General features: G+C 42.4%; 2 protein-coding genes across 2 annotated transcripts in view; one reads left to right on the top strand and one right to left on the bottom strand.

The window, feature by feature from the left end:
* The window catches only part of LOC310848704 (DGAT1/2-independent enzyme synthesizing storage lipids-like), a 7,007-nt gene extending 4,969 nt beyond the window's left edge, over positions 1–2,038 (top strand). The window contains exons 4-7 of the mRNA XM_083748153.1: positions 1–166; positions 570–630; positions 1,114–1,253; positions 1,841–2,038. The exon at positions 1–166 is cut by the window's left edge and continues 25 nt beyond it. Of these exons, the coding sequence (XP_083604279.1) occupies positions 1–166; positions 570–630; positions 1,114–1,253; positions 1,841–1,945 (472 nt within the window). The 3' untranslated portion in view covers positions 1,946–2,038. The remainder of the gene's footprint in view (positions 167–569; positions 631–1,113; positions 1,254–1,840) is intronic.
* Positions 2,039–36,896: 34,858 nt separating this feature from the next.
* On the bottom strand, positions 36,897–66,761 carry LOC310849399 (DGAT1/2-independent enzyme synthesizing storage lipids-like; the record flags this gene model as incomplete). The annotated part of the gene is made up of 8 exons (XM_083749559.1): positions 66,526–66,761; positions 54,886–55,289; positions 52,656–52,820; positions 48,480–48,670; positions 47,985–48,045; positions 44,887–45,026; positions 37,227–37,382; positions 36,897–36,944 (listed from the first exon to the last, which is right to left on the bottom strand). The coding sequence occupies exons 2-8, from the start codon at positions 55,163–55,165 to the stop codon at positions 36,897–36,899; spliced, it is 1,041 nt and encodes a 346-aa protein (XP_083605685.1). The 5' UTR covers positions 55,166–55,289; positions 66,526–66,761.
* Positions 66,762–69,814: the final 3,053 nt, after the last annotated feature.

Genomic DNA, 69,814 nt, shown 5'->3' with positions numbered 1-69,814 from the left:
CGGGTTGAAAGATTTCAATAAAGCTGAATGTGTGGAAATTTTGAAGAAAGGCCATTCACTGGGCATTTCCCCTGGCGGAGGTAGAGAAGGAAACTTCAGTACTGACTACAACATAATGTGGGGTAACCGCACAGGTTTCGCTCGGGTAGCTTTGGAGGCAAAAGTGGTGAGTGATCTTAATGCAATTTGCATTGCCTTCACGATTATCCTAGATAAGACGTAATCTGTTGATATCCTTGATCTAGCATCCTAAGTAGTTGAGGATGGCAAATCCCCTGTTTGGGGGTCAAATGACATCTGGAGTTCCCACCACTGCTCTTTTTTCTTTTAAAACTATTAAAATCAATTACATTTAAAAAGAAAAATAGCTTTTTTCCTCTTCAATTCTTGAAAATCTAGGGGACAGCATGTGCAATTTGAAGTCAATTACTTCTGGCTTGTCATTGTAATACCAGATGGGGAGCATTATTTCTAGTCCTTAACCAAAATAAAGGTGGAGTGGGTGGGGTGAAGTAATTCTCCAGTTCTCAGCTACCTTTGGATTTTGATTTTTGATTTTATTCTTTTAGCCCATCATCCCTATATTTACACAAAACATTTGTGAAGCATACAGGAACATTGGAAAGTCAAGTGAGTAACTTGGTTGATCAAGAAATCTGCTTTCAGGCAATAAACATTTTATAATAATATACCTTTTTTTAGAAACAGAATATCTTTTTACTACTTTCTAGTAGAGTTTATTCAGTGTACACTGATCTGCAAAAGTTGTGCTGCCTGTCTCAGGACTGAGTGAACATGTCCTTGATAAGTTTTTTATTAGATTTAAAAGATAGCTATAATCTATAAAAGTGGTAGGAACCCCAACATGGAGGGGAACTGAGCAGGAAAAAAACCATATTCTGCAGTCTCTTTTATAACTTATGACCTTGATTTTTAAAGAGCAGAGAAGAGCTGACAGAATATGCTGCTTTTTCTTTTCCAAAGTACTCATACTATTTAACGTTTCCTCTGTGGGATGGATTGACTGGAATTGCTAAAAACTCAGAATATCAACTAATTTCAAATTTGATATACGATTGCTTTCTTACAGACTCTTTTCCCTTTCATACATAGGGCTGACAAGATGGTTATATGAGAAAACACGACTTTTCTACCTTCCCGTATATGGAGGATTTCCAGTGAAACTGAGGACATATATTGGAGAACCCATCCCATATGATCCAAATATAACACCTGCAGAGCTGGCTCAAAAAGTAAGTTAACTCTGCACCTGGAAGTAAAAAAGCAGGATTTCCCCCCTGTTGGTTTCTCTTTTTCAGTTCTATAAAATGGTTTCTGACGACTGACTTGCTCATTCTATATGACCAGAGATATAGACTCCATTCTACTCTGCTATTTTTACCCATGCCCTGCTGTGCTGCTTTCAGGCAAGGAACCAGGAGGTGACTGTTTTTTCTCACTAGCCCTGTCAGCCATTCTAAGAGAATGAGGGAGCTGTTCATAGTGAGTTCAGGCACCTCTTTTTCTGGAAAAAGAGCACTGAGCATAGTGAAATATAACTCAATAGCATTTCTGCAGTTTTCCTCACATAACTGGAGGTAACAACCATGCAGGAAAACTGATACGTTCCAAGCAACCCAAGGCACTTATGTTTGGTTGTATCTCTGCCATTCTCATACAGTGCTCTTGGTATAAAAAAAAATCTGTAACTGGAAAAAAATGGGATTCTTTATTCTAATGGTTCTGATCCCTTTAGCATTTCCTCAAAGATATGAATAACTGTGAATATCCATTTTGCAATATATTGATATAATACAATATTCCTTTGTTCTTTCAACAGACAAAGACTGCGATTGAAAATCTTCGGGATAAACACCAAAAAAGGCCAGGAAATATATTAAGAGCTCTTTCAGAACGATTTGATGAGCATTACAAAGCTGACTAGTCCATATAAAGCAGTTGTAATGTTTATGATCATGCATCTGTAATAGAAAACTTTCATTATTATGTAATTAAAGCCAAGTTAAGATACACAGAATTGTGCTAGATTGTATATTAATTATTGTGAAGGGTCATTAGCTCATTAGCTCAGCCCTTGGTGTACATGCTGAAGAGCCTAAGTGCCTTCTTGTCCTATCCTGCAAAACTCCCAGAATTCCCCTTTTGGAGACTTACACTGGTAGCACCAGAATCAAAGAGTGTAACGGGAAGGTGAGTGTTTAATTGAACCTTGAAATAATACTATATCTGAAAGAGTAATGTCTACAAATCTTCTATATCAAAACAGTGACACTTCTTTTATGTGTATAAAAGGCTGTTCCAAGATCTGAGCCTTGTAAAGCCTCTCCTCCATCCGGAGGGGAGGGATTGTGAGCGGGAGACAATTCCCGCGTCACGCAGAGGGCATTCTGCCCCCTGCACTCTCATCATCGCTGGTGTGCCACGCCTCCCAGTTGGGCACCCAATCAGGGGCCACCGCAGGGGCATGGTTTAGCCGCGAAATGCGGCCGTGCTAGCTCTCCCCACCATTGCGCTTCAGATTTTCCACGAGTCAAGTGTTCCTGCTCGTTGTCGTCTTGTTAGAGCCAGGCACATGGAAGAGTTACAAAGTCGGACGTTCCTGTTCCAATTCTGGAGTTGTGAGGTTTGGAGGAAGGGGTCCAGTGATTTTACCTGCATTTGTACTCTTATTTCGCCTTAGTAATTTTTGTGGGGCATCTGGAGGATTCCTGGCTTTTGTTTTGCTTTAGTTAGAGTGAGGTCTCGGGTGGCTGCAGGTCACTCCAGCACTGCCAACAGCACTGTTCTCCCAGCCTCCTCACCAATCCAGTGAGCCTCTTGGGCTCGGGTGGCGGTTAGGCATTGGAATGTGTTGTTGGTGTATGGAAGGGCAAGGTGTGGGTATTCCATTAAAGGAATCCGGCGGTCGTGGATCCTGTCCGATGCCCTGTGTGGCGGGGGGCCATGGCATGACCCTCGGTGACATCAAGGGAGAGCTTATAGTTGTATTTGCATCAACAGGCTCCCCCTACCGGTGGTTAATCCCTCATCTGACTCACCCCTCTCCGAGTGGGTGGATTCAAATTTGCTGTGGTCCGATGCCTAAGCCAATACCTTCTCACATGCTGTAATCAATAAAGTTGTGGCCTTTTCTTGCCCATTAACCTAATATACTGTGCCCACATGTCTTACTTACCCAAGCAGGGATCGGGTCCTCAAATCCCAACACAAATCTTTCTGCAGAAGCTCTTGTGCATGCTCATTGAGTCTCAGGACATGGACAGCATAATGATGATACTAAAACACTCACTTCCTGAACACGAACATTGAATACATGGAGTAGGCTTTGCTATCAAAAACGATCTTGTGAAGCTCTTGTCAAAAGTCCCTACCGGCATTAATGAACGACTTTCCACTCTTTGAATAAAACTCACCAAAAACCAACAGGCTACTATTCTAAGTGCTTATGCACCAACACGAGATGTTGATGAAGACATTAAAAATATATTTTACTATCTGCTGGATATCATCCTATCAGAGACCCCTAAGGAGGATAATATTATCCTCCTGGGTGATTTTAATGCAAGAGTTGGGCAAGATTTCAATTTGTGGCCTGGGACTATTGGGAAAGAAGGAGTTGGCAACAGCAACCAGAACAGAATCTTTCTTTTGACTATATGTGTAGTGCACAACCTTGTTATTACCAACACACACTTTCGACAAATATATATACATATATATTGTGGCTGTTGGATGGAGTCCGCACGCTTCCCTGTGCCACACTGGACTCCCGCGGAAAGCTCTCCCTCAGCTTCCTGTAGCAGAGTTTTCGCAGCAGATGAAAACTGTTGCTGTGTGTGTAATAAATTCAGACTGCACTCAGGCGATCTTGCTTATCTCTTACAGTGTTTAATCGTGTAGAAACAACTCATAAATCAGCCCGGCGAGAGAGCGCACATCTTGCTGCCTCGCCGCAAAAGCGAAAGGAAAAAACAGACAGAGAAAACACTCCCTTCTGGGAATATAGCTACGCCTCAGAATGTGAGACGTCACTCAGAACTGCTTAACCCTGTAAGTTCTGATTCTCTTCACACACACACACACACACACACAGATATATATATATATATATATATATATATATATATATATATACACACACACACACACACACACACAGTCGTACCTTGGATTCCGAATGCCCTGGAACTTGGACATTTTGGCTCCAACAATGACGCAAACCCGAAAGTGATTGTTAAGGTTTGTGAACGTTCTTTTGGAACCCAAAGTTTGACGGGGCTTCCATGGCTTCTGATTGGCAGCAGTAGCTTCTTGCAGCCAATCAGAAGCCACAATTTGGTTTTCAAACATTTTGGGAAGTTGAACGGACATCCGGAACAGATTCCATTCAACTTCCAAGATATGACTGTAAATTTAAATCATGGAGGCACCCTCAGTCGAACCACTGGCACCTCTTAGACAATGCAATTGTCCAAGCTGAAGATTGCCATGATGTACTCCTTACCAGAGCTATGATGAGTGCCGACAACTGCTGGACAGATCACTGATTAATACAGTCCGCAATGGCTATCAAGATTATACCTCAACGTAGGCTTCCAGGAAGGAAACCAAGGCGCAAAATAAACACTGAAGCCCTTCAAGATCCCATTAAGTGGGATTGCTTCCAAAGTACTCTTTTTTTAAAAAATCATTTAATCGTTTTTTCTTTTTTAAAAATAATTTTTATTGAATGATTTTATGTTTCAAAAAACAATACAGCCATACTACCACAAAATGTGATTAAGAAATAAAAATTACATACATCGATATTTAGTTTGTTATTTGTTATTTACCGTCTTATTTCCTCCCAAACATTGCATACAACAACAACACATATGTGCAGACACCCACACCCGCACAGAAAATGATAATAATGAAAGTAAATATTTTTCCCCTTTTATCTTCCAAAATCTTTTCTTCAACTTTGACTTCCTGTCAAGTCCTGTCAAGTTTTATGTTACATTTGAATGTACACAAAACAACAAACCTTTTTATATAATTTTTCTAATACATTCTGAAAACATAATAAATCCTTAATTGTAGTCCACTTCCTTTATTTCCTTTATCACTCGAATGCTAGCATGGAGTCAATACTATTATTGTATTTTTGAACATTTTTTTTCATAAACATCCCATTTTTTCGCTAATTTTTGCTTTGAGTTTCCTCTGAGTTTACTAGTCAGTTGAGCCGTCTCCACCAATTCCTGTAATTTGATTTGCCAATCTGTTGTTTTTGGAGCCTCGTGATCTTTCCATCCCTTGGCCACAAGTATACGAGCCGCTGCTGTTGCATACAAAAATACCTCTCTTAGATTTTTTGGGATCTCTTTATCTAAAATACTTAATAGAAATGCCTCCGGTTTTTGGGTAAAAGTTATTCCCATCATCTTTTTTAATTCATCATATATTTTTCCCCCAAAAAATCTTAATCTTTCCACACATCCACCACATGTGGATCATGTCACCATTATTTCCTCCACATCTCCAACAAGCATTCGCCAAATTATTATACATTCTTGATAATCTGGAAGGAGTGAGGTACCACCTATGAGCCATTTTCATCATAGTCTTATATTATAGCTGGCTGTAAATTTCAAATGTACCTTCCATAAGTTTTCCTAATCTTTTAGCATAATTGGACGGCCCACATCTTGGGCCCACTTTATCACTGAAGCCTTAACCTCCTCATCCATTACTTCGTAGTCTAAAAGAAGTCTATACATTTTTGCAATTATTTTAGTTTTACTATTCAGTAATTCCCTTTCAAATCTTGAAGGCTCCTTTTCAAAACCTATCTGCTTATCATGTCTGAACATTTCATTCACCTGGAAGTAATCTAGCCAACTAGAAAAGTGATCTTTTATTTTCTCATAACTTATCAATATTAGTTGACCCTCCTCCTCCCTTAATATTGTGTTATACATTATCCAGTTCTCTTTGATGTTGTTGGCCGAAGCCACCTCTTTCTACAGTATCTATTAATATCTTCTGCTTTATTCTTGGTTTTTTACCCTTCCACAAACGTTTAGAGATTTCTTTTTGCCACTTGTCAATACTGCTGGTCTTTCCTATAACTGGAATCGTTTGGAATAAAAAGAGTAGCTTTGGTAAGACTATCATTTTAATTACCGAAATACAGCCCAGGAATGATAAGTTTAGGCTTGTCCATGTCTCCAACTGTCTTTTGATATCTTTCCAACAATTAATATAATTATCTTCATACAAGTTAATATTCTTTGGTGTTATCCATAATCCTAAATACTTGATTTTGGGGTAGATTTTAATTTGTATTATTTTTTCTAATTCTGCTTTTTCATCTGGCGACAAATTTTTAACTAATAGTTTTGTCTTGTTTAAATTCAGTTTAAACCCCGCAACTTTACCGTAGGCATATATTATTTCCAATGCCTTTGTTAAACTCTGTTTTGGTTGCTCCATAGTTATAATTAGATCGTCAGCAAATGGCCTCAGTTTGTAACTTCTATTTCCCAGCATAATCCCTTTTATTTCTTTTTCCTCCCTAATTCGTTTACATAAAACTTCCAATGTTAGAATGAAAATTAAGGGGGATAGTGGGCAACCTTGTCTGACCCCTTTAGTGATTTCACACTCCTGTGATAAATTGCCATTTATTATAATTTTAGCTTTTTGTTTTGAATATATTGCTTCAATCCCTTTTATATACTGTATACCAAAGTATTCTAGAGTCAAATGTGAGGCAATTTGCTGACAGCTATAGCTTGGCCAAAATTGGGTCATGCTGTTAACAGGACAAGGATCCCAAGCATACCAGGAAATCTATCACAGAATGGCTGGAAAAGAACAGAATCAATGACCTAGTCAAAGTCCAGACCTCAGCCCAATTGAAATGCTGCACAAGACCTTGAGATAGATGTGCATAAACAGATGCCAGCTGTTAAGTTGTGGGCGAACATATCAGATGACACAGCGATTCTTCCAAAGCAGCTCTTTATTTGTAAGCTGGAACAGAACTGAATTGAGGAGCTCAGTCAGCCTGCTTATATAGAGCTTCAGAACAACGTAACTGTTGCAACTTTCTAAAACTATCCAATCACTGAACGTCACTTTTGATCCCTCATTTGCATACAAACTATCCAATCACTGAACATCACTTTTAATCCTTCATTTGCATAACTATCTACAGTATCCCCCTGCTGACCCAGGGTGAGAACTTCAGTACATAATACCCCTCCCCACCGAGATAAGGTGTTAGTTACAATCGTAATGGTTTCCTTATATACAGCACTACACGTAATGGTTCAATTAGGCACAAAAGCATATTGGTTACATTTCACATCCTTAGACCAACAGTGATACATGTCCAACAACATAGTCCTTTAAATAAGTTGGGTGCTTGGAAACTCTGCCAGACCGCCGGGGACTGGTAGCCAAGTCCAGGGGACCACACAATTCTTGCTGAGGCTGTGGTGCGACCCTAGGTGGCATTGAAACCAAGTCCCCTGGATCCGCTGCTGTGGGTGGAACCTCTGCAAGTGGAGTTGGCGGAATGTCAGGCACGGCAGTGGTCTGAATCTGTGGTATGTCTGGCAGACCCTCTGAAGCAGCTTGGTTCGGCTCCACACCGGCAGATTGCAAGAGAGGTGTAGGTGCAGCCCCAACATCTGTAAGTGTCTGTTCTGGAGCCACAAGCGCAGTTGGGGGCACCACGATAGTGTCCAAGTCACCAACCCTGTGCCTAAGCTGGTCTATGTGCCGGCGCCAGAAGCATCCATCTTCGAGTGCCACCTGGAACGAGCGAGGTCCAGTGACTCCCACTACTGTGGCTGGCACCCAAGGAATGTCCCCCACAAAGTTCCGGGCAAAGACCTGGTTTCCGGGAACAAATGACCGTGGCGCGTTGGCACAGCCTGGGAGTTCGGCCATGGCAAAGTCTGGGTGCAGCCGGTCGAGCGGGGACCTGAGGCGGCAGCCCATAAGCAGTTCAGCAGGACTTCGCCCTGTGGCCGCATGAGGGGTGATGTGTTGTACGAACAAGTATTCGGTGACCCGCTCGTGCCAGTCTCCCCGGTCCAGGTGCGCCAGTGCCTCTTTTGCCAAGTGCACCATTCTCTCTGCTTGCCCATTGCTGGATGGATGAAATGGTCCCATTAGAGCATGACAGATGCCCAGTCCCAAAAGATACCTCTCAAAAGTGCCTGACGTGAACTGTGGTCCGTTGTTGGAGACAAGGACATCAGGACACCCATGCACCGCAAAGAGGCCTCGCAGCACCCGGATGACGGCCTTGGTAGTGGTGGAGGGCATCAGGGCCACCGCCAGCCATTTGGAATAGGCGTCCACCACTACCATAAAGGTCCGGCCGTGAAAGGGGCTGGCCAGATCGATGTGCACCCTCAACCAGGGTGTCTTGGGCGTCTCCCAGGTGTGTCCCTTAACTGCTGGTGGCGCAGGCCTCAATTCTTGGCATGCTTGACAGGCGGAAACCGAGGCAGTGATGGCATCATCCATGTTAGGCCACCAGATGTAACACAGAGCCAACGCCTTCATTTTGACGATTCCCAGGTGGCCAACGTGCAGAGCCTCCAGGACACATTGACGGAGTCTTTGGGGAATCACGACGCGGTCTCCCCACAGCAGACAGGCGCGATGAGCTGAGAGTTCATGTTATCTGGTTGCGAAGAGCTGGAACTCTGATGCAAAAGGCCCTTGTGGCCACCCCCTCCACACCCAGCTGAGCACACGGCTGATGGTGTGATCCTGGGCAGATGCAGAGGCCACAGTGGCAGCCGATACAGGTGCTGCCGGAAGATCCTCAATCAGGAGGGGCGATGAAGCTGGAGCCGGGTCTTCCACAAACGCTGGAAGAGGGCAACGGCTGAGGGCGTCGGCATGGCCCATCGATTTCCCCGGGCGATGGACGAGCTGGTAGTGGTAGGCAGCCAGGAAAACAGTCCATCGCAGCATGCGCGGCGAGAGGACTGGTGGAGTTGGTCGATCGCTGGCGAGGAGGCGCAGGAGCGGCTTGTGGTCGGTGATGAGGTCGAAAGTCCTGCCGTAGAGGTATTCATGGAACCTCTTCACTCCAGCCACAAGTGCTAGTGCCTCCTTGTCAAGCTGGCTGTAATTCCGTTCCCTTGGAGATAGCGTCCTGGAAAAGTAGGCGAGCGGTGCTTCTCTACCATCTGGAAAACGGTGACTATGGACAGCGCCGATGCCAAAAGGTGAGGCGTCGCAGGCAAGGACCAGCGGCCTGGCTTCACTGTACTGTACCAGCACACTGTCCAATGAAAGGAGAGCCTTGACCGCGTTGAAGGCGGCTGTCTCCTGATGACCCCAGGACCAAGGTGTCTTTGTGCTGAGGAGTCGGTGAAGAGGCTCAGCCACCGTGGCTTTGTGGGGCAGGACCATGGGGCAGGACGCTAGGCTCTGAAGGCTTGCAGATAGCTGCCTGAAGCATGGAGAGCGAGAGGGGTCGGTGCGCACTGACCCCTCTCGCTCTCCAGGCTTCAGTGAAAGCCTGCATTTGCTCCATAGGATGCACACAAATTTTCCCTTCATTTTTGGAGGGGGAAAAGTGTGTCCTATAAAGCGAAAAATACAGTACTTCCCTCCCTTGGGACAGTGAATTCTCAAACTTATTGTGAAAGTGAACAGAGAGGGAGAGATTTCTTGGCAGCGATGGGAGACTGAGAATTGGAGGGATTGTTCTGTGGTATTTCGGCAGAGGATAAAGGTATAGTGCAACTTTTGATTTTGTTTGAAATGTATTGTTATGAATAGATTGTAGACTTCCGGTTTTTGCCGCCATGGTCAACAATGGTTCTCACCAAAGTGGACCAATTAAGGATAATTTGAGAGTAATTATCATTGCAAACCCCCCCCCCCAGGTTGTGGGGGGAGCGCCCTCACTTGCCGATCACCCAGCAGCTGCCTCCCGCTCCTACGGAATGCACTGCGTGCATTGGAAACTCTCCAACGTGGTCACCATGCACAGAGATTCTTCTGTTTTTTAAGCTATATCAGAATTCAGACTTGAGAATCAGGCATGTTCTGGAAGGAGACAAGTTAACCTGCTGCTGAATGAATCAGCCAATGAGTGCCAAGGTCTCGATCTGGAGAAGATTTTAATTGTAATTGGATTGGTATGTGGTAGAGAGAAGCCTTTGTTTTCTCTTTATATATTCACCATGCTTTTTAAATAATATGGCACCATATTATATGGGTTGTTCTGTGGCAATACCCTCCCACAGAGGATTATAACTTTGATTTATTATGGTGTTGATGAGATATCAGCTTGTTATCAGATGGGAAATTATTGAAAGAAAATGCTGGAGGTCTGCCCAGAGTAATGGCCAGACGCCATTCGGTTTTGAGAAAAGCAAGGTGGTGAAAGGTCACTACGCAGTAAAACTGAGTCCTTGGAGCAGGGGGGAAATGCTGGAAATGATTGATTGCAACAATAAAGGAAGGTTGAACATTTTTTAAAAAAAAACATTCCACACCGAAAGTTACCAGATTTAAACTCCTCTTGCAAATTAAAGAATATGGAACAGTTAAATATGAATGAAAGTCAATACATCAGTGGCTGTTAAAAGGATCAACATAGGAGCTGTATTATTTGGGCTAAATTGGACTGGAGCAGCAAAAAGGAATCAACATCTCCTAAAATCAGAATATGGGAAGTCAACCAAAATGTTTAATTTGAAATCTGCCAATTGGCTTTTTAAATTGGATTATGATTTGGTGTTGTATTAATGTGGTCTATATTGGATTGTTATTAATGAAAAATTAATAAAAAATTATTATATTAAAAAATGAAATGTATTGTTGTGGAATGCTGCAGGCTATGGTGGATGATGGGGATTGCTCACCCTGAGTGACCCGATTGCTCCAAAGAGGCAGGAAGGGAGCTTGGGGAAAGCACCTTCTCTATAAAGGAAGACTGAAATTAGCAGAGCTCCAACTGGGGCTTTTGTTTAACCAAAAAATCTTAAATAATTAACTGCTGGAGCTGTCTTGTGGGGGGACGACGACCCAAGCCTTACATTCTTGATCCTCCATTTCTACTAATATTTTATAAAGCTAAAGGTAAAGGGACCCCTGACCATGAGGTCCAGTCGTGACCGACTCTGGGGTTGCGGCGTTCATCTCGCATTATTGGCCTAGGGAGCCAGCGTACAGCTTCCGGGTCATGTGGCCAGCATGACTAAGCCACTTCTGGAGAACCAGAGCAGTGCACGGAAACGCCATTTACCTTCCCTCTGGAGCAGTACCTATTTATCTACTTGTACTTTGACGTGCTTTTGAACTGCTAGGTTGGCAGGAGCAGGGACCGAGCAACAGGAGCTCACCCACGTTGCGGGGATTCGAACCACTGACCTTCTGATCAGCAAGTCCTAGGCTCTGTGGTTTAACCCACAGCGCCACCCGCGTCCCTTAGTGAAATATTTTATAAATTTCACTGATTTACCCTCTTATAACTGTATTTTCTTCATCTCCTCTTTTTATAGAGGAGTCTCTATCCTTCTCCATTATCTGTTCACAGACCAGAAATGCTGCAACACATGGCTCTTGACCATAAAACCTCTAGGTCCTGGTCTCCATGGCAACCATGAGACCATCTCAGTAAATTAAAGGCCCAACACATAAGACAGAACAAGGGAGTGGGAAGGCAGAAATCCATTAGTAGGGAAGTTTGTGCTGTGCCCATTGTCTGAGATGGATAATTCGATAGTGAAATTCGAAGTGATGATGCAGTGCCCCTCTATAAGGCGGGGGGATCCATTAAGGTGGTCTGTTCCCAGAGACATATGGTATCTGGTGGATTCCTGAATACTCAGGAATTTTCAAGTTGGCATGCTCACCACTTCTGTCAAAGTCTTACTATAGAATCGTGAAATAAGGTAGGAACTTGACAGGTTGGCTCTTAAGTGTCATCCTCAACACTGAAGCAAACAGGGCTCCCTCATATTCTCAGGAGTGTCAGGCGATGAAGTAGAACAGTGCCTGGAAGGGACTCAGCAGCTTGCAAGGCAACATCTCTCTCTGGAAAGCCTGTGGTTTTTATCTGGTCCATGGGGTCACAAAGAGTCAGGCATGACTAAACAACAAAGTGATTTTAATGATTTTAATCAGCTTTAACTCTTCAAGTGATTCATGAAGTGACTTGTGAAGATAAGATACATGCACTTTTTATGTTTTCTGGTTCTGTTTGGCTTTTACAAGCCATGGATATTTGCTCTTAATGACTGAATCACAGACAGAGTGTTGCGAGTACAATTCCTATCTTTATTCCTTAGTCAAGAACTGGTTTCGTGTGACGCAATATGTTATTGTGCATTATGAATGTTCTTGTAGGTGTGACTCCATATTTTATGTTTGATTACAAATGGCCACGACTTCCAAGTAGCAGCCTCCCCAAGCCTTCTCTCTTTTTCACAATGCTTGGTTTCTTCATAAAGATGGCACACCCACCACAGTCTCTTTAAACCTCCACATAAAGGGACGTGTCTCCATAGTGGTGGAAATTAGCCTATGAAAAAGTAGAGCACCAGACAAGAGTTTGCTGCTCTCAGAGAGAGGTGACCAAAGTCAAGTCAATTTAGGCTTACCAGGAATGTAAGTAAAAGGTTTTGTTCATAGAATCATAAAGTGTAGAGTTGGAAGGGGCCCAACGGGTTGTCTAGTCAACCCCCTGCAATCTCAACAAATGATTCTTGCTTAGTTTTGCAAATGTGCTAGTAGTTGTGTTATTTGTCAGTTCCTGTGCAGGGATCAGCAGAGAGAGAGAGAGAAATGCTGTCTTGTCCGTATGTGTGTGTAAAAACCAGTTGTATGAAAATCTTAGCCTGTTGCCACATTGTCAACTTAAAACACAGCTAGGATGTTCTCTATTTGCGGAGATGAAATTAAGCACTTACAGCTTTTCAGAAACAGTGATATCTCGGGTTAAATACTTAATTCGTTCCGAAGGTCCGTTCTTAACTTGAAACTGTTCTTAACCTGAAGCACCACATTAGCTAATGGGGCCTCCTGCTGCTGCCGCGCCACCAGAGCCCGATTTCTGTTCTTATCCTGAAGCAAATTTCTTAACCTGAAGCACTATTTCTGGGTTAGCGGAGTGTGTAACCTGAAGCGTATGTAACCTGAAGCATATGTAACCCGAGGTACCACTGAGAAGCAGAAATTTAATTCCACCCTATAACACAGCTATTATTGGAATCAAAACAGCTGTGTTTTAAAGCCCCCACCCCACCCTTATCAATTTTGTCTCTTTTCCCATACTTTTTTGTCAAAAGATGTAGTGAAGGTAGAGTAAAATAAAAAATATGCAATTCAACTATGTAAAGGTAATGGGTTTTCAGATGACTTAGTAATTTGAAGCAAAAATGCAATGGCTGTGTATTGTGGCATGGTCCTCAATAAACCAACCAGAAAGAAGATTTTTTTAATTTTTTTATTGAGTTTTCACATTTTATATAGACATAACAAACACAAAGACACAGACAAACATGTACAATTTCAAATTCTTACTTTCATAACCCCATTCTCTGACTTCCCCGCATCCCCCCTTCATGCATCCTAATTCCAATAGTTAGTTCAGCAAGTTCTTATCTCCTTTCTTTACAATATTAGTATCATTTTTTTTAAAAAACTTAGTTCTTAATTATCCAATTTTAACTTATACAGATCCATTATAATCATTACATCCTTTCCAAAGGTCGACCTAAATTCCCTTCCAACAATTTCTCAATTATCATATTAGTTACTGAACATAATAACTAGACATAAAAATCATAACCTTATAAGAGAACTCTCACCCCCCCCCCTTTCCAGGTTTTGATCCCCCAAAGAGGTGTCCATAATATCAGTTCTTAGCCTGGATTTCTCACGTCCGAGGCCTTCAAATCTCTATCAGTCCCTCTTCGTCGGTTTTGTTGGTAATCTTTTATGCTGGCCACCAAGTCTCGAAGGAGCTCTATCCCAATAAGATCAGTGTTTCTTCCATCCAGCCCTCCATATTCGAAAGCGGAGCCCCAATCCTGTTTCTTACTTCTTTTAAGTCCAAATAATCCGAATGTCCCAAGGGCTCCCACTTTCATCTTGCACAAATTTGTAATCCATAGTTCTTTCAATCCCCCCATAAGGGGATCTCTGTCTTCTTCATCCTTGCTTTTCAACCAGATTCTCATTATCCGTATCTTATTTTCTTTGTATTCCCCATTTGTAGGTTTTTGGTTGGCCTTTTCCTCCTGAAATATCTCCGCTCCTCCTTCCCTCTCCTCTGACTCTGAAAATATCTCTTCTGGTTCAGCTGCAGAGTTTTCTTTTGTCACGTCTTCTAGTTCAGCTGCAGAGTTTTCTTTTGTCAAGTCCTTAACACAGGCAACAGGATTGCTTACTTTAGAATTCAAGGTCACAATCATTGTAGCCATAGCTGTGCTCTGGTCCTGAAGTTTTCCCACGAGAAAGAACATTTTTTCCAACTCTGCCTGTAATTTTCCATCTGCAGCCATTGTAGTGCCTCAGAATCCCCCCTAGAGGGATTCTTGTTACTTAGTAATCCTTCTCCAGCAATCAATTACTATTACTTATTTCTTCATTGTTTCCAACAACTTTAAATCAAATGTAACCCATCTGGTCTGCAAAAAAGTAAGAAATTTTTCTAGCTTAAGCAGTTCGTTTGACAGCTCGATTGACAGCTGTCAAACTCCTTCTGTCTCCTCAACAGGCTCACTCGTGAATCGCTCCCGGGTCTGGGGGGGGGGGGTTACACATCATCTTCTAAGATTCAGTTCTTAACCTCCAGCTCAAAGCTTCTAATGTCAATTGTGGAATTAATAACTTTTATCTCGCACAGAGAAAGGTAGTCTCTCCACCTTAGTTATCCGGTTCTTGCTTTAAGTGTCTGCAAAAAGGGGGGTGCGGACTTCCTTTTTAACACTCCCCCGATCGTACCAAATTCAAAGAGAAAGAAATTTTCAAGTCCAAATTCCGTACTACTCACGGGTTATTTCTTTTTGAGTCCAAATGTTCAAGGAAAAAAGTCAGCGCTCTTCGGCCATGGCTCGTGGCTTCACTCCACTGAAGTAGCGGTCTACTCACAGCACCATGCCACTCTCCATACCCTCTCCAAAGCCTTTAAAAAGGCTCTTCGTGGGTCGGGGGGCACTTAAGGTGCCCGCCGAGTCACCAAGTCCGCAGGCTTCAGCGCCTGCGGTTTCTGAGGGTCCCCGCGTCGCCGCCGCGGCAAGACCCGTCTTCAGTAGAGCCGATTCCCTCCGGAGCTCGGAGGGAATCCGCCATTACCCGATCGCGCTAACCCGGAAGTCCCAACCAGAAAGAAGTTCTAGAGGCAGTGAAAACGGGGTTTGGCCATCGGCATCTATTCTTATCCGGCAGCAATGCTGCTATTCCATTTCACATCCCCAGAAAGAGGCACTTTGCAGTGAATTCCAAAATGCTGCCACCCATCAGCTCACTATTTCCCTCACCCGCCCTCTTGTTCAGTGTTGTGTTCGCTCCACATAATTTAAGTTGAGTGGATAGCCTCAGTACAAGAAACAACTGTGTAGCAGAGATCACTTTTACTTTGGGGGCACAAAGACACACACTGCCTCTGCTACAAGAAGTCTTCACTCTCTGAGCCCAGAGAGCATTTTGATGTATAAAGTTTTTGCTAAGGAAAAGTGCACACAGAAAGTGCAAAGTCCAGTTGCTCAAAAAAGTCCTGCAACTGCCAGAGTTCCCTCTGTGTAGATGTCTTGCAATGTGTCTAACTTCCTTCAGATAAGCTCTTCACAAATCCGACACATTTTTCCCAGATCATTCTAACAGTATCCATGTCTCCAATGCCCCACAACAGTGAATGCTGAAACTTGAGTTCTTTATCTATCCTGGGATATGTGTTAGTTTGCCCAGCAACACAAAGAAGACAGTCACAAGATGCATGCAGCTGCACTTTTAGGAGGCGGGGAACCATTTCTGCTGACTCAAAGAGAAGTGACCCTTTCTCACTTTCCTTAATACTTCAGCAGTGGAATGATACCAGCTTGCTTTACAAGAAATAAATGGAGTCATACACTTGTCATTTTGTATCTACTTCTATCTACTTGGCAAGTTACAGTGGACAAAAAAGAGACTAATCAGCCCAGATTAGTCATGGATTACCGGGCCCTAAACCTGGTGTCAGAACCCGTGACTTTCCCAATGTCCAGGATTGATGATATTTTGACACATGTGAGGCAGGGGAAGATTTTTACCAAGCTAGACCTCAGGGGAGCATACAATCTGATTAGGATAATGGAGGGGGACAAATGGAAAACGACCATGTTCACCCCCCTGGGGGCTTTTGAGTACTTAGGGCGGGGCCTGAAGCCTCACAAGGACTGCTTGGTGCTTGCTGCCTGCTGCCCAGGAGGACTCCCCTGAGTGAGTGCTTGAGGGCCCTGCTCCTTCCTGCCACTTACCATCTGGCCTGGGGCGGGGCCTGAAGCCTCACAAGGACTGCTTGGTGCTTGCTGCCTGCTGCCCAGGAGGACTCCCCTGAGTGAGTGCCTGAGGGCCCTGCTCTTGCCACTTACCATCTGGCCTGGGGCGGGGCCTTAAGCCTCATAAGGACTGTGTGCTGCTTGCTGCCTGCTGCCCAGGAGGACTCCTACCTTGATTTCAGCAAGGCATTTGACAAGGTGCCCCATGATATTCTTGTAAAGAAGCTGGTAAAATGCGGTCTTGACTATGCTACCACTCAGTGGATTTGTAACTGGCTGACTGACCGAACCCAAAGGGTGCTCATCAATGGTTCCTCTTCATCCTGGAGAAGAGAGACTAGTGGGGTGTCACAGGGTTCTGTCTTGGGCCCGGTCTTATTCAACATCTTTATCAACGACTTGGATGATGGACTCAAGGGCATCCTGATCAAATTTGCAGATGACACCAAACTGGGAGGGGTGGCTAACACCCCAGAAGACAGGATCACACTTCAAAACGACCTTGACAGATTAGAGAACTGGGCCAAAACAAACAAGATGAATTTTAACAGGGAGAAATGTAAAGTATTGCACTTGGGCAAAAAAAATGAGAGGCACAAATACAAGATGGGTGACCCCTGGCTTGAGAGCAGTACATGTGAAAAGGATCTAGGAGTCTTGGTTGACCACAAACTTGACATGAGCCAACAGTGTGACGCGGCGGCTAAAAAAGCCAATGCAATTCTGGGCTGCATCAATAGGAGTATAGCATCTAGATCAAGGGAAGTAATAGTGCCACTGTATTCTGCTCTGTTCAGACCTCACCTGGAGTACTGTGTCCAGTTCTGGGCACCACAGTTCAAGAAGGACACTGACAAACTGGAACGTGTCCAGAAGGGCAACCAAAATGGTCAAAGGCCTGGAAACAATGCCTTATGAGGAACGGCTAAGGGAGCTGGGCATGTTTAGCCTGAAGAAGAGGAGGTTAAGGGGTGATATGATAGCCATGTTCAAATATATAAAAGGATGTCACATAGAGGAGGGAGAAAGGTTGTTTTCTGCTGCTCCAGAGAAGCGGACACGGAGCAATGGATCCAAACTACAAGAAAGAAGATTCCACCTAAACATTAGGAAGAACTTCCTGACAGTAAGAGCTGTTCGACAGTGGAATTTGCTGCCAAGGAGTGTGGTGGAATCTCCTTCTTTGGAGGTCTTTAAGCTGAGGCTTGACAACCATATGTCAGGAGTGCTCTGATGGTGTTTCCTGCTTGGCAGGGGGTTGGACTCGATGGCCCTTGTGGTCTCTTCCAACTCTATGATTCTATGATTCTATTCTATGATTCTAAGTTTATAAAGAACTTCACTCAGCCCAAAAATGGAAACAAGAGGAGTTACCGACCCTTGAAGAGTGGAGAATGAAACTTATGGATTATGCAGAATTGGACAAATTGACTGGGAAGATCAGATGTCAACGGGGTCACAAGTTCATCGAGGACTGGGGAAAGTTTACAGATTATCTGAAAAGCATATGTGACGAACAGACAACGCTAGTGGGTTTTAAAGAGGCTCTGTGAAGGTTAAAGATGTATTGTAAAAAAGAAATAGAATTGAAAGGATAATATTAAATGGTAATACTAAATATAGAGAATGCGTAAAAATGGAAAATATGGATGATTGGTGGAGAAGCCGGTGGAAGTCCAAAAAGGTGAAATTTGTGAATAGTGTTTGAGATGGCGAATTTGTAAAAGGAAAATCTTAATAAAAATTATCATTAAAAAAAATAACTTCATTCACTTGACAGCGCCCATAACGGATTGTCTTAGTAGCAAAAAGAAGGGTGCGCAGCAATCCTTTGAAAGACTGAAGAAGGCGTTAGCCTCGGAAGAGCAGCTCCTGCACGTGGATCCGGAGAAGCCCATGAGACTGGAGACGGACACGTCTGACCACGCCATTGGAGCGGTCCTTTTGCAGCCCAGGGCCAAGCAGAACTGGAGGCCGTGTGCCTTTTTCTCAAGGAAGCTGAGCAAGTCGGAGCAAAACTACACAGTGTATGACTGAGAACTGCTTGCGATCTATGCGGCATTTCGGCAATGGAGACATCTATTGATAGGGGCGCGGCACAAGATCTAGGTCCGAACTGACCACAAGAACTTGGAATACTGGCGGACCGCGCGAGTGCTCAACCAGAGACAGATCAGATGGTCCCAGGAGTTTGCCAAGTTTTCCTTCGAGATCCAATATGTGCCGGGAGAGAAAAACGTAAGGGCAGATGCTCTCACCCGGAAACCGGAGTACATGGAAGGAGAGGAACCACCAGAGACCAGGCACGTGTTCCCCGAGGACCGGTGGGTGTGTGGGGGAGTGTTGGTTAGGAAACGAGAACTGGCAGTGCTTACTAGAGACGATGAGTTCGCTCAGACCAAAATCAGGGAACTCCGGGACGGTAAGGAAGACAATGGTGGGTTTGAAGAAAAGGAAAGGCTACTGTACTATATGGGGGCACTGTATGTACCGGGGGAGACCTTGAGGGGGAAGGTACTTAGACAACTTCACGACAACCCAACAGCTGGGCACTTTGGACAGCACAAGACCATGCTACTTGTCACCAGACAGTTCTGGTGGCCAAAGGTGAGGGAATGTGGCTAGTTTCAGAACTCACAGGGTTAAGGAGTTCTGAGTGACATCTCTCCATTCCTGAGGCGTGACTAGAAGGAGGGAGTGGCTTTATCTCACTGCCTGTTTGTCTCTGCGTCTGAAGGAGACGGAAGCAAAATGTGTGAGCTGAGTCCAGGAAAGCTCTGTAATTGTTTAACTGCTTGAATAAAGACTGAGTTATAAACACACTGACGCCTAAGTGTGTTTGATCTGCTTAACACCGGGGAGCAACAGCACGCTGCGGGTAAACTCTGCAACTGTGGCTGACGGAGCAGAAGCACCAGACGGAAGTGTGCCGGGATTCCATTCAAGCAGCTGCGCCTAATTGGGGTCCAATCCAATTAGCTACGCCAATTATTCCACAGGGAAGACGTACGGGAATATGTACGAGGGTGCGACCGATGCCAGAAGGCTAAGGGGGAAAGGGCTGCCCCCGCGGGGTTACTGGAACTCTTACCTACACCGGGAAAGCCCTGGGAGGTGGTGTCCATTGAGTTTATTACAGATCTGCCCAAGTCACGGGGAAAGACAGCGGTCATGGTAGTAGTCGATCTACTGACTAAAAGTGATAGTTAAGGTTTGTGAACATTATTTTGGAACCCAAACGTCTGACGGGGCTTCCATGGCTTCTGATTGGCAGCAGTAGCTTCTTGCAGCCAATCAGAAGCCACAATTTGGTTTTCAAACATTTTGGGAAGTTGAACGGACATCCAGAACCGATTCCGTTCAACTTCCAAGGTCCGACTGCAAATTTAAATCATGGAGGCACCCTCAGTCGAACCACTGGCACCTCTTAGACAATGCAATTGTCCAAGCTGAAGATTGCCATGATGTGCTCCTTACCAGAGGTATGAGGAGTACCGACGACTGCTGGACAGATCACTGATTAATACGGTCCGCAATGGCTATCAAGATTATACCTCAACGCAGGCTTCAAGGAAGGAAACCAAGGTGCAAAATAAACACTGAAGCCCTTCAAGATCCCATTAAGTGGGATTGCTTCCAAACTGCTCTTTAGGACCATCTACTTTCGGAGTTCCCTGATAACATTGAGGAACACTGGACCAAAATAAAAACATCCATTGTTGCAGCCCATGAACACCTGGTGGATAAAAAAATGCTCAAGAGATCCAGCACTTAGCCAACACTCATGATGCACAGGGTTTCATTAAAGCCACAAAGACCATCTATGGGCCAATAAATCATGGCATGCCCCCTACGCTCAACAGACAGTACCACACTTCTAAAAGATAAAGAAGCTATTGCACTGTGATGGAAAAAACATTACCAACATCTCCTTAACCACAACTCTCTGTAGCTGCTGAAGTCCTCTCACAAATTCCACAAAAACAAATTAGAGATGAAAAACAACAAAGCCAGCGAACCTGATGGGATACCTGCCTGTATATGGCATTTATTGACCTGACTAAGGCCTTCAACACTGTAAATCATAATGCCCTCTGGACTGTCCTTCTGAAAATTAGTTGCCCAGATAACATCATTCAGTTCCTCCGTGATAATATGACAGCAACAATCATATCTCAAAACAAAACATATCTCCGTGATAATATGACAGCAACAATAACAATCTCAAAGTGAACCATTCACAGTGCGATCAGGTGTTAAACAGGGTTGTGTTATTGCCCCAACTCTATTCATTCTATTTAATGCCATGATCCTGCACTTTGTCGAAGGGAAACTCCCCACCAGAGTAGAAATTATATATCTAACAGATGGAAAGCTCTTTAATCTGAGTAGGCTGAAAGCAAAGACTAAGGTTACCGTAACTTCCATCAAAGAGCTTCAGTATGCTGATGACAACGTAGTGTGTGCGCACTCAGAGGATGACTTCCAAACCATCCTAAATATCTTCACAGAAGCTTACGAAATGCTTGGCATATTATGCAAATTCCAAAAAATCGAAGTGATGCATCAACAAGCACAAAACAAGCCCCCTAAAGTGCCACAGGTCCAACTCAATGGTGTAATATTGGAAAGTGTTGCTCACTTCTCCTACCTGGGCAGTTATCTTTCCACAAGGGCTGACATCCAGCATCGCCTGAGCTCTGCAAGTGAAGCTTTCTCCCGTGCAGAGTGTTTGAGGACCTTCGCAGGGAAACCAAAATGCTTGTTTACAAAGCTATTGTACTACCAGCCTTACTGTATGCTTGTGAAACATGAACCACTTATGAATACCATCTCCAGCTCCTCAAAAGATTCCATCAATGGTGTTTTCCGCCTCAGCCGGATGTTGGGCATTTAGTGTCACCACTCCCATACTGTGGAACACCTTTTCAGCAGAGATTTGGCAGGGGTCCTTGCTTTTTTCTTTCAGGAGTCTCTTGGAGACTTTTATGACAATAGCCTAATGCAGTTTTAAAATGTTTTTAATTGGCCACTGTGAGAACAGCATGCTGGACTAGATGGGTCACTGGATGGATACAGCAAGTTCTTCTTATGCTCTTAAGAGGCCTTTGCTCCTTGGTTTAATAATATAAGATGCTTTTTCATGAATACTGAAGACTAGACAATGCTTCCTGAAGCATTGGCCTGATCCAACAAGCTCTTCTTACACTCTTTAGAGGCTTTGAAAGAAAAGAAACTTTCAATCTCCCTCTGCTTCATAGTTTAATAATAGAAGATGCTTTTCATGACTATTGAAGATTGCTTCCTGAAATGAGCAGAGAAAACTTTTGATGGCTAGTAGTTATCAACCTAATAACTAGTGACTTCCAGGTCGACTGTGGATAATGGCGGACGATGGAGGCCACTCGTCCTGAACAGCCCGCTTGCTGCGAGGAGATGGGAAGGGAGCATGGGTAAAGCACCTTCTCAAAAAAAAGTCTGAAGGAAAAGTTGGGGTTCCGAAGGGTCCAGCAGTGTCAAAGGATGTTCTCTGGAAGCTCCCAAAGCTTTGCAGGGAGCCATGGGAGCTCCAAGATTGAGCACAGACACACAGCACCATCAAGACCCACAGCAAACTGCCTCAAGAGCTGCCATTGAAGCAACGGCTCCTTCAAAATAAAAGAAATTTGACAATGTAAAGACATTTAAATTATCAAAAATAAAATAATTGGATCCACACTAGGGTGGTAAAGAGGAGATCCACCCACCCCTCTCTCCAAACGCAGGTATTGAACTACATGGAAAAAATCTGCTGGGACTGATACAAGAACGGAAAAGTAATACTGCTAATAGTTTTTTTAGAAGCATTCCAGTCTATGAACTGAGCTAAAACTGTGATTTGCTTATGTACTGGATGCATAACTTTTATGCTTTATAAATATTTTCCAGCAAGCAAGCCAAACTGCAAAGAACTTGAAATATTGGGGAGGGAAAGAGAAGAAATTGCAACGTGGACTTTGTGGGTTACTGTTTTCAATATCTTAAGGATTGTTTTTTATTTCCTTTATTCCTTTTTATGAACTAAAGGAGACAGACACTGTGGACTTGGATTTAATTTGGTTTTAAAATGTTAAAATAAGATCTGGAAAGGCTCTGGCATTTTTTAAAAAAAATAAAAATGGATGGTTATTTTCTTTATTTTTATATTATTTGGGTCTGATGGACACTAAACATAGTCTGGAGGCAATGTAATTTTCTTTTCTTTTTTTATATGAATCAATGGGTGGACTCTTTGAACAATACAAAGGGGAAAGGAGACTTGGTTTGAAAGACTCTAAACTTTGTGTGTGTGTGTTTTATTTTTTATGACTATATACAAGTGGATAATACGAGGGCCTTTTGAAGAGGCTGAAGAAAGATACACACTGTTAAGTTATATGGTTTTTGGGAATGGAAAAGGAGACCTTTGTTTGAGTTAAAAAAGAAAAAAGTTGGCATTAAAGGCTTTTATTATTTTGTTTAATTAATTTTTTCTTTTCTTATATCCTGTGAAATCTTCTGAATAATTTGTAGTGAACGAGGGAAAACAGGAAATAAATCAAAATAACAGATAAGGGGGAAGCACAATGTGGGAAAGCAGAGTAAGAGAACAAGGACGGAAACATAATAGCGCAGTGTGGCTGGAAAAATGATAACAGGTTTTTCTACTTTGTTTTTCATTTTTTAAATGAACATTTTACCAAAAGAAAGGACATTCTGATAAAATTACAAGTATTGAAAAAGTAAGTTTTTCTTTTCTTACTTTACTTATTTTTCTTTCCCCCTCTCTCTTTTCATATAGAAATTGAGAATTAAAGTTTAAAATATCAGTGTAATTATTTAAAATGATTTAGTTATTTTAAATAATAACTGGAAAAAAAATATTTTTTATTTTGAACCTTTAAAAGGAGGAGGGGAAGTGGAGGAAGGAAGAAGGGAGAGAGGGGAGAAAGGAGGGGGAAAGAGATTTTTTCCCTTTCCTTTTTTTCCCTTTGCTGATAAAATTGTGGCCAATACAAGTTTTGCCCCTCCCATAGCAGGAAGGATGCCAAACTCCCACCTTTCCCCTCTTGCCCTTCCATTGCCCTATGATTTTATCCAGTCACTTAGAAGTGAAAGGTGTCTGAGAGGTTGAGCTCAACTCTCCCCACTCTCAATTGACACAAACTCAGACCTCTGCTTTGGAATTAAATCAAAAAGATCTGATTCTTTGTCTCAGAGGTGTTTCAGAAGATGTGATGATGGAATTAAGTGAAAAAATAATAAAATTGCTAACATGATTGAATTGGAAGAAGAAACGGTTAGTGTGGCAGTGGACAAAATTTTTCATGAGAAATCTAGATAGGCTAAAGCAAAAAAAACCCCAAAAACTGCTGAGTGACTGTTTGGGTTTTTTTTAGCAAAGAGAATTCAGAACAGAGTAATACAGATTCACTACCAGAAAAATCTCCAGATCGTCAAGCAGAAAATAATAATCTTGAAATAAATCCTGATGAGGTTGTTAAAGAAAAGAGTAAATTTCAAATATTTGGCAGATACACTGAAATATAACAAAATCCCTTATCGTTGGCTATAGCCTGATGCACAATCTTTTACACATAAAGGAAGAAAACAAAGGTGTTGGGATCCCACTGAAGCAGACTAATTCTGGAGAAAATATGGAAAAGAATTAGCAGGAGAAAGGGCATTTGGTTTGGAAGCAGGACAGGAAGAAGAACCAACAGAGGTTGAGACAAGAGACAAATAAACAAAGAACAAAATGAATGTAAATGGACTTAATAATAAAACTGAAAGAAACAAGATTGAACATGTGGTTAAAAAATTAAATTTGGATGTGATTTGCTTTCAAGAAACACACATTGTGAAGAAACATAGAAGGATTTTGATTAATAAAAATATTGGGAAAGAGCTTTGTAGCCTTTGATGCAACAAAGAAGAGAGGCGTGGTAATATATATAAAACCTGAACTGGATCCAAAGAGGAACAAGGAAGTATATTGATAACTCAAAAAATATTGCTAATGCAGTAGGTGTATATGCACCAAATGAGAAAAAAATTGGCCTTGAAGAAATTCTATTGGAAAATATGAATTGAAATATCATATTGATGGGAGATATGAATAGTGTAGCTTCCCTGGAATGGGATATGACTATAAGAAAAAGCGATACCCAATGCCTTTTTTCAGATAGCAGACAATTTAAGCCTCATTGATATTTGGAGAGGGTCCTAGAAATGTGCAACCCTGCTCACCACGACAAGGTGATGATCCAGCAAGTAAGTGTTTTAGTATCATCATTATGCTGTCTAGGTCCTTGGTACGTATTAGTTTTCCTGCACGGTTGTTACCTCCAACTATGTGAGGAAAACTGCAGAAATGTTATATTTCACTATGCTCAGTGCTATTTTTCCAGAAAAAGAGGTGCCTGAACTCACTATGAACACCTCCCTCGTTCTCTTAGAATGGCAAGGGCTGACAGGGCTAGTGACAAAAAACAGCCGCCCCCTGGTTCCATGTCTGAAAACAGCACAGCAGGGCATGGGTAAAAATAGCAGAATAGCATAGAGTCGCATTCACGTGCAGAGTTGCAATAAATCACACAACATCAGAAGTTCTTCAGTAATAGTTTTACTGAGGCTTAAGAGTGTACAGTGCTTATTGGGTCTTCCACTGGGGGAGGGGGTTGGAGGAACCCTCCGAGGCAGATTCTGGGGCACCTGGAGGGGAGAAGAAGTCCTATTGCATGAGCAGACCTTTGTGCAGCACGACATAAAATGCATAGGTTTTTTGTGGTCTCAACAAGTTACGGAGAGGGAAAGCTTAGTGATGAACAAAATGCACAAAAGACTATATAAGGAACCCTATCTCTGGTCGTATAGAATGAGCAAGTCAGTAGGCAGAATATTCCAGGTGTAGAGTTAACTACTTTGGACTACAGTAGTGTACACTTGACATTAGCTACCATCCATATCTATCCCATTCCTTCTTATGAAATACTGTGTGTTGATTTGTTTCCCCATAAACCAGCTTCAAATCAACCCAAACTGAAAGAAACAAATATCCAACTGTGTTTTAAGTTGACAGTGTGGAAACAGCCTAAGACAGTGGTCCTCAAACTACATCTGCGGGCCGGATCCAGCCTGCCAGGGTCCTAAACCCGGCTTGCCTGGGGTCGGGAGGGGATTGCGGAGGAGAGAGGTGCCCCACACGCCCTGGACCCCATGCGCCCCATCTCCCGCTTGTAGCCTCCTTGCCCGCCTGTGAGCGTGCCGCCGGGGCATCCCGGCTGCCCCTGCCTGCCTGCTTGCCTCGGCCTCCACCGCCCCCCGCTGCATTGAGATGGCTGCAGCCACTGGCAAAGACAGGGCTGACGCGAGGGCCTTGCTGGTGCTGCAGCGTGATGCGCCACCTTCCGGGGTGCCTGCCTCACCTCCCCAGGGCCTGGTGCCAGCTCTGATCCCCTGATCTGGTGTGCCTGCAGGGCTACAACATGGAGTTTGTGATGCACCAGGTGATCGGGCGCAACTCGTCGCCAGGCACTATGAACGTTAACATGGGCCACTCCAGCCCCTGCAGTGAGTCGGGAGTCATGGGGACAAGTGACTCTCGAGCAGGCCGCGCTGTGGGGATCGGGTGTAGGGAGAAATGTGGGCAGGCTGGCATGTGGGGATTTGGGGTTGGAGGACAGGAGTGCAAGCTGGGAGGGGTGGCGGTTAGACACGCAGGCAAGTTGGGTCGTGAGGATGGGGCTTAAGGAGACATGGGTGCAGGCTGGGTTGTGGGGATCTGGGTTAGGGAAGCACATGCCTAGGCTGTGTCATGTGGAAGGGTGTTAGGGAGACGTGTATAAGCTGGGTTGTGGGGATGGGTGTGTGCAGGCAGACACATGTATAGGCTGGGTTGTGGGAATGGGGTCATGGAAGGCCTGCATGTAGGCTGGGCCATGGGGGTGAGGGTGATCCATGTGTAGGCTGGGTTGTAGGGACGAGCATTAGCGATATTGACCACCTCGTTAACCAAAAGCAGACCCATACTTCCCATTGAAATACTTATGAGTTTATGTTGATTAAAATCATTCTTCATCTTAAATATTGTATTTCCCCCCTGTTTTTTGTGCACTACAAATAAAATATGTGCAGTGTGGATAGGAACATATTTTTTCAAACTATAGTCCAGCCCCCAACAGTGTCTGAGGGACAGTGAAGCAGCCTGAGGACCCCCGGGACAACGATGTTCATACAACTAATTTTTACACATGCACACAGACAAGACAGCATTTCTCTCTCTCTCTCTCTGCTGACTCATACACAGGAACTGACATTTGCAAAACTAAGCAAGGATCGTTTGTTGAGATTGCAGTGGGTTGACTAGACGACCTGTTGGGCCCCTTCCAACTCTACATTTTATTATTCTATGAACAAAACCTTTTACTTACATTCCTGGTAAGCCTAAATTGCCTTTATTTCAGTCACCTCTCTGGGAGCAGCAGAAGGCTTGTCTGGTGCACTTTTTCGTAGGCTAATTTCCACCACTATGAAGACACGTCCCTTTATGTGGAGGTTTAAAGAGACTGTGGTGGGTGTGCCATCTGTATGAACAAACCAAGCATTGTGAAAAAGAGAGAAGGCTTGGGGAGGCTGCTTCTTGGAAGTCGTGGCCATTTGTAATCATACATAAAATATGGAGTCACACCTACAAGAACATTCATATTGCACAATAACATATTCGGTCACAGAAAACCAGTTCTTGAGTAAGGAGTAAAGGTATGAATAGTACTTGAAGTACTCTGTCTATGATTCAGTCATTAGAACAAATATCCATGGCTTGTAAAAGCCAAACAGAACTGCAAAACATAAAAAGCACATGTAACTTATGTTCACTAGCCACTTAATGAATCACTTGAAGAAGAGTTAAAGCCCATTAAAAGCCATTAAAACCACCTAAAAGCTACTAAAATGCAGATAAAAACCACAGGCAGATAAAAAAAACCTGGTATTGTGTGTGTCCCCTGGTGGCCAGAGTGAGAACTTCAAAACATGAGATCCCTGTGAAGAGGGATTTATTCATTTTTTGTACATTTATTTAATATTAAAACATGGGAAGTAAAAGGCAAATAGAACCGAAAAACAAAAAACCATAGGTTTCTGATCTTCCCTAAATTTTTGCACATGTATTTAATTAAAACAAGTAATAATGATACATTACAAACAAAATCAAAAGTTGCACTACAACATTGTCCACTGCCATAATACTGCAGAACAATTACTCCAATTCTCAATCTCCCATCACTGGCAATGAATCTCTCTCTCTCTCTCTCTCTCTCTGCTCAATTTAACAATAAGTTTGAGAATTCACTTTCCCAAAGGGAGAGAAGCAACACATAGCTCTTAAAAATAAAAAAAATAAAAATATTTATGATTTCCAGGTTTATACACTTCAATAATTTTACAGTCATTCTGGATTCTGGTAGGTAGCTGTGCTGGTCTGATGCAGTAGACCCCCTTCTCTGCTTCCAGGTATCCTGCCATGGCCCCCTCTGAGTGAGGGAACGCCCTGCTGCCACAGCAACCACCCCCTCCTCCAGTACCGGGTGTCACCTGCGGCCACCGCTCTGGGCCCCAGAGCAACGCCAAGCGGCTCGGCCCCAGGAGTGCCTGCCACGGCATCCCCTCACAGGGCTCTGGACGGTGCGGGGAGGTTGCTAGAGCCGCTGATAAAGTAAGAGTTCTTCAGTGAGGAGAACGCACCCAATTGGCAGGGGCTGCTTGTGCCAGTCCTGAAGAAGGTGACGTAGGGGCGCTGGGTGTATGGGGGGGGGAGGGATCCAGAAATGCTGGCCTGGGGGCGGGAAGAGAGAAGCCGACTGGCTCCTCAGAGAGAGAACTTTTGCCTTCCCTTCCTCCTCCCCCCCCCCCACTTGAACTTTCTCTTCACTCATCAGACTCAGTTGCCCCAGCCATTCTGGGTGAGTTACAACATATATAAAAACATTAAACGTTAAAAAAAACCTCTGTATACAGGGCTGCTTTGAGAAGTCTTCTAAAGGTTGTATAGTTGCTTAACTCCTTCGCTCAGGAGTCACATACCTCAATAACCTCCATCATTTCTCAAATGAAAATAGGAACATCCTAAGGAAAAGCGGGACATTCCAGGATCAAATCAGAAATCCTACCAGGATGGCGTCTGTAAATCCGAGACTGTCCCTGGAGAACAGGAATACTTGGAGGGTTTTTAGCAGTCTTCTGGGAGAAATTGAGAATATAAGAAGAATCCTGTTGATGAGGCCAAAGGCCTCTATAGCCCACCATCCTGTTTCTCGCAATGTCCATCTAAAGGAGTACTTAAATCATACCAACTTCTATGAAAAAATGGAAAGGTTTTGCTCGTGGCTATAAATACCAAAGTGTGCATACACAATTAAGTACTGTCCATACACAATTGTACATTTGGACACTTCCAAAAGCATATATTTTATTGAACAAAATATGACACTATATGACACTATGAAACAGAGAGAAGACATGGGTTGATTTCCACTAAAATATTTTAATCAATAATCATTTAATATAACTAAGATCCCCATTGTAATATGAAGTATTAGCATATGATATTCAGTGGAAAAACAAAATTCAAAATTCAAGCCTGTTCCTAAACAATACAACTGGCACCCTATCTCTCTCATATTCCCTTTCAGTCTTCTTCCACTTATTTTGCTTTCTTGTTTCTTTAAAGATGTCAGAAAATATTTATGTAAGGGGAAACAATGCTCCTCTCAGCAAGGGTCAAATTACCCCATGGTGTCACATAATCTTCGTCAGATGCTTCCATCAGCAATCTAAGCCACCTGATTCTATGCCCCCTGGAGCTTCCTTATAAGGCCCGAGGGCAGCTCCACATAGAACACATTACAGTAGCGCAGACTATATTTCTGGGAACCTGGCCCTACAGTTGGTCTATTTTATGATCCATCAAGGGGACCAAATCTGATTCAGTTCTAAATTTAGGTCTGAACCTAGATTTTAATGGATCTAGATTACCAGTTTCACCCAGAAACACCTGCAGCTGCTCCACAACCACCCTCTCCACCTACTATAGTCTATAGTTGTTGCTCTCTGTTAGGTCTAGAGAGGGCTTCTTGAGGAGTCAACACACTGCTGCCTCTTTAAGGGCAGCATCCAGCACAACACAATGCAAAGACCCATTTACCTTACCTCTGGAGCATTCATTCATCCCATCCCAGCTAGCTTTCATAAGCCAGGATGCCTTATTAAATATAGCCCATATTTTTCCAACAATACAATATTACTTTAAGCTGCCATTGCTTCTTCCAGAGAATTCTGGGAGCTGTCGTATAAGGGTGCTGAGAGTTGTTATGAGACCGCCTAGTCTCCCCACAGAGCTACAATTCCCAGAGATCCCTGTGAAGAGGGATTTATTCATTTTTTAGTACATTTATTTAATATTAAAACAAATCACGATGATACATTTCAAACACAATCAAAAATTACACTCCAACATTGTACACTGCCATAATATCACAGAACAATCACTCCAATCCTCAATCTCCCATCACTGGCAAGGAATCTTTTCCTTTCAGCTCACTTTCACAATAAGCTTGAGAATTCACTATCTAAAGGGAGGGAGGTAATCTGTAGGTCCTGGGTCAGCTCAGACTTCATGGCCTCTGTGGCAACCATGAGACTCTCTCAGTAAATTAAAGGCCCAACATAAGTGACAGAACATACCCTAGTTCAGGTCTTTCCAGGGTAGGGGGAAGACAGAAATTCATTAGTAGGGAGGTTTGTGCTGAGCCCATTGTCTGAGATGGATAATTCGATGGTGAAATTTGAAGTGATGATGCAGTGCCCCTCTATAAGGCGGGGGGATCCATTAAGGTGGTCAGTTCCCAGAGACTTATGGCATCTGGTGGATTCCTGAATACTCTCAGAAATTTTCAAGTTGGCAGGCTCACCACCTCTGTCGAAATCTTGCTATAGAATTGTGAAATAAGGTAGGCACTTGAAAGCTTGGCTCTTAAGTGTCATCCTCAACACTCTCAAGTCCCTTCCTCAACACTAAAGCAAACAGGGCTCCCTCATATTCTCAGGAGTGTCAGGCGATGAAGTAGAACAGTGCCTGGAAGGGACTCAGCAGCTTGCAAGGCAACATCTCTCTCTGGAAAGCCTGTGGTTTTTATCTGCCTTTTAGAAGACAGGAGTGCCTGTCTTCCTGTGGTCCATGGGGTCACAAAGAGTCGGACACGACTAAACAACAAAGTGGTTTTAATGAGTTTTAATCAGCTTTAACTCTTCTTCAAGTGATTCATGAAGTGGCTAGTGAAGATAAGATACATGCGCTTCTTATGTTTTCTGGTTCTGTTTGGCTTTTACAAGCCATGGATATTTGTTCTTAATGACTGAATCACAGACATGCTGCTTCGTAGTACAGTTTCAAGTCTGGCAGGGCGAAGCCTCCTCTTTCCTTTACATCCATTAATAACTTAAATTTAATTCTCGGCTTCTTGCCCTGCCAGATATACCTTGAAAGCACTCTTTGCCACTCTCTGAAAATTGCTACCCCCTTTAATATGGGGATAGTTTGAAATAGAAATAACATCTTTGGAAGGACACTCATTTTTATCATAGATATTCTACCCCAAAAAGATAATTTCATTCTTCCCCACACCTCTAGATCTTTCTTTATTCCATTCCAGTTATTCTGAAACAAGTCAATATTTTTGGGAGTTAACCAGATTCCTAGATATTTGACCTTTTTCACCACCTCTATCTCTGTTCTTTGTTGCATTATTTCTATTATACTATTATCCATATTTTTTGTAATTATTTTGGTTTTCTTCTTGTTTAATCTGAACCCTGCTACACTTCCAAATTTCTCAATCTCATCCAAGACTTCTTTTACACTTTCTAATGGTTCTTCAATCGTAATTACCAGATCATCTGCAAACGCTTTTACTTTATATTCATTCTGACCAACTGTTACCCCTTTTATTAGTTCATTTTTTCTCATTGACCTCAGGAAAACTTCTAAGACCATTATAAATAGTAATGGCGAGAGTGGACATCCCTGTCTAGTTCCTTTTGTTATTTTTATGTCTTCTGTAGTCACATTATTTACAATTAGCTTTGCTTTCTGCTCTGTATAAATTGCTTTTATCCCATTAAAGAACTCAGTCCCCACATCCATAAACTCTAAATTCTTCAACATAAAGTCCCAAGCACTATTATCAAACGCCTTTTCTGCATCAACAAACATTAATATGGCTTGTTTCTCATTCCTAGCAGTCAGATATTCCAAAATATTAATTACATTTCTTATATTATCTTTCATCTGCCCGCCTGGAAGGAAACCTGCTTGATCTTCATGAATAATTTTTTTCAATACTTTTTTCAGTCTATTCGCAAAAATCCCTGCAAATATTTTATAGTCTGTATTGAGCATTGAAATAGGCCTATAATTTTTCACTTGTGTTAAATCTGAGTCTTGTTTAGAGATCAATGTAATGAATGCTTCTTTCCATGTTTCTGGGATGTCTCTTTCCTTTAAAATATTGTTCATAACTTCTTTCAATGGTTGCATTAAAACCTCTCTCATTTCTTTATAGTAGCCTGCTGTAAATCCATCTGGTCCTGGGGCTTTCCCTCTTTTCAGTTCCTTTATAGCTTCTTTTATCTCCTCATTTTCTATTGGGGCATTCAGTTGGTCTTTCTTTTCTGTCGGGATCTTTTGCACCTTTTTTTCTTTCAAAAATCATTCTATTTTCCTCATGTTGTTTCTTTCTTTGTTTCTATATAAATGTCTGTAAAAATCCAAGAACCATTTTCTGATTCTCTTCGGGTTATCAATCTCTTCTCCGTTTACAGTGATTTTATTGATCGTATTTTGCTCCTTTCTCTATTTAATTTGCCACACAAGCCATTTGCCAGATTTATTCACAAATTCAAAATTTTTTTGTCTTAGTCTTTTGATGTTCAGTTCTATTTCTTTATTTATAATCATTGCAAATTGTGTTTGCAAAGTCTTGATCTCCTGTTTTATTTTTGAGTTATTTGGTTTTTTGATAAGTTTTTGTTCATTATCCATTATCTGCTTTAAAATTTCTGAAATTAAATCCTGCCATGCCGATTTTACTGCAGGCAGCTTGTCAAAAAGCTTCTTCACGAGTTGCCCCTGCAGTATGCATTGCTTGATCAGGAGCAAAAAAGTTCCAGGTTGACATGCTTTGATATCAAAGGATCACAGAGACATTAAAAACAAATATCCATGGGAAGTAAAAGGCAAATAGAACCGAAAAACCAAAAACCACAGGTTTCTGATCTTCCCTAGTCACTTCATGAATCACTTGAAGAAGAGTTAAAACCAATTAAAACTCATTAAAACCGCTTAAAACCTATTCAATTCAATTGGAACTTTAAAGTGGTAAATTACATACAACCCTAGTGGTGGGAATGAGATATTACATTTTGTTTTTCAAAATTTCCTTTCTTTTTTGGGGGGGAGAAACATAACATCTGAAAGTGACAAGTGCCTCTTCAGTTATAGAAATCAGTAACTTTTTTTCTGCATTTATGAACTTTACCTCCGGATATTGGACACCTAGATAAATTGTGGAAAGAGTTGACAATTGGATATAATTTTGGACTAAGATATTTTCTCTCTTTTGGAACTCCTTTTTCCTTGGGTGGATTTAATTTGACTTCTAGCTACACTTCCTTGAAGACAGTTGTGGATTAATTTGCAAAAACCTATTTGGAGATAGCCTAATTGGTGGCAAGAAGATTAATATTGTCTTACATTATTCTGCTTGGTCTATACCCGAACTAATCATCTGGTGGAATAGCCTAAGTGGTGGCAAGAAGATTGTTTCTGTTTTACTTAGGTTATTAATTTGATTATATTTTATAACAAGTTGGTTAAATATAAAATCTGAAAAATGTCACACCAGCAAAAGAAGGGAGCAGATGGGGGGACACCAGCAGATAGGAAAGGGTCTAAACAAGAAGCAGAGTTTAAAGCATAAATTTTGATGATGTTTGCTGAAATAAAACAAAGTGAAAGGAATCTAGAATCAAAATTAGAATCAGTGGACAATAAAATTGGGGAAATGAATGAAAAAATTGATGAGACAGTTAATGAACTGAAAGGGCAAATAAGAGAGGTATCTAAGAGAACTCAATCACTGGAGGAGGGCTTTAAGAGGACGAAACAAGAAATGAAGGAAGTGAAGCGAGAGGAAGAGAGGATTAGAGTGGAGATGATGGAACTAAACAAATCTCAAGAAGAAATTAAAGATTCGATTGCTATGAATGAACTGAGACAGAGGGAAATTAATCTGAGGCTGAGAGCCGTTCTGGAAATACAGAATGAAAATATCAAAGAAAGATTGATAACGGAATTAGCCCAATGGATGGAGTTATCATACGAAGAGGTAGCTAAAACAGTACAAAATGCATTTAGAATGAGAGTAAGAACATCCCAAACAAGAAAACTTCCAGGAGACTGCTTAATTACTTTCAAGGACAGAGAAATGAGAAATCTGATATTACAGAAGAATAGAGAGAAAAGATTATATATAGATGGAAGTTACATAATCATTTTTAAAAATATACCAATAAGACTATTGAAACGAAGAGACCCATATAAACCATTGGTGCAGGTACTTAAGAAGAACAATATTGAATTCAGGTGGGAATTTCCGGAGGGAATTTCATTTTTCTACAAAACTAAAAAGCGCAGATTGACAAGTCCAGAAGAAACAGGAAAATTTCTTAGAAGGTATAAGGAACTAAAAGCAGAAGAAGAGGAAGCTGAAGAAGTCAAAGGAGCAGGTGCCAAGGATGAATCAGAATCGGGGGAAGAAGAAGAGGAGAATGGGGAAAAGACAGAAGATGAAGAAGAAAAGGAAGAAGAAGAAACGGATAAATTATAAAAGTTAATAAATAAATAAAAATTATTTAATTGGAAATCAGTATGGCACTAAAACTATGGAGTTGGAACATTAATGGGATGAATGAGAAAAAAACGGAATAAAGTCGAACAATTCTTTAAAAAGAAAAAACGACATTATATGTTTACAAGAGACACATGTCGCAAAGAAACACAGGAAAATTTTGATTAACAAAAGATTAGGAAACGAATTTATATCATCAGATAAAGAGAGAAAAAGAGGGGTAGTTTTATACATCCAAAGTAAAATTGAAGCACAACAAATCTTCAAAGATGAAGAAGGAAGAATTATAGCAGTACAGATCAAATGGCAGGGCGAAAGTTTGATAATTGTCGGGATCTATGCACCTAATCGAAATAAGACTGATTTTTACCAAATGCTAGAAGAAAAACTATTTGAATATATGGATCAGAAAATTATAGTAATGGGAGATATGAATGCGGTGGTTTCATTGGAGATGGATAGACTAAGAGATGGAACAAGCAAAGAAGGAAAATTACCTAAGCCTTTTTTTTCAATGGTCAAAAACATAACTTGATAGATATTTGGAGACTCAGACACCCATTGGACAAACAGTTCACTTATTTCTCTGAACCTAATCAGTCAATGTCAAGAATAGATCAAATATGGGTTTCGAACGAACTGACCCCAAGAATTCTACAAATTGAGATTCAACCAAGAATAATCTTGGACCACAATCCAATAAAAATGGAACTGAAAGGATTTGAGGAAAGAACTTTCAGATGGAGAATTAATGATTGTCTCTTAGATGATCAAAAAATTATAGAAAAAGCACAAAAGAAACTAACTGAGTACTTTGTGGAGAACAGTAACAAAGGTACGAAGATGAGTGTAGTATGGGACGCAAGCAATGCAGTGTTGAGAGGTTTTTTAATTCAATAGAATTCACTGAAGAATAAGCATAGAAAAAAGGGGAAAAAGAAATCACTTCTTCAAGTGATTCATGAAGTGACTAGGGAAGATCAGAAACCTGTGGTTTTTGGTTTTTCGGTTCTATTTGCCTTTTACTTCCCATGGATATTTGTTTTTAATGTCTCTGTGATCCTTTGATATCAAAGCATGTCAACCTGGAACTTTTTTGCTCCTGATCAAGCAATGCATACTGCAGGGGCAACTCGTGAAGAAGCTTTTTGACAAGCTGCCTGCAGTAAAATCGGCATGGCAGGATTTAATTTCAGTGATCAAACAGATGGCATTGGAGATCTCAGAAAATGCCTGGAGCACAAGTGACTGGCCCAGTTTATTGGAGTAGGCTTGATTACTGAGGTTGATTACTTGAGATTCAGTATTCTAACCCAGTAGCGTTAACGAAATCCTCATTTGCTGTAGAATTAAAGAGTCACATGCCAATGAAAGAGCTTTCACTTATGCACTAGGATTCAATATTGCAACAGAACATGTTGTTAAGGTTATGTATTACACAACCTACATATTGTACCTGACTGGGCTTACCAGGAATGTAAGTAAAAACTTTTGTTCATAGAATCCTAAAGTGAAGAGTTCAGAGGGGACCCAGTGGTTGTCTAGTTAACCCCTTGCAATGCAGGAATCTCCACAAACAGTCCCTGCTTACTTTTGCAAATGTGCTAGTACTTGTGTTATTTGTCCCTTTGTGCGTGCTTGTGCATACATGCATAAAAACCATGTATGATCTTTTTAAAAAAAATAATAATTGCATTTTCAAAAACAGGAACAGAGAGCATGTTTAAGAGACATATTGTAATGGCAACCACATGTTTAAGGTCCCATTTGGCCTTTTTATATCTGGGTTTCTAACCTTGCCCTAGTGGGGGGGGGTGTTGGTTCATTCTCTCTCTCTCTCTCTCTCGTAAAAAACTGGTGGAGAAAACAGTCTAAAATTGAGAGTATATGGCCATGGGGAAACTTGGGGGATGATGGGAATCCAGACTCCATTGCTGAATTCACTCACTCATGGAATTAACAACCTGGCAAAAAGTCCTTTTTGGAAATAAAAATGGATAACTAGCAGAAAATGCCTTTTACAAATATAAAAGAATTGTCACTGCTTTAATGCTGCTGATTTATAGGGATTACTCTTTCAGGTGTAACATTATTTCATGTTTCAATTAAACACCCACCCTCCCATTACACACTTTGATTCTGACTCTAGCAGTGTAAGTCCTCAAAAAGGGGCATTCTGGGAGTCTTGCAGAATAGGGCAAGAAAGGACTTGCACCTCTTCGAAAACTTTTGCATAGACAGGAGGTGCTGAGCTACTGAGCTACCAATCCTTCCAAATAAGTCATATACAATCCAGTACAATTCTCTGTATGTTTATTTGGTTTTTATTACATAATTATTAAATTTTCCAATTACAGAACTATGGTTTGTTTTATATGGACTAGTTAGCTTTGTCACCCTTATCAATGTTATGATATTTCCATTCCACCTTAAAAGGGAGCAGGCTATGTGAGTCACAGTCTGCGTATGTCCTGTTCACAGGATGTTTATGTTTTCTATTGCTTTCGTTTCACTGTGTGTGCCTGAGCAGACCGAAGCAGGCAGTCATGTTTTTTCTTTGTTCTGACCAATGCTGAATAAACTTGTAAATATGCTCTCCTGCTGTGCATCTTTCGCTGTGCATTATCTGCTGATAGAGCGTGCATCAGTTCTGGAATGTGGAAGGCTATTTTCTGGAACTCGTGTCGCTAATTGCTGATACTGTATCTACGGGAGATCGATGGACGTCCGGAGTCGACGTGGAGGCAGTGATGGCCTTTGTCTCCCTGGCAGTATCCCAACAATCAAATCGTTCTGAAAGAGCTCTTAATATATTTCCTGGCATTTTTTGGTGTCTATCCCGAAGATTTTCAAGTGCAGTCTTGGTCTGTTGAAAAAACAAAAACAAAGGAATACATTATGTTATAGCTAAAGGAACAGGAAAAAGCTAAAGGAGTCAGACCCAGTAGCATTTAAAAAATGCCATTTTTTCCAGCTAAAGAAGCACAATATGTAATTTCTTTCTGGGATCAGAAGTAAGGGCAGATAAGGATTTTTAGGTAATTGTGGCAGGAAACCATCTCTCCAGATCCTAAGGCATATACAACTGGCTCCCCAGCAAAGGATAGGGAGGAAATTACTGTCTCCTTGCATATTGAACCTTGAGCATGAACCCAAAATGCTCACCCAGACCCTGCTCTGCCGTGTTCAGCCAAAATGCATGTACCAAGCCTAAGAGGAACTATGCAAGTCCTACTAGGCATACTGCCTTGGAAGGTCCCTAAAGGGCACCCATAACACAATAATGCCTCAGTAAAGCTAATCTTTCTCTCCACAACTTTCTCATCTGTACAGATTTAACGCGGTAGGAGCAAACAAACCACACCACTGTCAAATGACGATGACTGCATCCCAACAATGTGAAATAAAAGGAAGGAAGCACAGGACAACAAACAATTCAACCCCCACACACCCGCAAAAATAAATTACTTCTCCACCCCTTCAAACAAGCAACCAAAAGCCGGAACTAGATGTGGGGAAGGAGAGGGAGAAGCAAGAATGAAAGCAAGAGGAGACGAGAGCAACCATGAATATTAAGGGTCTGGAAAGGAAACCTTATGAACCACAGTGAAGGAAGCTGGGTATTTTCAGCCTGAAAAAGAGGGGACTAAGAAGAGTTATGACAGCCATTTCAAATATTTTAAGGGTTGTCACATGGAAGATGGAGTAAGCTTATTTTCTCCTGCTCTGCAGGGTAGGACACAAATGAATGCCTTATAATCATCATTATCAGCATCATTTTTTTAATTTATACTCCACCCATCTGACAGGGTTTCCATGGCCACTCTTCAAGTTGTAAGAAAGGAAATTCCACCTCAACATCAGGAAGAGCTTTCTAACAGTGAGAGCTGTTTTGACAGTTCAACAGTCTCCCCTGAGAGGTTGCGAAGGTGTTTAATAATACAGTGGTGCCCCGCAGGACGAACGCCTCGCAAGACGAAAAACCCGCTAGACGAAAGGGTTTTCCGTTTTGGAGGCGCTTCGCAAAACGAATTTCCCTATGGGCTTGCTTCGCAAGAAGAAAGCCCATAGGGAAATCTCCAGGGACCTCTTTTAAATGCTGGCGGTGGGGAGCAAAGCCTTCCCCCCCCCTCCGGCCTTCAGAAGAGGTCCAGGAAGGCCGGCGGGGGCCGAAAGGCTTTGCTCCCCACCACCAGCATTTTAAAAGCAGTCCGGGATAGCAGGGAAGCGCTTCCCGCTATCCCGGATGGCTTTTGAAGGCAGGCGGGGGGGAGCAAAGACTTTTGCCCCCCGACAGCCTTGAGAAGAGGTCCTGGACCTCTTCTGAAGGCCGGCGGGGGGCAAAAGTCTTGGCTCCCCCCGCCTGCCTTCCCGGGAGAGTGGAGAAACGCAGCGCGTTTCTCCGCTGTCCCGGACGGCTTTTGAAGGCAGGCGGGGGGGAGCAAAGACTTTTGCCCCCCGCCGGTCTTCAGAAGAGGTCCAGGACCTCTTCTGAAGGCTGGCGGGGGGCAAAAGTCTTTGTCCCCCCTGCCTGCCTTCCCGGGGGCTTTTAAATCGCCCCGGGACAGCGGAGAATTCCTCCGCTGTCCCGGGGTGATTTTAAAATGCTGGCGGGCGGCAGCGAAGCCTTCGCCACCATTTTAAAATCGCCCCGGGACAGCGGAGGAATTCTCCGCTGTCCCGGGAAGGCAGGCGGGGGGGAAGCAAAGACTTTCGCCCCCCGCTGGCCTTCAGAAGAGGTTGGGGGACAGGCTGTCCCCGGACCTGGTCGGAAGGCGGTTTCCATAGGAACGCATTGATTGATTTTCAATGCATTCCTATGGGAAACCGTGCTTCGCAAGACGAAAAACTCGCAAGACGAAAAGACTTGCGGAACGAATTAATTTTGTCTTGCGAGGCACCACTGTAATAATAATAACAACAATAATAATTTATTTGTATCCTGCCATCCCTGGCCAAAGCTGGGTTCAGAGCGGCTCACATCATATAAGACAATATGCATAAAACCAAGCGATCAATAAATTAAGATACGTCCCACATTTAATTCAAACAAATTAAAATTAAAACTGGACAAGTGGAAATCTTCAGGGTAGATTTGAAAGCGGTTACCAACTGCTTCCACTGATATTATAAGCACCTTTGAGTGGGCTGGCAACCTCCTTCATGCTTCCCCCCCCCCCCAAAGATCTTTATTGAAACTTAACATATACACATAATAACCAAAATTCCCAATGATTCCCTCACATAAAATATAATATCTATATTACAACAGCTGCATAATTATACAATTAATTATAAAAACCCACCACCCACACTCTACTTCCCTTCACAGCAATTCCAGTTCTTTATATTTATTTCTACATTTTCCCCCTTGCGTTGTATTATTTTTTGTTAAATTCTGATTTTTCCTTCTTTCTTTATTGGTTTTGTTATTGCTTACATTTGTTATTCTAAGCCTATTAGCATGTCATTTTTAGAACACTATTTTGACGTATAATCTTCAAAATACTTCCACTCCATTCTTAACTTTTGATTTGAATGATATCTTATAACTGAAGTTAATTTTGCCAATTCTATATACTCACTTAATTTACAAATACACTCTTCCTTTGTTGGTGTGTCCTGAGATTTCCATTTAGTGGCAATCACTACCCTGGCAGCTGCTGTTGCATTTTATTTTTTTTCATATGTGGTATGTCTTTGCCTACCACTCCTAACAGATAAGCTTCAGGATTTTTTATCACGGGTATTTTAAGCATTTTCTAAAGTTCCTCATGTATTATTCCCCAAAACTTCTTTATTTTCTTGCAACCCCACCACATATGAATTATCGTTCCAGGTTCTTTGTTACATTTCCAACAAAGGTTGGATTTTAATTATAAATTTTGGCGAGTTTAACTGGTATTAAATACCACCTTTAAAACATTTAAACAAAATTTTCCTTTATCGTATAGCAAGTGGTAAAGCGGATATTCTCACGCCAGAGTTTCTCCCATTGTTCTAAATATACAGTGTGGCCGATATCTTTTGCCCATTTGCCCATTGTTTCTTTTACCTCTTCATCCATCAAATCATAGTCCAATAATACAGTGTAAATTTTCGATAATAATTTCCTATTGTTTTGTAATATAATGGTCTAAATAGCAATTGTTCTTTGGCGAAACCTTTTCTTTGATCTGCCTTAAACACACTTTTAAATTGTATATATTGCCAATTATCCATCCCATATTGCGTGAAGGGGATACTGTTACCTTACGAGAGATGGCGCCCCCGGGTTTCTCCGTCCTCCACCAGTCGCGGACTGTGGGCCGGGGGGGAGGGGTGGCGTTATTAATCCGGGAAGATTGTTCTTTCAGGGCTCTACCATCGCCATCGATCCCCGGCATTGAATGTGTTGGCCTAGTGTGGGGCTCCGAGGTGAGCTTGGCTGTCTGGCTGGTGTACCGGCCACCTAGCGCACCAGCAGCCACCCTGTCAGGCCTGCTGGAGGCAGTGGCCGGCTGGGCCTTGGAGTTCCCTAACCTATTGGTATTGGGGGACTTCAACATCCATGCTGATGCCACTCCCTCCTCACAGGCTCTGGACCTGGTGTCTTCCATGGCGACACTAGGGCTCTCCCAGTTTGTTTCGGGCCCCACACATCAAGCAGGCCACACGTTGGATTTGATCTTTGGCATCGGTATAGATGTGATCATGTTTCCTTCGATGAAGGTGCCATGGTCTGATCACTATGCTCTGAAAGCCAGGATTGACATTCCACCCCCACCCTGCTTAGGTGGCGAGCCAATTTGGGCTCGCCCGCAGAGGCTGATGGACCCTGATAGATTCCGTCAAGCCTTGCGGAACCTTTCTCCCCCTGGCGACTCATTGACTGAGCTTGTTGAGGTCTGGAATACCCAGCTCCTGGCAGCCATCAATGAGATCGCACCTAAGCGCCCTCTGCGACCCCGCAGAAACCGGGCTCCCTGGTTTACCGAGGAGCTCCGGAAAATGAAGCGGGACCTCAGACGGCTAGAGCGAGTATGGCGGGTTGCCCGTGACGGAGCTTCAAGAACATCTTATAGGGTTTTTATGAAAACCTACGAGATGGCTGTGAAGGCCGCTAAGAAGTCCTACTTCTCGGCCTCCATTGCATCCGCTAGCTCTCGCCCGGCGCAATTATTTAGTATAATTCGGTCTTTAACGTCCCTCGAAGGACAGCCAAATTTAAATAACAATTTGACACACAGCTGTGAGGCATTTGCGAGCTTTTTTGCGGAGAAGGTCTTGTTGCTCCGCCATGACCTCCCTGCCAATTTGGATACAATAAAGGAACTGGAGGCCCCTCGACTGTCCTCGGGTTCAGTATTGGACCACTTTGACTGGATATCCCCAGCCGATGTGGACAGACTCCTCCGAACTGGAAAGCCCACCACCTGTCCTCTTGACCCGTGCCCGTCCTGGCTGATTAGAGCGTGTCCAGACGAGGTGCGGGCCCCCCTGGGGGATATCATCAATCTGTCCCTTGGCACCGGGACATTCCCAGGGGAACTGAAGGAGGCAGTGGTGCGCCCGCTCTTAAAGAAAACATCATTAGATCCCTTAGATCTATCCAATTACCGCCCGGTTTCGAATCTTCCATTCCTGGGTAAGGTGATTGAGAGAGCGGTTGCTGAACAGCTTGGTAGGTTTCTGGATGAAACATCAGCTCTGGATCCATTCCAGTCCGGCCTCCGCGCTGGTCATGGGACCGAGACGGCTCTGGTCGCCCTAACAGATGATCTCCGCAGGCAGCTGGATCGAGGCGGGTCGGGGCTGCTGATTCTTCTAGACCTGTCAGCAGCCTTTGACATGGTCGATCACGAACTCCTGGACCACCGCCTTGCCGACGTGGGGATCCAGGGCACAGTCCTTCAATGGCTGCGCTCGTTTCTCTCTGGTCGGGGACAGAGGGTGGCGCTTGGGGGGGAATTGTCATCCCGCCACTCCTTGGTGTGTGGTGTGCCCCAGGGTGCAATACTCTCCCCGATGCTTTTTAACATCTTTATGCGCCCCCTCGCCCAGCTTGTCCGGAGTTTTGGGCTGGGCTGTCATCAGTATGCTGATGACACCCAACTCTATCTGTTGATGGACGGCCACCCGGACTCGGCCCCAGACACACTGATCAGATGCTTGGAGGCTGTGGCTGGATGGTTACGTGGGAGCCGGTTGAAGTTAAATCCTTCGAAGACAGAGGTCCTCTGGCTGGGACGGGACGACATGGGACTGAGGGGGCAACTCCCATCTCTTGCGGGGGTGCAATTAGTGCCAGCACCGTCCGTTAAGAGTTTGGGTGTAATCTTCGATACCTCCCTCTCCATGGAGGCGCAGATTGCAGCTATAACAAAGGCGGCATTTTTTCATCTCCGCCAAGCTAAGCAGTTGGCTCCTTACCTCTCTCGCCCTGACCTAGCCACTGTGATCCATGCGACGGTCACCTCCAGACTGGATTATTGTAACTCGCTCTACGTGGGGCTGCCCTTGAGACTGACCCAGAAACTCCAGCGGGTGCAAAATGCCGCAGCGAGACTCCTTACGGGGTCTTCGCTTAGAGATCACATTCATCCGGTGCTATACCAGCAGCACTGGCTCCCGGTGGAGTACAGGATCAGGTTTAAGGTGCTGGTTTTAACCTTCAAAGCCCTATACGGCCTAGGGCCCTCGTACCTACGGGATCGCCTCTCCTGGTATGCCCCACAGAGGAACTTACAATCTTCAAATAAAAACACCTTGAAGGTCCCAAGCCACAGAGAGGTTAGGCTGGCCTCAACTAGAGCCAGGGCTTTTTCGGCTGCGGCTCCAACCTGGTGGAACGCTCTGTCACAAGAGACAAGGGCCCTGCAGGACTTGACATCTTTCCGCAGGGCCTGCAAGACAGAGCTGTTCCACCTGGCCTTTGGTCAGGGCGCAGCCTGACTCCCTCCTTTGGCAATCTTTACAAAACTTTAGTTTATGGTTGCCATCAATTTTGATTTTAATTCATTTTTATAATGTTTTATAATGTTGTACTGTTTTAGTGTTGTTAGCCGCCCTGAGCCCGGCTTTGGCTGGGGAGGGCGGGATATAAATAAAATTTATTATTATTATTATTATTATTATTATTATTATTATTATTATTCATATGTTTTTAATTTTAACTTTCCTTGGTCTTTCTCCAGTATTTGTCTATATGTTGCCCAGTTCGGATTCATATTGAGTTTTTTAACTGCATGGGCTTCTAATGGAGTGATCCATGTAGGAACTTGTGGCTCTAATAGCGGTTTATATTTATTCCAAACTTTCAACAATGCATTTCTGAGTATATGATTTTTGAAGCCATTATGTACCTTAACCTTCTTATACGCTAGGTAGGCATGCCATCCATACCTATTGTCAAAACCTTCTAGATTTAAAATACTAGTGTTTTTCAATATAATCCATTCTTTTAGCCACGCCAGACATTCTGCTTCATAGTATAATTTTAAATTCGGTAATGCCAGGCCTCCTCTCTCCCTTTTATCTGTTAATAGTTTATACCATAAGTTTTGTTTTTGACATATTTATCTTGAAGCCTGCTACTTTCCCGAACTCACTAATTATTCTCAATGCTTTCATTAAACTGCTTTCTGACTCCTCGGTTGTTAATATAATATCATCCGCAAAAGCTTTAATTTTGAAAACATCCTTGCCTAATATAATTCCCTTTATCTCTTTTTCTTATTTTTCATGCTTGTTCTTATACAAGGAGAAAATGAGTCAGACAGAACCCTGACCAAAGGCCTGGTGGAACAGCTCCGTCTTGCAGGCCCTGCAGAAAGATGTCAAATCCCCCAGGGCCCTAGTCTCTAGTGAGAGAGCATTCCACCAGGCCAGAGCCACAGCCGAAAAGGCCCTGGCTCTGGTCAAGGCCAGTCTGATCTCCTTGGCGGCCAGAATCTTTAGGATGTTGTTATTTGCAGACCGCAAGGTCCTCCGTGGGGCATACCAAGAGAGGCGGTCCCATAGGTACAAGGTTAAGCAGAGGCTGGATGGCCATCTGTCATGGATGCTTTAGTTGATATTCCTTCATTGCAGAGGTGTAGATTAGATGACCCTTGGGTCCCTTTCAACTCTAAGATTCTATGATTCTATTTCTAAAAATTTGTTGGGGGTTCAAAGTTCAAAGGTGGTAGCTCAGAGGGCATTTAATTAGTCTCAACAAGTTAAGCAGAGGAAAAGCTGAGTGATCAATATAATGCACAAAAAATATATATAATGAAGCCTAGCTCTGGGTCATACAGAATGAGAAGCCAGTATGCACAATACAATTTAGAACTGAGAAAGTGAAAAAACAATAGGAAAGATTATTCTGTTTTATATTTCCTGGTACTTACTTTTTCAGCCAGCTCTGTGGCAGTTATATTTGGATCATATGGGATGGGTTCTCCAATATATGTCCTCAATTTCACTGGAAACCCTCCATATACAGGAAGGAGTAAACATCGAGTTTTCTCATATACCCATCTTGCCAACCCTGTGTATGAAAGGGAAAAGATTCTGAAAGAATGCGACCCCATATCAAATGGATGAGACAAAAAAGCTTTGAATCGGCCAACAAACTTGGCAGGATGTTAACCTGGTTAATAAAGAAAAGGCAAAAAGATAAAATTATAGGTAAGATAATAGATCAAGGGGAAGAGATAGTAGACCCAGAAAAAATAAAACAGTGCTTTGTAAATTATTATAAAAAACTGTACAAATCAGAAGATAAAGATGAGAATAAAATAAATGATTATCTACAACGAAACAAATTACTGGTAATATTAGAAGAGGAACATAGATATTTAAATTCAACTATCAAAATAGAAGAAATACTACAAGTAATGAAAAACAAACAAAAGTTGGGGAATCTCCGGGCCCAGATGGAATTTCAATTAGTTACTATTAAAAAAACTAGAAGAGGCCATACTTCCAACCCTGAAAAAGATTATGAGCAATATATTAGAGAATGGGAAGACAGCGGAGTCATGGAAAGAAGCCTTAATAACCTTGATCCCGAAACAAGGAGCAGATCTGATGAATACCAAAAACTATAGACCAATTTCATTACTAAATTTGGATTACAAAATTTTTACAGGAATACTTGCAAACAGATTAAAAAAGATATTAAATAAAATAATTACCGGCTTCCTCCCGGTAAGACAAATATATAACAATACAAGAACAATTATCAATTTATTAGAATATTTGGGGGTAGGTGGGAATAAAAGATCAGCAATGATGTTAGTGGACGCTGAAAATGCATTTGATCATGTATCATTGGATTTCTTGTTGAACACCACTGATGCAATGAAATTAGGAAATAAAATATATTGCAGAATCAAGGCAATATATAATAACCAGAAAGCAAAATTAATAATAAATAATGAACTAACAAAAACATTTAACATTGAATAAGGGATTAGACAAGGCTGTCCATTCTCACCACTTTTATTTATCACCATATTAGAAACATTAGTAACAGCTTTAAGGAAAAAACCAAAAATAAAAGGTATTTATTTGGGAAACAGATTTTATAAACTCAAAGCCTTTGCAGATTACATCATCATAACCACCGAGAACCCAATAGAGAGCATATTAGAAACACTGACAAAAATGGATGAATTCAGGAAAGTCTCAGCTTTAAACTAAACAAAGACAAAACAAAATTATTCGTAAAAACATGTGTGAAGAAGAAGAAAAAAGGATTGTAAACTAAAACAGGAATAAAAATAACAAATAAGGTGAAATACCTAGGCATCTGGATCACAACAAAAAATATAAACCTTTTCAATTACAATTATGTAAAAAAATGGAAAGAAATAAAAAAAGATTTGGAGATTTGGGGGAGGTTAAATCTGTCACTGTGGGGCAGGATGTCAATAATTAAAATGACAGTACTACCAAAGATGTTATTCCTATTCCAAACATTACCAATAATCAGTGGAGTTAAATGTTTTAAAGAGTGGCAAAAAGATCTTGCAAAATTCATTTGGCAGGGTAAAAAACCTGGAATAAAATTACTAACAGAGATTAGAGACAGAGGTGGATTTGCAGTTCCAGAAGTGCTACTAAAGTGGGTGCAAGATCTGAGTTATCCTATAGAATTACAAAAATGGGAAGAGCTGTGGAGAAAGAATCTAAGATTCACAGCATGTTACGTAATTAAAGAAAAGTTTATGAAAATGCAATTTAGATGGTATTTAACCCCTTCAAAATTAGCCAACATGACTAAAAATTATGATAATAAATGTTGGAGATGCAAATTATATGAGGGAACCTCTTTCCATATGTAGTGGATGTGTCCAGGAATCAAAAAATCTGGGACACAACCTACGAGGAATTAACAAAAATATTAACATTTCTATTACAAAAACCCTCGGAAGCAATCTTACTAGGGATCTTAACAAATAACATCCCAAAAGTAAGCAAGAGAATATCCCTATTCACAGTGACTGCATCTAGAGTGCTAGTGGCTAAGTATTGGAATAGCAAATTTATCCCATCAAGAGAGGAATGGCAGTTAAAACTCTGCGAGTACTTGGAACTAACAAAAATGACGGAATCAATAAGAAACAAATCAGCAGACAAAGTCAAAAAAGAATGGGAATGTTTCAACAATTATTTAATGAAACAAGGTTATACTACTAAGACTTGGTTGTGTCTTGAATAACTCCGCAAATAGTGACATACTGTTTCCTCATACCAAGATGAGGATAAAATATTAAATACAAGGGGGAAAGTAAGCTAATGCAAATTGAAATCATAATGAGGCAGAAGGAAGCCAACATCAGTAACAAATAAGTAAAGAGATTCAACCCATTCTGAAGGTCACTGTATATAAGAAATACTATTATAGGGTTGAATTATAGCAAATAGATTTTTTTAAAGAAAGAGGTCTTAAGGCAGTCTAAGTTATTATTTCGATAGAGTTAAACTTTGCTTAATTTTTGTTCATTTATTTTTCTTTTCTTTTTTATATCCTTTTCTATTCTATGTACATTGATATGTATGCTTTCCCCTTTTTCCCTTTTCTTTTTTCTTTTTTTCCCAGGCAGGTTATTAAAGTATTTATTTGTTAACTATAGTTACAGGTAGGTAGCCGTGTTGATCTGCTGTAGTCGAAACAGCTGTCTGAAGAAGTGTGCATGCACACGAAAGCTCATAACAATAATTAACTTAGTTGGTCTCTAAGGTGCTACTGGGAGGATTTTTTTATTTTTTTGTATTTGTTAACAATGTATTTATAAATGATTTTTGGGGGGGGGTTTCTATAAAAATATTCTGAAAGAATGCGACCCCATATCAAATTTGAAATTAGTTGGCATTTTGAGAGTTGGTAGGAAATAGATATTCATTTTTTTAAAAAAAACACCATTGTATATTATTAAAATGTATTTTGCCTGAAATTAGATATCTTGCTCAACCAAGGAACATAATAAATTTAACTCACTTGTCTTTCCAAAGGTCCTGAATGCTTCAGAATCATTTTGTGCAAATATAGGGATGATGGGCTAAAAGAATAAAATAGGAAATAAACAATAACAGAAAGGTGAGACCTGGTTAATTACTTCACCCCAACCGTTCCACCTTAATTTTTGTTAAAGACTAGAAGGAATGATTCACATCTGGCATTAATGACAAGCCAGACGTGATTGGCTTCAGAATTCCTGACAGATCTATTCAAATATCTCAGATGAAGAAAATTCACAAGCTGTCCCCCAGATTTTGAGGAATTGAAGAGAGTAAGAAGAAAAAAGTTGTTTTTCTTATTAAACATTGATTTCAATAGCTTTTTTAAAAAGCAGGAGTAGGGAATCCATGGCTCTCCAAGATATCATTTCACTCCATCCTCGGCTATGGAGGATGCTAGATCAAGGATGTCAACACAGTATGTCATATCCAGGATAATTGTGAGGACAATGCAAATTGCCCAAAGATCACTCACCACTTCCGCCTCCAAAGCTAGCCGAGCGAAACCTGTGTGGTTACCCCATATTATGCTGTAGTCTTTACTAAAATTTGCTTCTCTACCTCCACCAGGGGCAATGCCCAGTAAATGGCCTTTCTTCAGAATTTCCACACATTCAGCTTTCTTGAAATCTCTCAATAAGAGCACATCACAAAACATCTTTGTCCCTAAAAGAAAGCCCCAAATAGAAAAATGCATTTTATATAGCTCTCATTTAGGAAATAGTGTGGATACTATACAAGTGTCTTCATTCCAAAGATTACTGATCAACTAGGATTTCATGGAAGGGGGACTTTATGCCAGTTCCCCTTTTGCTCACATGTTCTGGCTCATAGAGTGAGGCTGAGTGCTGAGGTGACCACCTTTTGGACAAGTGTTCCTCAAGTCAAGTCTCTAGTACAATAGATTGATATTCAAGTTTGCATCATGATAAAAATACAGCCCAGGCATCACCAAACTCGGCCCTCCAGCGGTTTTGGGACTACAACTCCCAGTGGTCAGGGATGATGGGCATTGTAGTCCCAAAACAGCTGGAGGGCTGAGTTTGGGGGTGCCTGATACAGCCCATAGTGCCTTGCCAGACAATCTTCAATCTCTATATGCTGCTTGGGTTTTGGATACGGTGGGCATTCACACATAGACAGATACAGAGAGAGAGAGAACAGAGAGGAACCCATGCTGGTGGAAACCTGTCTCCACCAGCAGAAGCCCATCTTTTCACCCAGACAGGAGGTTAGATGCTCCATTAATTTACCCAATGGAATGCCCCTCTCTGTGCTACTGGGCGTGTTTGGGCTCTGACCTCACTTCTTTTGCTTTATTTTTAAAATTGACCTATGTGTGGCTGCTGTGTGCATGTAGAGGAAGATGATGTGGGGGGAGTTGCAGTCGAGTTTCTATTAACATTGTGTGGAAAGGATGCCACAAGTGTTTGCTTGCAGTGTCACGTGGGGGCATAAAAACTGTCAGTGAGAGTGCTTGATTGACCATGTGTTTGAGGGATCCATATTTCCTGGGATCACTGCACATTGCTTAATAGGTTGGAGTTGCTATGAAAGCCATGGGCATGTATGTGTACTTCTGCCCTTTTTCTTATTTGTAGCTCCCACCCCATCCCAGTTGCCACTAAGTGTGTATGAATACAGTGAATTTTTCACAGGAAGCTTGCTAGTGAACATACTCTCAAGTAGTTTCCCATACTTTGTATTGTTCTTCCCAGTAAGACACATCCATCTTTATTAATGACTTATTTTTGAGCCCAACAGGACCAGACTGGATCTGCCCTAACAGCCCATGACCTAGCTGACCTACTGTTGGAGCTCTGGGCACTGATCAGTATAAATGTCTTGTTGTTTCCTGTAGCTGTCTTTTCGTCTCCTGGTTACCCTGAAATTACTTAGGCCTAGAAAAGACAGAGGGTCCTCAACTGAGCCTTCCAGAACAAAGTTGGACCCAGTAGCCCTTCAAACGGCAAACCCACTCCTTCAAGGGGAGTGCAAACCTATCCAGAACAAGCAACTGACCAATTTGTCAGACATTGCAAGATCCAAGCTCAACTTCTTTTTCCTTGTCCATTTCACCACTGCGTCCAGGCAATGGCTCACAGAATGCACAGGCTCTCCTGATTCAGATGCGATGGAGAAAGAGAGCTGAGTGTCATCAGCATACTGATGGTACATCTCCCCAAAACTTCTATTGCCTACTCCCTGCAGCATCCCATAACATAGTGCTACTCCCTGGAATCGGTCCTAAAGATAGGATTGGAACCATGGTAATACAGTGCCCCCAATTCCCATTCCTTAGAGACAGTCCAGGACAATACCATAATCAATGGCATCAAATGCCTACAAGAGATCACGAAAAAAGAACAAGGTCACATGCCCCTTGTCTCACTTTCTTCGAATTCTGGCATCAGGAGTTGCTGTTGGAACCGAACTCCAGTTGAATATGATGCTGAGGATGGCAGTGGTTTGGGAGTGATATCCAGGGTCAAATTGTATGCAAAGCATTGTACAGCTGATGTTATGTTCCATGTATTTTCTCCCATGTTGGTAGCTGTAGCCCTGTGGGCTAAGGAGTTTAGGAACAAAATGGTGAGATTCTGTTGTGACAACCTGGCAGTGCTTTGTATTATCAACTTACAGCCCTCCCGTTCGCCTTGGTGCATACATTTGTTTTGCACTGCTTGGACTTCAGCATCCTATTCACAGAAAAACTGGATAGCTGATGCTGTCTGTCGGTTCCAGAAGAGGTGGTTCCGCAAGCTGGCACTGGGTGTTGTGCACAACCTGATGAGGATGCCAAGCAAACCTTGGCAATTGATACCTCAACTGGACATTTCTTCTACTCTGGCCCCCTGTGCCAGGCAGCCATATTTACCTAATCACCAGGAGTTCAGGGACATCAGGACCACCTCTATGGCCCATCCACTTTAGGACCAAGAGCAGAACAGACCAGATAAATGTAAGCCCATAATACCAGATGCTCTATTGTTGCTGCTGTCCCTGTGTTCTTTCACTTTGGAAGCTCAGCTGTTTCCTGCTGTTTCATTGGTTGCCTTTCTTTGGGCTTTGGGCCTACGAGTTACTTTCTATGTCTAGGGCAGGCCTTGTTGTTCCAGAATGTCCAGTTCGCAGATGGGTTGGTACGCATTCTCCTAAGGCAGTCCAAGATGGGCCAGAAGGCTTTGGCTCCAAGGTCATGAACGAGAATTGCCATGATGTACCTTTATGCCCTGTGACCGCACTTGCAGCCTATCTGGCCACGTGGCCTGTATGTGGGTCACCTTTTCCTCTCCCAGGATGAATTTGAAGTTTGGACAGTTCACTGCCCAATTAGCCATAGCTTGTGATCCAGTTCAGTTTGGTTTGCATTCCTTTCGCATAGGTACAGCCATAGCTGCAGCTCTCATGGGCATCCCACCAGATCTGGAACATTGGAAGATGGCAATCTGATGCATTCAAACTTTATATTCACTTTTAAGCAAAGTGCTATATCTAACGTACTCCCCCCCTTTTTTTATGGATCTGGCCAGTTGCCAGGAGCTGTCAGAGTCATACTGAGTGGCCAGTCCATTTCATTCTGGGCTCATCCGTATGCTACTTCATCCATTGTTTGAACCCAGCTGAGAATCTGCCAGGGCAAATTGTCACTGGGAAATGAAGAGAGGCTTGCTTTCAGAGGATTCCCCCAACTGGATAGAAATGGGTGCCGAAAGATCACCACTGGGTTGCTTACATTCCCCATGGTCACATCCATCAAGATCTTCCTCTATCAGTACAATGGGGTCCACCCTTCAGAGGAAGCCTGAAATCTTTTCTTTGCTGGCCTGCAATGAGCTCTATTTGAGCTCTTTTTTTTTTTTTGTTCTTAGGAGGAGGTGAACTACCTGGCATTGATCTCTTCCAGTGGCTGTTAGTTCAGGCAGGAAACATAATACAAGAGAGAGTGGAGTAAATAATTACGGTGGTATTTAGTGAGGGGCACTCTTTGATCACCTTACATTGTCTTGTGTTGGGTCATTGGGGATGGCATTTGGGCTTTGCATGCACATTGGGCTGAACACTGACCTGGTTGACATTCACATTGGTTTGTGCTCATCAAGTCATGTGCCCACAATTCTAGGAACAAGGAGGACATGTTTCTTCAAGGGAATGTTGCCTGTAAACATGGCCAAGAAAGTGGAGTAACCTGTTTCCTCCTGACTAACTGCATATTGATTTGGCTAGTTTAATTTAATTTACAGATCCTTTAGGCTGCTATATTTTTAAAAATATAACCTTTTGTCCACAATATTTCATTTCTTTTTCATTTCAATACTATGCCCTGAGTCTTCCTTAAGGTGTAGTTTGTGTTGAGAAACACCCTGGGATCTTCGGATGAAGGACAGTATACAAATTTAAGAAAGAAAGAAATGAATTGGAAATAATTATTCATCCTACATTCTGTCTTAATTGCAAGGACTTGGTGAGAAAGAACCTCTCCACTAATTTACAGTTTTACCTGTTGCTGCTATTTTATTTACCTGTGGTTTTTTGCCAGATACACTGTTTTGTATTCTACAGCATTGTTTTATATTTAATAGCATTGTTTCATGTCATATTTGGCACATGTTTTATACAAAAAAGCACAATTTTAATTTAAATAATTTACCTGGAAGATTATACAAGAAGTGATGAACTACTGAATGGCACAGTCTCCCTTTCTCTTCATAAGCTTTGCACACAAAGAAGCAATAGCCGCGAAGCCAAATTGAGTGATGAAAAATAACAATCCCTGGCCCTTTAGGGAGATGTTCCAAGCCAATAACTTCATAACCTGAAAATAATACAAATGGCAACAAATAAATATTATGTTGTTGAAAGGTAAATAAAATATCACAATATTTTATTGGAAGAAACAGTGTGTTTCGGAAGGGGGGAAATGAAATTAAGATCAGGTACAAAGCTCTGCTATGTGTTCCAGCATTCTGGATGCCAGGAGAGCATCCAAGAGGAACAGGACTTTCTCTGGGGTGGTCACAAAACTAAAGGGGCAGGAGGGGACTTCTCCTCTCCTGGAATATTCATTCCTTGCTTCCTTTTGGATACAGATGGAAACATTTTTGCCCAGTCTTTGAGTTATTTGGCTCTTTTAATCTACTTTATGTGTGTTTGACCCTTTGAGATGATTTAACATGATATAAAACTAAATGTTTTGGAGACTTTTATTTATTTATTTGAAGGGCAGTATTACCCTTCTGTGGATGCGGGTGGCGCTGTGGGTAAAAGCCTCAGCGCCTAGGGCTTGCCGATCGAAAGGTCGGCGGTTCGAATCCCCGCGGCGGGGTGCGCTCCCGTTGCTCGGTCCCAGCGCCTGCCAACCTAGCAGTTCGAAAGCACCCTCGGGTGCAAGTAGATAAATAGGGACCGCTTTCTAGCGGGAAGGTAAATGGCGTTTCCGTGTGCAGCTCTGGCTTGCCAGAGCAGTGATGTCACACTGGCCACGTGACCCGGAAGTGTCTTCGGACAGCGCTGGCCCCTGGCCTCTTGAGTGAGATGGGCGCACAACCCCAGAGTCTGGCAAGACTGGCCCGTACGGGCAGGGGTACCTTTACCTTTACCTATTACCCTTCTGTACAGAGCGCTACTTTGGGGAAGAGCTATCTTAGGCCAGGAGCACATTTCTTCCCCATCCCTAAGAGCTCCAACCAGACATCTTCAGACCATCTTCTGAATCACTATATACCAAGTAAGAAAGCGGTTTTCCAGACAGATGCACCATGTTATAAGTAGCTACAGGGTTTCATCATTGAGGCCCAGACTTAGTTTTAGTAGTGTATTTCTGATTTATGCTTCAACTCCTAAAGCAACATCAACATACCCTCCAACATTTCTCAAATGAAAATAAGCACATCAAATAATAATAATAATAATAATATAACAATAATAATTGTATTCATTATACCCCACCCATCAGACTGGGTTGCCTCAGCCACTCTGGGTGGCTTACAGCATATATAAAAATATTAAACGTTAAAAAACTTTTGTATACTTGGCTGCCTTCGCTCATGTGTCGCCTAACTCCCTATCCTCTGACATTTCTCTGATGAAAATAGAAACATCCTGAGGAAAAGCAGGGCATTCCAGGATCAAATCAGAAACCCTACCAGGATGGCGTCTGTAAATCCGGGACTGTCCCTGGAGAACAGGAATACTTGGAGAGTTTTTATCAGTCTTCTGGGAGGATATAAGAAGAATCCTGTTGATGAGGCACACTGTCCTATTTCCCACAGTGTCCATCTAAAGTAGTAGCCATCAACACAATTTGTGCTGGCAAATACCATAGTTTATGTTTCAGAGCTGCCTTGTGGTTTATCATGCTCAGGAAAATTGCACGCTCAAGGTCTCACTATACAATGTTATATTAATCACATTGGCTGTGTACCCACAACACATTTAAAGACAATCCCTTTCTCTTGCGACAATCCATGACAATCCTTTTTAAAGGGCTTTGCTAATTGCAGCTCTGTGAAGTGTAAGCAACATTCTCCAGGTTTGGGGGGGGGGGTTAAATATGGTTAAAATATATGGTGTTTATGCAGCCACCAACTCACCCTTTCTTCTGTAATATGTCTTGATTTTGTACGTACCTCATAAAATATTTTGTTTTTCCTTAGGATGGCTTATTACATATATAAATATCCATGCCTTTGTTTTGATCCTTACAAAGCCAACCAAAACTTGTAGCTCTTATGACACTGAGGTGGGTTCAGAGCTACACTCCTCTGCACTGTGGCAACTATTGTTCCAGTGTTTCAAGTTTGAAATTCTGATGCTCAGTCCTATGAAAGTATAGGAGCTGATAAGACTGAATTATTGGTATGAAAGAAACCTTTACTCACCATGCCATATCTTTCCATATATATCGAAACAGCGATACATAATGTGCCTTGTCTTGTCCCAAAATTTGCTATAAATATCATTTTCTTGCTGGTTATTCATCTTCTTGTAGATATATAACAGAAATGAGACAGCACAGCAAAATATATATAAAAATAACCAGAAAGAATAAAGCAAAATGGGAATCATAAATAACCACAGAGGGTGAACCATAGAGTTCAGGTATTCTTCCAAATAAGTAACACTAATCCAGTTTTTCAGCATTTGAGTAATCCAGCTCATTGTTTCCTGATCTGAAGCAAGTGTATGCCAAGAGATGAGAAGAGCTGAAGTGTATGCCAATGAAATAAATATATCAAGTGAAATTCGCCTCAATTGTGATGGTATCTTTCCCCCCACTGTTTACCTGTAAAACAGAAAATGCAGTACATCAGTTTGAACTAGCCAAGCAGTGATCCCCCACCCCCACCCCCACCCCCAGCATTCATTGTGGAGATCTACAAAAATTAGTAATGTATGATCATCATGTTCTTTGTTGTAAAGCAAGCTGGTTTCATTTCATGGCTGAAGTGTTAAGGAAAGTGGAAAAGGAGTTACTTCTCCATGAGTCAGCAGAAATGGCAGTTGCAGGACTTCGTTAGCCACTAGACTTTGCACTTGTTATGTGGAGTTTGTCTCAGCAATTACTTTATAATCTGAAATGACCTCTTGTCTTCAGAGAGTGAAGACTTCTTCTAACAACTGCAAAGAACGTGTATATATAGTGTGTGTCTTTTTGCCCCTGAAGTAAAAGCTCTCTCTGCTACACGGTTGTTTCCTACATTGAACCTAACTGCTTGACTGAACTTCTGTGGCGCAAACACAACACCCAACAAAGAGGGTGGGAAGAATGGGGAGCTGAAGCAGTGGCGTAGCGTGGGTTGTCAGCACCCGGGGCAAGGCAAGTAATTTACGCCCCCTAACCCATGGATTTGCGCCCCCTAACCCTAACCCTCAGATGTTGCGCCCGGTGCGGCCGGCCCCCCCTGCACCCCCCACGCTATGCCACTGAGCTGAAGTTTGGAAGCATTTTGGGATACACTTCAAAGTGGGATTACAGCTCTTCTGCCAGGTAATAGCAGATGCTGAAGGCCAAACTCTGTTATCACTGCCTCTAGACATTCTTTCCACTTTGGTTATTGGGAACCATGCCACAACACCCAGCCATAGCTGTCAAGGTTTCCCTTTTTTAAAGACTTTCTTTTTTAAAAAAAATAATTTTTATTCAGTTTTTAAAACACATAATTAAAAGACAAACACATCACAAAACACAAACAAACATAAACAAATCAAACAAAAATAAATTCATAATCTTATTTTCTTGTAACTTCTTTCAATCGACTTCCCCATACCTCCCTTTCGCTGCATCCTTATTTTAAAAAATAATTTTTAGCAACCCTTTAATCAATTTATCCATTTAGTTCCTTTTCATTAAATTCCCATAAATTTATTGGTTACAGCTGTAGTTCTCTGCTTCTTACCCCTTGACATCTTAACACTCCTCAATTTTACAACAGTTTTTAAGATATATTTTAAATTTCTTCCAATCTTCTTCCACTGCCTCTTTCCCCTGGTCACGAATTCTGCCGGTCATCTCTGCCAGTCCCATGAAGTCAATCACCTTTGTCTGCCATTCTTTCAGAGTAGGTAGTTCTTGCATCTTCCAATACTTTGCCAGAAGAATTCTTGCTGCTGTAGTAGCATACATAAAGAAGATCCTATCCTTCTTTGGCACCAATTGGCCAACCATGCCCAGGAGGAAAGCCTCTGGTTTCTTAGTAAATGTCCATTTAAGGACTTTCTTAATTTCATTATAGATCATTTCCCAGAATGCTTTCACCCTCGGGCAGGTCCACCATAGGTGATAGAAGGTACCTTCATTCTCCTTACATTTCCAACATTTATTATTGGGCAAATGATAAATTTTTGCAAGCTTGACTGGAGTCATGTACCACCTGTAGATCATTTTCATTATATTTTCTTTTAAGGCATTACATGCCGTGAACTTAACACCAGTGGTCCATAACTGTTCCCAGTCCAGCAAACATAATGTCATGACCGATATCTTGTGCCCATTTAATCATAGCTGATTTCACCGTTTCCTCCTGTGTATTCCATTTAAGCAGCAAATTGTACATTCTAGACAGATTCTTAGTATTGGGTTCTAACAGTTCTGTTTCTAACTTTGACCTCTCCTTCTGAAATCCTATTTTCCTGTCCTCTTTGAATGTCTCATTTATCTGGTGGTAATGCAGCCAGTCTCGAACTTTGGACTTTAGTTTTTCATAGCTCTGAAGCTTAACCCTTTCACCTTCACATTCTAAGATTTCACAATATTTTGGCCATTTAGAATCCATATTAAGTTTTTTCACCCCCTTAGCTTCCATTGGTGACAACCACCTGGGAGTTTTACTTTCCAATAGGTCTTTGTATCTGCTCCAAACATTATATAATGCTTTTCTAACAATATGGTTTTTAAAGCCTTTGTACACCATTGCCTTGTTATACCATAAGTATGCATGCCAACCAAAACTGTTATCATATCCTTCCAAATCCAAAATGTCTGTGTTCTCAAGAAGTAGCCAGTCTTTCAGCCAGCAGAAAGCTGCTGCTTCATAATATAATCTTAAGTCCGGCAGGGCAAAACCCCCTCTATCTTTCGCATCAGTTAAAATCTTAAACTTAATTCTGGGCTTTTTGCCCTGCCAGACAAATTTTGATATATCTTTCTGCCACCTCTTGAAACAATCCATCTTGTCCATAATTTGTAAGGTCTGAAACAAAAATAGCATTCTAGGCAATACATTCATCTTAATAGTAGCGATTCGACCTAACAAGGACAATTTCAACCTTGACCATGTTTCTAAATCTTTCTTTACTTCTGACCAACATTTTTCATAATTATCTTTAAATAAATTCACATTCCTAGATGTTAAGTTTACCCCCAGGTATTTCACTTTTTTCGTTATTTCCAAACCTGTTTCACTCTGAAACCTCTCTCTTTCTTCCGTTGTTAAATTTTTCTCCAAAACCTTTGTTTTCTGTTTGTTCAATTTAAATCCTGCTACCTGACCGAATATTTCAATTAGTTCTAGCACTCTTTTGGTACTAGAGTCTGGGTGTTGCAAAGTCAAAACTAGGTCATCTGCAAATGCTCTTAATTTGTAGTGTCTAGCTCCGACCTGAACTCCTTTAACCAACTGGTCCCTTCTAATCATATTTAACAAAACCTCCAGGACTGATATAAAAAGCAGAGGGGATATTGGGCAACCCTGTCGTGTACCTTTTTCTATAGATATTTCTTCCGTTACCACATTGTTTACAATTAACTTTGCTTTTTGTTTAGAATATATTGCACCTATACCGTTTTCGAAACCTTGGCCTACCCCCATCCCTTGGAGATTCTTCTTCATAAAACTCCAACAAATGTTGTCAAAGGCTTTCTCCGCATCCACAAAAATCAAAACCGCTTTTCTGTTAATGTCAACTTCTAATAACTCCAAAATGTCTATAATGTTCCTCACATTGTCTGACATATGTCTCCCTGGGAGAAAGCCAGTTTGGTCTTTATGAATCTCCCCTATCAACACTCTCTTCAGTCTTTTTGCCAAAATGTCTGCAAAAATTTTGTAATCCACATTTAGTAAAGATATTGGGCGGTAGTTTTTAACCTGGTTCTTTTCAGTCTCTGATTTCGGTATAAGTGAGATGAAAGGTGCCTTTTTCCCCTCCATAATTTCATTGCAAACTTCCTTTAATGGTTGTATTAACCAATCCTTCAGCATTTTGTAGTATCTGGCAGTCAAACCATCTGGTCCTGGTGATTTTCCCAGTTGCATATTCTGAATGGCACCCTCTATCTCTTGTTCTGTTATTTTCTCATTCAAGATCCTTTTATTTTGTTCTGAATTTTTTGGTAGTCCATACTTTCTAAGGAATTCTTCAATTTCTTGTTCGTTTACTGGCCCTTGTGTATATAATTTCCTAAAAAAACTTTGAAAACAATTACTTATCTCGTTGGGTTTGTAGATAGTCTTTCCCTCCATCTCTAAACTCGTCACTGTATTCAATTTCTGCCTCTTTTTTAGTTGCCATGACAAAAGTTTCCCACTTTTATCTGCTGATTCAAATGTTTTTTGTCTCATTTGCTTTATTTTCCATTCTATTTCTTGATTCATCAATTCCATATATTGCGTCTGGTAATACTTTATCTCTCTCAAGATCTCTTGAGACTTTGGTTTGGACCTCAATTTCTTTTCTCCTTCTTTCATTTTTCCTAGAATTTTTTCTTTCCTCTCATTTTGTCTTTTCCTCTTTATAGAGTTCTGTTGAATTAGGAAACCTCGCATCACGGCTTTGCTAGCGTCCCAGATTGTTCTTTTCTCCACGTCTGTTCTCAAATTTATCTCAAAATAATCTTTCAATGTTTTTTGGGCCTTTTTATAAATCTCTTCATCTTTAAATAGGGTGTCATTCATTCTCCATCTAAAGGATCCAGTTGTTGTTAATTTCATCTCCATCTTTACCGCGTTATGGTCGGAGCAGGTTTTTGGGCAGATTTCTATTTTTTTGGTTATTGGCGCCAGGCTGCTAGTGATCCAAATTTGGTCAATTCTTGTCCATGTCATTTTTGCTTCAGAAAAAAAAGTTCCCTCTCTTTCAAGAGGGTTCCTTATTCTCCAGATATCAGTCAAATCCATAGTTTCAGTCATTTCAAAAAAGGTCTTTGGTAGTCTCCCCTCCTTTGAAATCGCTTGTCTCTGTGCTTTATCCATGTTTGTGGAGACGACTCCATTCATATCTCCCATCATTACGATTTTATAATCCAGAAAGTCCATTAAAGTCTCATGCAACTTCTTAAAAAATTCGGCCTTCCCTTCATTTGGTGCATAAACTACGACTATCAAAATTTTTTCTCCTTGAATTTGTATTTCGATTGCCAGGTATCTTCCTTGTTCATCTTTAAACATCATTTTTGGAACCAATTTTTCTTTTGCATAGATCACCACTCCTCTTTTCTTCACTTTGTCTGATGAGATAAATTCCTGTCCAAGTCTCTTATTTATCAATAATTTCCTGTGTGTCCTGGCAATATGGGTTTCTTGCAAACATATTAAGTCTAATTGTTCTCTCTTCAAAATATGAAAAACTTGGCGTCTTTTTCAGGGAAGGTTCAAACCGTTACAATTCCAGCTAAGAAGTTGCAGAGACATTTTGTTACTAAGTGCCTGTTCCTCCAACTGCTCCAAGTTTCTGTTCTTCTTCTGATGGTGGTAGCAAAAGTCCGAATGACAGGTTAGCGATATCAGTTGGTTCTCCTTCGTCTACAGTTCCTTTCTGCAGGTCTTCCCGGTATCTCCCCAGAAACTGTTCTTTATCTTGGATTGTTCTTATTTTGATCTTCCTTTCTTTGAAGTTAAAGGACAAGCCCTGTGGAAATTCCCATCTAAAAGGAATGGCGTTTTTCTTCAGCAGGTCAACCAATTCTTTAAAGAGGGTTCTCACCTCCAAAATGTATTTAGGGATATCTCTAAAAATCTGTACTTGAGAATTCTGGATCACCAAGGCTTTTTGGTAGTGTAGGTTCAATATTTTATCTCTCTGTTCCTTGGATCCCAATGTAATTAGGCAATCCCTTGGTTTCTTTGCCTGCCTCCTGCCTAGCCGAAAGGCTGTTGTTATTTCAATCTCAACTCCTTCTCCTTCTCCCCATTCCTCATGCCAAAATTCTGCAAAGTTGTTTTTAAGGAATCCCACAAGGTTGTCCCCCTCACTCTCAGGAACCAGTCTAAGTTTCAGATTCTTCTCCTTTCTCTGTAGTTCCCATAAAGAGAGGGTTGCATCATGTTCATTTACTTTTTTCACAATCGGCTCAAACCTTCCCCTTGTCTCCTCTGCAGTATTTTTTGCACTTTCAGCAATCCTTCGTGTTTCAGAACTTTCTCGAATTAATTTATTTATGGAATCTGTGTTAGATGATACACTTGCCGTGTTCAAGTCCAATCTTGCTGTCAATTCTGTCAATTTTTTAGAATTTTCTGTGGACTGCTTTGTCAGCTCTATGGATTGCTTTGTCAGTGCTTCCAAAGATTGATTTATTTTGACCAGTGCCTGAGTCATAGAATCCATAGAAGCTGTTACTGTCTTTTCCTGTGCAGCTGGTGTTGTATCTGATATTGAGCCCCTTTTCTTCTGTGCTTGTGCTTGCGCTTGTTTTGATTTATGTCTAGTTACTATCTCATCCGCAGGGCCACTCATGGCCTCAAGGTCGTTCTCACCGAGAAGACTTGCAAGTGGAAAATCCCACTGTTTCTTTTTTCAGTGTGAAAGTTTCTCTTTAAACCCTCTAGAGGGAGCTTTCAATTGTATCCGAAGGGAAATGGGTAACAAAGGAGCAAGGAAAACATAGAGCAATGAGCCAAAAGTTCAAGAGTCGATACTGTAAATCCACAAATGTTTCAATTTAACCAAAAGTTCAACAGATTTATTAAAGTCCAGCAGCTTAGTTTCCAACAAATCCTTACTTTGTATCCAATTTAGACTGACAGTTCTCCTTTCCCGGTGCCTTACTCAGGCAGCCCGACCTGGGGGAGTTTGGCAGTGAAAGGTCTTTTTTCTACGATTATTTCCACGCAGGAACAATATCCAATTTTATCTTCCCCCCTTCTCCTGCCAATTGGGGGGAGTATTTAAGTCCAATGTCAGGTTTGACAGTTTGCAAAAGGTTTTTTCTTTCAAATATGGCTTGCTATTTTCGTTGCTTTGCTAATCATGCAGTTCGGGGGGGCAGACTTCCTTGTTTAGTGCCTTCCCCGTTTTCAGCCAATTTTCAAATCTAATGTCCCGTTAAGTCCCTCAATCTTACTCACGGGTGTTGCAGTCAATTCTTTCTTTCAGGAAGGAATCGGCGCTCTCCGTTCATGGCGACGCGGCTTCACTCCACAAGCTGGGTAGCGACTCTCAGCACCGCGCTCACCCTGATGCCGCTCCGGAGCCTTTAAAAAGGCTCCTTTACAGTACCGGGGGGCGCAAAAGGTGCCCGCTGAGTCTCCTTGTTTACAGGCTTCTGCACCTGTAATTTTAGGGGTCCCCCGCTCGCCGTAGCGGGTCGGACCCGAACTTGCGGAGCAGTCCTGCCTCGGAGCTCGAGGCTAGAACCGCCATTAAACGATGGCGCCGACCGGAAGTCTCCTTTTTTTAAAGACTTTCTTCAGTGCCTCTATTGCATCTGCAGAAAACAGCAGCAGGAGACTTTTTCAGGTGGTTCGCAATTTAGCGGAACCACCTGCTACATCAGGGCCCAGTACGGGCTACATGATCTCCTGCAATGATTTTGCAAAGTTTTTTACAGATAAAGTCACTCAGATTCGGGAAAAGGTAGACTCCACCGTGGGAGCAGGGCTGGGGCAGGACAGTGCTAGAGTCCTGTCTAGTCAAGTTACGTGGGATCAATTCCAATCTGTTACCTCCGAGGATGTGGACAGGCTGCTTGGAAGAGTGAAACCAACCACCTGTCTCCTTGATCCTTGCCCATCCTGGCTTATAAAAGCTAGTTGGGAAGGGGTGGGTGATGGGCTTCGCAGGGTGGTGAATGTTTCTCTCTGTGAGGGAGCCTTCCCAGACCCGCTGAAAGAGGCGGTTATCAAACCACTTCTTAAAAAAAAAACATCTTTAGATGCTGCCAATATGGCCAACTATCGCCCAGTCTCAAACCTTCCATTCTTGGGCAAGGTTATTGAGCGAGTGGTTGCTGAACAACTCCAGGCACGCCTGGAAGAAGTGGACCATTTGGATACCTTCCAGTCGGGATTCAGGCCTCATCATGGCACTGAAACTGCCTTGGTTGCACTGGTCGATGATTTCTGGCAGGCTAGGGACAAAGGTGAGAGGTGTTTCCTAGTTCTACTGGATCTCTCAGCGGCTTTTGACACCATCAACCATAACATCCTTCTGGACCGTCTAGTGGGGCTGGGAGCTGGGGCGCATTGTTATACAGTGGTTCCGCTCCTTCCTCCTGGGCCGAGTTCAGAAAGTGGTGGGGGGGATGAGTGTTCAGACCGCTGGGCTCTCACTTGTGGGGTGCCTCAGGGTTCTGTCCTCTCCCCCATGCTTTTCAACAACTACATGCAGCCACTGAGAGAGATCATCAGGGGGTTTGGGCTGGGTATTCATCAGTATGCAGTTTATACCCAGCTCTACCTCTGGAAGCGGTTGGAGAATGGTTGGCGGCTAACAGATTGAGGTTGAATCCTGACAAGACAGAAGTACTGTTTTTGGGGGACAGGAGGCCGGCAGGTGTGGAGGACTCCCTGGTCCTGCATGGGGTAACTGTGCCCCTGAAGGACCAGGTGCGCACACTTGGGAGTCATTCTGGACTCACAGCTTCCATGGAGGCACAGGTCAATTCTGTGTCCAGGGCAGGCTGAGACCCTACCAGCCCGCGAACTATCTCGCCAGAGTGGTGCATACTCTGGTTATCTCTCGCTTGGACTACTGCAATGTGCTCTATATGGGGCTACCTTTGAAGGTAACCTGGAAACCACAATTAATCCAGAATGTGGCAACTAGACTGGTGACTGGGAGCAGCTGCCGAGACCATATAACACCCGTCTTGAAAGACCTGCACTGGCTCCCAGTACGTTTCCGAGCACAATTCAAAGTGTTGGTGCTGACCTTGAAAGCCCTAAATGGCCTCGGTCCTGTATACCTGAAGGAACGTCTCCACCTCCATCGTTCTGCCCAGACACTGAGGTCCAGCGCCAAGGGCCTTCTGGCAGTTCCCTCACTGCGAGAAGCCAAGTTACAGGGAACCAGGCAGAGGGCCTTCTTGGTAGTGGCGCCCACCCTGTGGAAAACCCTCCCTTCAGATGTGAAGGAAATAAGCATCTACCTTATCTTTAAAAGACATCTGAAGGCAGCCCTGTTCAGGGACGTTTTTAATATTTAACGCTGTACTGTTTTAACACTTGATTGGGAGCCGCCCAAAATGGCTGGGGAAACTCAGCCAGATGGGCGGGGTATAAATAATAAATTATTATTATTATTATTATTATTATTATTATTATTATTATTAGATATGAGGAGGGGGAGATGGTAAACCTTATTCCCAGATATTTACAAAAGTGAGTGGCTAAGGATTTTAGCAGGTCCTGAGTAAATCCAGCAGAGTTGAAATAGAGTATTTAATTGATAACAAATTGCATGCTTAAAAAGATGTGGGTTACATGGAGTAGTAGAAAAGCAAACGAACCAGGAAAAGTGTGGAGGGAAGTCATATGGTATATGTATACAGGCTGTATTTGGTACGTAGTTGTAATGGGGGGGAGGGGGTTAAACATGCTCTCTGTTCTCGTTTTTGAAAATGCAATTATTATTATTTTTAAAAAAGATCATACATGGTTTTTATGCATGAATGCACAAACACGCACAAAGGGAGAGATGCTATCACAGAAACTGACAAATAACACAAGTACTAGCACATTTGCAAAGTCAGCAGGGATTGTTTGTGGAGATTCCTGCATTAGATGACCTTGTTGAGGACTGGAATAACCGGCTCTTGGCAGCCATTGATGAGATCGTGCCTAAGCGCCCTCTGCGACCCCGTCGAAACCGGGCCCCTTGGTTTACTGAGGAGCTCTGGAAAATGAAGCGGGGTCTCAGACGGCTAGAGCGAGTATGGCAACGGACTCGTGACGGAGCCTCAAGAACATCTTATAGGACGCTTATGAAAGCCTATGAGATAGCTATGAAAGCTGCTAAGAAATCTTACTTTGCAGCTTCCATTGCATCCGCTAGCTCTCGCCCGGCACAACTTTTTAGAATAATTAGGTCAATAACGTCCTTAGGAGGACAACCAAATTTAAGCACAAATTCGACCCACAGCTGTGAGGCATTCACGAGCTTTTTTGCGGAGAAAGTCCTGTTGCTCCGCCGTGACCTCCCTGCCAATTTAGATACAGTGACTGAACTGGAGGCCCCTCGACTGACTTCAGGTCCAGTGTTGGACCATTTCGATCGGCTACTCCCTACTGATGTGGATAGATTCCTCCAAGTTGGTAGGCCCACCACCTGCCTCCTTGATCCGTGCCCGTCTTGGCTGATTAGGGAGTGTTCAGATGTTGCGCAGACCCCCCTGGTTGAAATTATCAATTTGTCCCTTGACACGGGGACATTCCCAGGGGAACTGAAGGAAGCAGTGGTGTGTCCACTCTTAAAGAAAACTTCCTCAGATCCCTTAGATCTATCCAATTACCGCCCAGTTTCAAATCTTCCATACCTGGGTATGGTAATTGAGAGAGCGGTTGCTGAACAGCTTGGTAGGTTTCTGGAGAAAACATCGGCATTAGATCCATTTCAGTCCGGTTTCCGTCCTGGTTTTGGGACGGAGACGGCTCTGGTTGCCCTAACAGATGATCTCCGTAGACAACTGGATCGAGGCAGGTCAGGACTGCTGATCCTTTTAGATTTGTCAGCAGCCTTTGACATGGTTGATCATGATCTTCTGAACCACCGCCTCACAGACGTGGGGATACAGGGCGTAGCCCGTAACTGGCTGTGCTCTTTTATCTCTGGTTGGGGACAGAGGGTGGCACTAGGGAGGGAAATGTCGTCGTGCCACTCCTTGGTGTGTGGAGTGCCGCAGGGTGCAATTCTCTCCCCAATGCTTTTTAACATCTTTATGCGCCCCCTTGCCCAGATTATCCGGAGCTTTGGGCTGGGCTGTCACCAATATGCTGTTGACACTCAACTCTATCTGCTGATGGATGGCCACACCAACTCGGCCCCGAACACACTGACCAGATGCTTGGAAGCTGTAGCTGGATGGTTTCGTGGGAGCCGATTGAATCTAAATCCTTCAAAGACAGAGGTCCTATGGCTAGGTCAGGATGGCATGGGGATGAGGGACCAACTCCCTTCTCTTGCGGGGGCCCAATTAGTGCCATTGCCTTCCGTTAAGAGTTTGGGTGTAATCCTTGACGCCTCCCTTTCCATGGAGGCGCAAGTTACAGCAACAGCGAAGGTGACATTTTTCCACCTTCGCCGCATCAAGCAGTTGGTCCCTTACCTTTCCCGCCCTGACCTGGCCACAGTGATCCATGCGACGCTCATCTCCAGGCTTGACTACTGTAATTCGCTCTACGCGGGGTTGCCCTTGAAGCTGTCCCAGAAACTCCAGAGGGTGCAGAACTCTTTCTCCGGCCTGGTGGAACGCTCTGCCTCATGAGACCAGGGCCCTACAGGATCTGATTTCTTTCCGCAGGGCCTGTAAGACAGAGTTGTTCCACCTGGCCTTTGTCTTGGAGCCAGTTTGATTCCCTCCCTCTCTTTCTTTTTTCTTTTCCTTCTCCTCCGGCGATGAGGCTACATTTTAATATTTTAATGTTCCATTATTTTAATGTTGTATTTTATTTTTGTTTTTAAGTTCTAATCATTCATCTTGTTTTTATTATTGCTTGTAAGCCGCTCTGAGCCAGGCCTTGGCTGGGAAGGGCGGTGTATAAATAAAAAATTATTATTATTACTGCAAAGGGTTAACTAGACAACCCCTGGGTCCCCTCCGACCTCTACACTTTAGGATTCTAAAAACAAAAGTTTTTACTTACATTCCTGGTAAGCCTAAATTGCCTTTAATTCAGTCAACTCTCTGGAGAAGCACCTGAAATCCTGTCTGCTGCACTTTTTCGATGTCTAATTTCCAGCCGTATTGAAACACGTCTCTTTATGTAGTGGTGTCAAGAAACTGTGAAAGGTGTGCCATCTGTATGAAGAAACTAAGCATTGTGAAAACAGCTTAGGGCGCCGGCTGCTTGGAAGTTGTGGCCATTTGTAATCAAACATGAAATATGGAGTCACACCTACAATAGCATTGGCACGTGACTCTTTAATTCAACAGCAAATGAGGATTTCATTAACGCTACTAGGTTAGAATACTGAAGTAATCATCCTCAGTAATCAAGTCTACTCCAGTAAACTTGACCAATCACTTATGCTCCAGGCATTTTCTGAGATCTCCAATACCATCTATTTGATCACTGTAATTAAATCCTGCCATGCTGATTTTACTGCAGGCAGCTGGTTGAAAAGCTTCTTCAGGAGTTGCCCCTGCAGTATGCATTGCTTGATCAGGAGCAAAAAAGTTCCAGGTTGACATGCTTTGACATCAAAGGGTCTCTGGTATTCGGTACATGTTCAGTATTGTCAGGTGGAGGCGAAAGAAGTCCAGCATGCATTTGTCAATTGTCAGCAATGTTTGCATACACATATGATGGTCTGTTTTACTCTCTTTTCGAGAGGAGAGGTATTCCTTGTAACAGAGAAGTAGTATTTTCCTACATTAAGCGGGATTTGTCAACGGGGGAGAAATAATGTGATGCAGTCATGGACACATTAAAAACAAATATCCATGCGAAAAGGCAAACAGAACCAAAAAACAAGAAACCCCACACGTTTCTGATCTTCCCTAATGGATTTCTGCCTCCCACTCCCTTGCAGAGACATGAACAAGGCATGTTCTGTCTCTTGTGTTGGGCCTGTCTGGTGTACTTTTTCGTAGGCTAAATTGGAGCTGTATTGAGAAACATCTCTTTACATGGTGGTTTCGAGAAACTGTGATAGGTGTGCCATCTGTATGAAGAGACCAAGCACTGTGAAAAAGAGAGAAGGTTTAGGGAGCCAGCTGCTTGGAAGTTGTGGTCATTTGTAATCAAACATGAAATATGGAGTCACACCTACAATAGCATTCCTATGGCACAATAATATATTGGGTCACAGAGTAAAGGCAAAGTGTGTTCTCTCTCTTTGATTGTAGCTTCTCTCCAAGCCAGGTACAATATGTATGTTGTGTAATACATACGGGGGAGAAATAATGTGATGCAGTCACAGACACATTAAAAACAAATATCCATGAGAAAAGGTAAACAGAGCCAAAAAACACAGCTTCTGCCAACCTAGCACTTTGAAAGCATACCAGCGCAAGTAGATAAATAGGTACCACTGCGGTGGGAAGGTAAATGGCATTTCCATGTGCTCTGGTTTCTGTCATGGTGTTCCATTGCAGAAAAGAGATTTAATCTTGCTGGCCACATGACCCGGAAAGTTGTATGTGGACAAATGCCAGCTCCCATGGCCTGAAAAGCGAGATGAGAGCCACAACCCCATAGTCTCCTTTGACTAGACTCAACTGCCCAGGGATCATTACCTTATTTTCTTTTTTTACAACCCTCAAAATACCACAAATTGCAAAAGGAGCCAAATAAATTCTCTATGCTAAGTTGTCCACACATTTATAAAGATACAGGTATTGACATACTACCCCCTCTAAGTAAAAGAGTTTTAGTTTTCACTTTTGCTAGAATGAAACTGCAGCCACATTTCTTCCAGACTGCTTTTCCATTTGATTGCTTCTGTGTTTTAAAATAATTTGTCGTTTGTAGACAGCATTCATTCCATCTTCAGCTAGATCTCCCATCTTGGCTTCATTTGCTTTACAATCTTAGGGTTTTTTAAAATATGCCAAACATATCATTGTGGCGACCATAACATAGGTTTAAGGTGCCATTTGACTCTGATCTGAGCTTTTATATCTACATTTCTGATCTTGTCCACTGAATTGCTGTGGTGGCAGCCACCATTTGAGCATGTATGATGTCCTTTAATCTCTCTTCTCCAATGAAAAACTGAAGGAGAATACAGCCTACAGTATACAATAGATTTAAAAACAAACCCAAAAGCAGATCTTAGTGGCACACTTGGATTGTTGGAAATATCCAGACAGATCAGGCTGAATTATGTTTTACTACTGAAGAGCAGCAGTGGTAGAGGTGAATCCTATGTATTTTAATCTGATTTTTCTGTTCATTTCCCCCAAGATTCTTTCACTTACCAGTTTCTAACTGATTTGACAATTCTTCTCAGTTACATAGAGAATGAAATATATGGTTGTAACAGAGGATGTCTTTCACTTAACTATATAGCCCTCCCCTGCAATTCTGTAGCTAAACCACTGAGCCTAGGGATTGCTGATCAGAAGGTCGGTGGTTCAAATCCCTGCAATGGGGTGAGCTCCTGTTGCTCAGTCCCAGCTCCTGCCAACCTAACAGATCGAAAGCACGTCAAAGTGCATGTAGATAAATAGGTACCGCTCTGGCAGGAAGGTAAATGGTGTTTCCGTGTGCTGCTCTAGTTACACCAGAAGCAGCTTAGTTATGCTGGCCACAAGACCTGGAAAAACTGTCTGTGGACAAACGTCAGCTCCCTCGGCCAGTAAAGTAAGACGAACACCACAACCCCAGAGTCGTTCGCGACTGGACTGTTAGGGGACAGAACTACAGTAACCCTTACTGTGGGTGTCTGCTATAGGCCACCAAGACAGACTGAAGACTTGGATGATGCCTTCTTAGAGCAGATTAACAAACATTTAAAAAGGAAAGATATAGTGCAGGCTACTCCCCATTTACATGGGGGTTACATTCTGAGGAACCACACATTGAAGTGAAATCATGTACAGTGGTACCTCCGTTTGCAGATGGGATCCGTTCTGGAGCTCTAGATGGGTTTACGCAACCAGAGGTGCCTGTTCTGCGCACACGTGATAGAGCGCTTCAGCGCATGCGCGTGGAACAATAGAGCGCTACTGCACATGCACACGGGGCGAAAACCAGGAAATATCCTTCCGTGTTTGCCATGTGCGTATCCCAAAGGATACGTAATAAGAGGGGCACATAGGTAGAGGTACCACTATTGAAACACCACTAAAAGAGCCTACAAACTCCCTGTGGCATTTGCCCATTCCTTGTGATTATGTTTGTACAGGAGGGATGGAAATGGTTAATGTAGACTGACTAATGAGAAAGCTCAGAGGCGGAGCCTATCCGGTTTTGAGGCTCAGGCCAG

This window comes from Podarcis gaigeae (assembly GCF_964106915.1).
Source record: "Podarcis gaigeae genome assembly, chromosome: 7".
Classification (NCBI taxonomy): Eukaryota; Metazoa; Chordata; class Lepidosauria; order Squamata; family Lacertidae; genus Podarcis; species Podarcis gaigeae.
The sequence above is the reverse complement of the archived record's forward strand: the minus strand, read 5'-3'. Positions and strand labels throughout refer to the sequence as shown.